This window comes from Amborella trichopoda, chromosome 3 (genome assembly GCF_054954075.1).
Source record: "Amborella trichopoda isolate Santa Cruz 75 chromosome 3, AtrichopodaSantaCruz75HAP2 v2.0, whole genome shotgun sequence".
Classification (NCBI taxonomy): Eukaryota; Viridiplantae; Streptophyta; class Magnoliopsida; order Amborellales; family Amborellaceae; genus Amborella; species Amborella trichopoda.
The window spans coordinates 3,941,842-4,013,930 of NC_142338.1; the positions used below are offsets into that span (position 1 = coordinate 3,941,842).

At 34.7% G+C, this 72,089-nt stretch overlaps 2 protein-coding genes and 1 pseudogene across 4 annotated transcripts; 1 reads left to right on the forward strand and 2 right to left on the reverse strand.

Annotated features, from left to right (window-relative positions):
• Positions 1-4,905: 4,905 nt before the first annotated feature.
• Positions 4,906-10,595, forward strand: LOC18439840 (O-fucosyltransferase 20). Of its 2 annotated transcripts, none has more exons than XM_006849997.4 (6): positions 4,906-5,647; positions 6,924-7,092; positions 7,858-7,947; positions 8,723-9,006; positions 9,145-9,403; positions 9,601-10,595. In XM_006849997.4, the coding sequence occupies exons 1-6, from the start codon at positions 5,076-5,078 to the stop codon at positions 9,844-9,846; spliced, it is 1,620 nt and encodes a 539-aa protein (XP_006850060.2). In that variant the 5' UTR covers positions 4,906-5,075; the 3' UTR covers positions 9,847-10,595. The 2 variants fall into 2 exon arrangements, with proteins under 2 accessions (XP_006850060.2, XP_020526498.2); XM_020670839.2 differs by having other exon boundaries at positions 5,059-5,647; positions 6,920-7,092.
• A 4,311-nt stretch (positions 10,596-14,906) lies between these two features.
• On the reverse strand, positions 14,907-20,594 carry LOC110007756 (linoleate 13S-lipoxygenase 2-1, chloroplastic-like; annotated as a pseudogene).
• Positions 20,595-23,458: 2,864 nt separating this feature from the next.
• Positions 23,459-41,868, reverse strand: LOC18439842 (linoleate 13S-lipoxygenase 2-1, chloroplastic). 2 transcript variants are annotated; one of them, XR_016052748.1, is made up of 9 exons: positions 41,465-41,868; positions 40,149-40,417; positions 34,280-34,517; positions 31,206-31,544; positions 30,035-30,120; positions 26,996-27,106; positions 26,258-26,559; positions 24,866-25,483; positions 23,459-24,448 (listed from the first exon to the last, which is right to left on the reverse strand). XR_016052748.1 is itself a non-coding variant. In XM_006849999.4 (9 exons), exons 1-9 carry the CDS (start codon positions 41,805-41,807, stop codon positions 23,689-23,691), a joined length of 2,715 nt encoding a protein of 904 aa, XP_006850062.2. In that variant the 5' UTR covers positions 41,808-41,868; the 3' UTR covers positions 23,459-23,688. The 2 variants fall into 2 exon arrangements, 1 of the variants encoding a protein (XP_006850062.2); XM_006849999.4 differs by having other exon boundaries at positions 24,866-25,132.
• Between the last annotated feature and the right edge of the window lie 30,221 nt (positions 41,869-72,089).

The following is a 72,089-nucleotide window of genomic DNA, read 5'->3' on the forward strand; positions in this document are numbered from 1 at the left end:
ACTTAGATTCTGGTTCCTATTTTTTAGGCACTATTTGACTAGTGTATAGTATTAGTAACATATGGTCTTGATCATTACATGTGGGAAAAATATTATATAACGGTGAGGTCCTAAACAATCAAATTAAGGCGCACCTCAAGAATTCATAGAAGGCGTTGTTATGATGCCCAAAACTCCTCAAATTGGTCATCTCGATTGCAAGATGTATGGACATTAGAAAAATTGGATTTCAAGTCTTGGAAATAGTGCATTTTGTAATGCATTTTCTGGCCGTCAATTTTAACGATTTTCACGTGTTTATAGATATACTCAGTCGACATTACCTTTTAACCTTTAGAATTTATAATTAGAGATGAAGATAATTTTAAGGCTATCACAAAAATTTTAATACTAAAAGAACATCTTTAGATACAATTTGAAGGTGCGTTTGACTTTCATTGTTTGAGACCTCAACCTTATACAAATCACACCCTTACATAAGATGCCTAAACCCATTAATTGAGCTTTGATAATCGAAAACAGAGAATCTTGAGAGTGATTCGCAATTCAGAAGAACTATGTAGGGGAGCCATTGAGTGATGCTTCACCTAATTTCATAGTAAGATTTCTCGAAGTCCTCAGACTCATTTATAAAAATGGTCCCCTATTAAAAGGGCAAGTTTTCTATGCTTCCCCTTACCCAACTGTTCATTCTGAATGGAGGGTTAAGATTGTCTCTATCACAATGTCATGTCTTTATACTATTTTATTTTTAAATTTTTTTATATAACATATTTTGACACCAAAATTTAGGCGTCCAATCCTCTATTAAACTTGCACTTGTAAAAAAAAAAAAAAAAAAATTCTCAATAAAATAAAATGATCAAAATACCTCAGAAAGTTTCAAATTGTATTTTGATCATTGTATTTTATCGAAAATTATTTTTAAAATTTTTTATAGGTGCACCCCAATGAGAATATGGCACGTACTAAATTTCATATTCATACAATTTGTATTAAAAAAATTAAAATAGCGTCGGATCTATGATCAAACGGTGAGTGACTTACTTGATCAAAATTGGACAGCTAGATGGTAGGGGAAGCATATATATTTTATGCTTTAGGGGAAGTATAGAAACCTTTTCCCTATTAAAAACACAATTTTTAGATGGATTTCAGATCTAACTTTTAAGAAATATATAATCTCTAACCTCTTAAAGATATAGTTTTTAGATGGATTTCGTATCTAAATTTGAAGGAATATATAGTCTCTAACATATAGATCATGAATATGGAAAATTAAAAGAAAATAAACACTGCAAATGATAATTTTATGACGTAAATATCTAGCTAATTGGTTTTAACTTTTGTTTGGAAGGGACCACCCATTTACATCCATATTTACGATGTATGTTTTATTTGCTGCAAATGTAAGAATGTGTCCCTGACTCATAGAACAAATTTCCAAATAATAATGATAAACTTTGCTGCTTCACCAACAGACCCCCACACCAAATTCACCATTATATTCTTCATGCTCTTAAGGACAAGAAGAAAAATGTCCAACACCTTAAAAGGCTGGCATTCAAAAAGAAAAGTACGAATACTGTGCAAATCTAACGCATAAAAAGGTCCTTTCCCTTTGGACAAATTTTCTTGGGTAATATCCATTTCAAACTAAAAAGTAGGGATATATCTTCCCATATTCGCATAAGATATCCAAGGAAAAATATAAAATGAGGTCATTTACCTTTGGTATGAGGTGGTCACAATTAATCTTGATCGTTAGATGTGAAATTAGGTGGTTCCAATTGTTTTATTGATCAAGCTCAAAGTCCAAAGTAAATTTTCTCAAACTTTGTGATAAACACAAACTATCAGATTTCACATTAGATGGTTGTAAGTACTTGTGACCTCCATGTATTAAAGATAAATTGTCTCATTATATGCAATCTCAATATCTAATTATAAAAGGGCAATTTATTATAATACTCAAGAGCATTGTTTTAAATTCCAGATCGGTGCGGCAGACCGTTTACCCTTAGAGCCATATCAGATATCTAGATCAGTGATCCAGATTAGATTCGGATTGGTAAGAATTGTTGATAAAAATTACAAAAACCCCTCAAATTCATACTCTAGATAACTTCCCCCCAACCACGTTTCTTTTATTACCCAAAATTTAACTTACGTAGCAAATATCCCTTAAGTCAATAAAAGATAAAATGAACACTAAAATACCCTCTAGAAAGCATGCGATCTAGCACAAAATGGGGGCGGTCCAGCACTTTGCTTCTACGTGCGGTCTAGAACAAAATAAGGGCAGTCTGGCACTTTGGGCATGCGGTCCGACACAAAATGGTGGCGATCCGATACTTTGGGCTTGTGGAAAGCATGTGGTCTGACACACAATGGGGGCTGTCCGGCACTATGGGCGTCTTCATAAAAAAAACATGACTGTTTGACTTGGGGGTATTTGCTAAGAACGTTCAATTTGAGGTAAAAAATGCTAAAATATCTTAGTTGAGGGTAGGTTGTCTAGAAAATCACCGTTAAGTTTTGTAACTTTTCATAAAATTATTATAAATAAAATAAATCAAAACGGAGATTTATGGGATGAGGATTTAAGGGGTCCAAAGAAAAAAATAGACAAGCTTCAAACAATGGAAAAAAATATATATAAAAAGGAGGGCTTTTTGGGATGAACCGGATGGGACATAGACTATTCCATAATCGGTTCAGTCCTTATCTATTCCCATCCAGATTGGCAATATGTAGGGGTGGCAACATGTCGGGTATAGGTCGGGTCTGGTTGTACTCGGACCTAGACTCAAATGTATTCGGGTCTATGTTTTGGACTCGGACCCGACATGTCGGGTCCAAAAGTTGGACCCATACCCATACCCGTTAGGTCTCGGGTCTGGTTGGGTCCATTGCCACCATCACTATGAGTTTTTTTTTTTTTTTTTGCCATTTTTCACTATCATATACCCATATTATTGGCAACAAAGTCACAATCACTTGTCATTAGATTTCAAGCCGTCTGATTAGTCGTTTAATAAGTAAATATGACTACAAATTCTTATTGTATATGATCCTTAATACACCCAAATGAATAGGGCTTGAAGTATTTCATCTCCAATAGTTTACGAGTACGGGTCGGGTCCACCCGAACCCAAACCCGAACCCAAACCCAGATCTAGACTCGAATACGGTTCGAGTCCAGGTTTTGGACCTAGACCTGACCCGTGGCTCCAAATGTTAGACCCAATGGTTTAAAAAACGGATCGGTGACCAGGATCGGGCTTCCAAAAAACCGATCCGGATCGGCGAATCGGCGATCCGAATCGGGAATCGGGTGAATCGGTCAGAATAAAGCTTAAAAAAAATTCGAAAAAATTATTAAAATTCATTATAAATATTGTTTTTTAGGAATTCAATAAAAAATGAGGGTACTCCATTAAGAATTTTCATGTTTTTGAATGAATATGCGAATATTGATATGTTCTTTCCCTGCATGAACCGCCATTCAGCATTTAAGTTACAGTATTTCGTGCTCATCCCTACACTGTGGCTGTTGGGACTCGATATGTGAATAATATGGCTGGGATAGGGTGGCCTCAGAATCATCATCTCTCTCATTTTCTTTTTGAATAATATAGATTAAAAAAAAAAAAAAACAAATTTTCAAAAAAATTGATCATGGATTAAAAAAAAAATCACAAATTTTCAAAAAATTCTATCATGGATTACAAAAAAAAATTCGATCATGGATTAAAAAAAAAAAATCACAAATTTTCAAAAAATTCAATCATGGATTACATAAAATTCGATCATGGATTACATAAAATTCGATCATGGATTACATAAAATTCGAGCATGGATTACAAAAAAAAACAAAAAAAAAAAAACAAACAAAAAAAAACAAAAAATTCAATCGTAGATTACAAAAAAAGAAAACAACAGTTCGATCATGGATTACAAAAAATTCAATCATGGATTACAAAAAACTCTATCATGGGTTACAAAAAAAGCAAAAAACAAAAAATTCAATCATGGATTACAAAAAAAAAAACAAACATTTCGATCATGGATTACAAAAAAAAAACAAACATTCGATCATGTATTACAAAACATTTGATCATGGATTACAAAAAATTCTATCATGGGTTACAAAAAAAAAAAAAAAACAAAAAAATCGATTATGGATTACAAGAAAAGAAAACAAACATTTCGATCATGGATTACAAAAAATTCTATTATGGGTCTACAAAAAACCAAAAAATTCGATCATGGATTACAAAAAAACAAAAACAATTCGATCATGGATTACAAAAAAATCGATCAAGTATTACAAAAAAATCTATCATGGATTACAAAAAAAAAAAAAAAAAAAAAAAAAAAAAAAAAAAAAAAAATTCCGTACGGACTCGCCGATTCACTGTTCGGATTCGCCGATTCTGTACAGTGAATCGGCGATTCACTGTACAGAATCGTCCGATTCTCTCTAGAACCGGACGATTTCCGATTTTTTAGGCGATCCGGTCCCCTTTCACGATTTCCGAGTCGAACCGGGCGTTTTTTAAACGCTGGTTAGACCCATACCCACACTTGTGTGGAGTATAGCCGCTCAGTCTCGGATAAGAGCTGGGCCCATGGACACCCACCCCTAGTGAGATATGAATAGTAAATCGTCAACCTGGAAATCACTGCTCATGAGAGATGGACCATTTAATATTTTACCAATAGTATTTAATTTAATTTCAAAATACCCCCAAAAATTTACATAACTATGAATTGAAATAGTTACAAACGTTTAAAATGTTAAAAAAAATATCTTACAACTAATTTCTTGATTATAAAAATGTCAGGGGCAAACCGTGTCATTTCCCCATTTAATAAACCGTATAGCTTTTGGACCAAACCGCAACCTATTTTCCAACGAAACATGATCAAAGGCGGTATGGGCAGTTTTGTCACCATGGGCAACTAGATATTGTCATTTAAGATTTATTGAGGGTAATTTCCTCCGTTTGACAGTTTCAACTGCCCTATATAAACTTCTCTCTCAGAAAAAAAACTCAGGGTACTCAGTCATGGCGAGGTCCAAGCCCAAGCTATCTTACATCTCAGTACCAGCCCAAAACATCCCTTCTCTTTCTACGACTTCCATTAATTCCTTTATCATCTCTCCGAAAAAACCATCAAAGCATTCAAATAAGCTCACGAGCTCCATTAAAACAAGGCTATGGGCCTTCATTTTAATCTCCTTTGTGTTCTTCACCATAAAAATGGCTTTCAGACTTGACCCATTTCTCCCTCTATCTCATTACCCATGTTCTCTCTCTAGGGATTCTTCATCTGTGGGTCAGGTTCCATTAAATGTTTCTCAAACTCCATTGAACGAAGATTACGGGGAGGCGGCGAGAGAGTTTTGGGCTCAACCAGATGGGTTGGGGTATAGGCCTTGCTTGGGTTTTAGCAGGGAGTATAAGAGAGAAAGTGGGGTTATGGTTAGAGAGAGAAAGAAATATTTGATGGTGGTGGTTTCAGGGGGGTTGAATCAGCAGAGGAATCAGATTGTTGATGCAGTTGTGATTGCTCGGATTCTTGGTGCTGCTTTGGTTTTACCCATATTGCAGGTCAATGTTGTCTGGGGCGATGAGAGGTAAGCTTGCATTGATTCCCTCTCTTATTTCTCTCTCTAAAAATTTTGTTTCAGGTTTTTTTTTTTTTTTCTTGTAGTGCAGGAGTCCTCTTTCTCTCTTTAAACCCACCTGCACCGATCTTCTTTCGTTTGTTGTAGTTTGATGGTTCTTTCTCTCTCTCTCTTCTGCACAAGACTCAGGTTTTCTATCGTGTATTAGAGTTGAGTTTGATCATTTGATGGCTCTCTCTCTAAGATATTCAAGAACAATAACTATCTTTATCTCTCTAATATCTATGCTTGAACTCTTTTTCTCTCTCTACGATTGTGATGATATTTCTCCTGCGAATTTTCAGATAGATTGCGTTTCGTTTTTGGGAAAACGGATTTCAATTTCTCAGGGCCAGTTTTGCAAATTTTATTGGATTCAGATTACCCATGACTTCTTTTGTATGACCGAATAGTCCCGGACTATTTTGAGTGGGTCAATGGGCCTAATTTGAAATCTGACGGAAGAATACTAACGATCTCTTTTTATAAAAAAACAAATGGTCTGGTTATATACTTTTCCAATAAATTGTTCATATATTGCTATTGTATAAACTTCTCCAATAAATTATTCATATCTTTCAAAAATTTAAAGACCAAAAGAAGTCGTAGTTTCTTTGCTTCCTTCTTTGCAAGCTGTTTTCCGCTGTCCAAATAATAAAAAAACAAAAAATGCGCCGACACACGATACGTATTTTTGCGAAATCCGTAGCTTTTGGGGGCATATCATTCATTTACTCAATGCATAAACAACAGTCATAATACTTAATTTTGTTCTTTAATCCGTTTGGAAAATTAAGGTATGTGATTTTCGGTTTGTTCAGTTTCTTCTTCTAAAAAACGCTGTATGGCTTTGGGTAAAGAAAATGAAAGTGGGACCCACCACGATCTAGACGGCGCCGATCTGTTCTATACTCTGCAGTGTGGTATTTAAGTGGGGCGTTTAAAATAGTTAATATTTTGATTTGCTAAAGGAATTTATTACGGATGGATTCAAAAACTCAATTTATCTCATGGAATTTAATGCTTCTTTATGGTTTGTTTTGTTGATTATTATGTGTTTTTATTAGCTGATGGAGCTGTGAATTTGCGTAAATTTTGGACCAGAACGGCCATATCACCTGTTTCTCTTTGTCTCTTGGTCACACACACCCGAACACTCAACACAATTCAAATTTGTGACTGATTTGTCGAATTTTATTTTCTTCTTAAAGTCGATTGTATTACTAATAGGCCTTTTCTTAGACAGTGAGTTTTCGGATATATTTGATGTGGAGCATTTCAAGAAGACCCTCGAGTGCGATGTGAGGATCGTTTCCTCTCTTCCATCCACCCATCTCATGACAAGGCCTGTCGAAGAGAAGCGAACTCCTCTTCATGTCAGTCCTAGCTGGATTCGCTCTAGATATCTTAGGAGGGTACGTTTACTTTATTGTAGTTAAATTTTTATTTATACCCGTCAATTTTTTCTAATGCTTAGATGAATAAATAGGTAAATGTATAAATAAATGTGTAGATTTCTGGTTCTCTGCTGCTGTTTCGTCTTAAGTTTAATACCACAGCTCTTTTCAATGACCCAGCCAAGTGCCCTGTTTACTTGTGAGGGAGGAGGCCAAACCTTTTGCTAATGATGCATACAAAAGTTTATTTTTTTGTATCTACTAATTGGTTGTTGAATGCCACTGTCTTTTTTTATCTAATTCTCATTTTTCTTAGGGAAATTTGTCAAAATCCCCATAAGCGATGAAATATTTAACATTTCGCCCAATCGCAACTACTACAATTCAAGGCCATATGTTTTTCTTTATGGCTCTTTTTAATTTTTTTTTTTTTTTGAGAACTTTATGGCTCTTTTTAAATTAAATCACAAGATTTGGGTAAAATGTTAAATTGTTCATCTCTTGTGAGCAATTTGATAAATTTCCCTTTTTAAAATTTTGCCTTTTCGAACATTTAACATTGGATGCCAATGGCTCATTCTTTTAGTTGCTGGCTGATTTCAAAACTCTAAGATTCAATATTTGTTTGTTGTTTACTCAACGAAACAAAATCCATTTTTCATTAAGTTGGTGACACGCTAAAAACTAAATTGCTGTAATCTACGCTTTTGAAGTTTAATTTTACCTTTCAAGGAACCTTCCTTTCTGTTTGTGTCTCTCACGATTTTTTTTTTTTGGTTGCAGCTTAACAAAGAGGGTCTTCTTCTGTTGAGGGGTTTGGATTCTAGGCTCTCCAAGGACCTCCCTTCAGATCTTCAGAGGCTTCGTTGCAAGGTACCATCTAAGCTCTCAACTCTCCATGTATATATATGAGTATGCATGCATTCATGCATCTATGTAGGTGTCTGTATGTATTTATGAATGAATTTAGCTGTATCTGTATTCAATATTACATCAAGCTTTCTTACCATGTGCATGCACATGCCCAACAACAGTACACAATGTTTGTGAGCAAAGGATCTGTTCACTAATGGCAAGCACCACACATTATACCTTCTTAGCTGGTGCGTTTACATGCACATGTACATTCACATGCCCGTTAAGACCACAGTGGTTCAAGCATAATCTACTGTTGTCTGATGACAAGCAACCAAAAAGCTAGAGTATTATTACTTTTAAATTAAAATGCTTAGTCTTTGCTCTCTTATTGGAGGTCTCATATTATATATATCATGAAAACAGCATTTTAGGCATGATGTTACTACTGTCAAACACAAAGCATACACATATTTGTCGGGTCCCCCATGCTATTATTTTGAATGTTCATAAAAATAACTTCAATAGTTGCTTTCCCAATGAAGGTCTTACATTGCTCATAGACATGTATATGGTTTTCTATACATAATCTTACAGTTCTCTTTTAGCATTATGGCTCTTTTTATCGGCCTACTCTTAGTAGCTTTTATTTTATAGCTTTGGAAATAGAGGATGCCCGTTGTTTTTTGTGAAGTATTTTGGATATAGGGCAGTAAGGCTTGATCCGGTAGTTAAGATTGTTTTACTTTTTCTTTTAATGAGTGAAGTTAATAATCAGGAATTGTTGGTTCAGGTGGCTTTTCACGCATTGAGATTTTCGAGTGGTGTTAGAGAGATAGGGGAGAGAATTGCAGAGAGGATGAGGAGAAAGGGGCCTTACATTGCGCTCCATTTGAGAATGGAGAAGGATGTGTGGGTGAGAACAGGGTGCTCACCTGGTCTGAGCCATGAGCACGATAAGATGATCAATAGAGAGAGAAGGGCTCGCCCTGAGCTCCTCACTGCCAGGTCCAACATGACTTACCATGAACGGAAACTTGCCGGTCTCTGCCCCTTAAATGCCATGGAAGTTGCGAGGTGGTTATCTCTCTCTCTCTAATGAGAAAAGCTCATCCAACTTTCTCAAAATGAAAAAGATTGTCAATATAATTTTTTTGAATTTCCATTACTGTATTCAATTATTTCTAAATGCTGTTTTCTTTTTATTTTTCTCAGGCTACTTAAAGCACTCGGTGCTCCAAGAAATGCAAGAATATACTGGGCTGGTGGGAAACCATTTGGTGGATTGGAAGCTTTGCAACCATTGATTAAGGAGTTCCCAAACTTCTTCAACAAAGAGAACCTCTCATTACCAGGAGAGCTCGAGCCCTTTGCTAACAAGGCTTCCCTTCTTGCTGCCATAGACTACATTGTCTCTGAGAGTAGTGATGTCTTTATGCCCTCTCATGGGGGGAACATGGGTCATGCTATTCAGGTATGTTGATCCGATGTAAAAATTGGCCCACTGTAGCATTCATGTTTTATTCTGGTGGCTTTCATTTCCACTCATTCACTGTCCATCATTTCCATATTAAATGGGATACAATGTTGTCCCCTATGAAAGATACCTCCCTTAACCAATTGTTCCTTATTCTTGACAAAAACCTGAGGCTTTCTCATCTTTGGTTGCAGGGACATAGAGCCTATGCTGGTCACATGAAGCATATAACCCCCAACAAGAGAGAGATGCTCCCTTACTTTTTAGACAACTCCTTACCTGAATCTGAGTTCAACCGAGTCATCAAGGAACTCCACAAGAACTCATTGGGTCAACCGGATATTCGAACTGGAAAAACAGGCCGAGATGTGATTGCCTACCCTGTTCCAGAATGCATGTGCAATGATGCTAGTGGAAGTGGCAATTTCCATAAGAGATAAGGACAGTATACTGAGGATGATGTGAAAATCCATGGCCTTTGGGACCATCACGGTCTCATTGTCCATTGCAATGATGGATAATGATGGAGAGAGAATGGGATCTATTGAAATGAAACTATATCCCATTGGTGATCTTCATCACCTTGCATCATATCAATAAGTGGACCACGAGGACTATACAGTATTCGATTCTCTTTGGCTTCCCCTTTGTATGTTATCGCTCTTGCCCTAGAGACACATGTGGATCAAATCATGGTTGACTTCATCTTAGTGTTTGCATGCATGGACTGATGCCTGCATGTGCATTTGCTTGTGCATGTACACATGCTTTTGTATTTGTACATCTCCGCATATTAGCCTTATAGAACAGTAGTGCGACATTGACCAGTAGGTGGTTCGATCAAATTGGTTTTTGTGTTCAAGATCACTGAGGTATTTGGCTGATGAGTGCTTCTTATATTTGTGTATGCATAGAGGTTCTTACAGTGAAGAAAATGTGGTAAATGTCAGCTCAAGGAAGATGAATTGGTGAGATACGAAGGCTCAAAAGATTTAAGAAAATCATTATTTGGGCCGCTTTTCTTTAGCTGAGAAGAGATAGGCAATTGAAGATGGTTGGCATTAGTAGTTTAGTTTTTTTTTTCTTTCTTCCCTTCCTGGTATTGGAAGGGAATTTTGGGGGCTATTCATTTATTCTTTGTACTGTAAATATACTTATGAAGCATTTATACAGATAATTTTTGGTAACAGAAGTCTCTTGTCCCTCTCTCTTTCTCTCTTCCAAGCACACAGGTTATACATTTATGGAGTTTTGGTGGCTCCTATTTTCTGTTGCTATTGCTACTTGAATTTTGAGAAATGGAATTCCTGTGAAGTATTTGAAAAATTCTGAAGGAAATGGCTCAACAAGTTTTGCCTGGTTCAGATATAAACTCAGTTGGAATGGAGACTGCAAAACTGGTGAACAATAACCCTTAAGGGAATAACTGAAATCGATTTGACTGGTAAGCTTTCATTCTAGTATTTCATTCATAGAAGAAACTATGTAACTAAGTTTATTCTCCCTGTTGAACAGTATTCTGTAATACTGCGATCCAACATTGTATTTTGATGTTCACGTATGGCCTCATTTAAAGCATTTGGAGTTCTCAATTCATTGATCACAGCTTTAGGCAGCTTGGGAAGTGTTTTAGATTGAGGACTTGTGTTTCCTCTGAGAAAGATCTCTTGAAACGTTTACATCTTTAATTGGGTTGCTTTGCCTTTTCTCTAGAAGTATATTTGTTATTGAGACCTTTAAATGAACTCCACGCTTCCATTTAGTTCATTTAGAATCAAATCGTTACTCTGGTATCCTCGAAAGCATTTTATGGGTAACTCATGAAGTACTTCTTTAGAAGTAGGCCCTGTACATCCTCTATTTGCTTTGGAATCGTAAAGGGATGCCAATGCATTTCCCAGTGCATCTCTAGAGTTAGGAAAACGGAGGAGCCATGAGAGACCTTAATATTAAATAAAAACATTGCGTACTCTCTCTCTCTCTCTCAATTTAAGACTTGGTATTCACAAGAAAGGGAAGACATTTGAATTTGAAAGGAAGGTTCAGTGCTTTATCCCTGCCACATATCTGATGTGGGACAAGGGTTAACAACTTTCTGGTTCTCTCTTTGATGGAAAAGGGGGAGTGCTCTCTGTTCCTCGCTGGATAACCCCCCAAATAAGGTTCGTAGGTAATTTGCTTTTCTTTTAATGAGTGAAGGTAATAATCTGGAGTTGTTGGTTCACGTGGCTTTCCACGCATTGAGGTTTTCTAGTGGTATTAGGGAAGAGAGTTGCAGAGACGATGAGAAGACAGGAGTTGAGAATGGAGAAGGATGTGTGGGTGAGGGCTGAGATGATTAATAGAGAGAGACGAGCCGAGCTCCTCACTGCCCAGTCCAACATGACTTACCATGACCAGAAATCGCCTGTTTCCAACGAACTCCACAATAACTCATTGGGTCGACCCGAGATGGTGATGGAGAGAGAGTGGGATCTATTGAAATGAAACTATATTCCAATGGTTGGTTCGCTTTAGCTTCATCACTTTTCATCATGTCAATGAGTGGTGATGACCACGAGGACTATGGTATTACATTCTACTTTCCTGGAGAATTATCTCTGAATGAGTGAATGTCTTTTCATGATGATGTCCTATTTGCCCTCTCGGGCTTCCCCTTTGTATGTTATCCCTCTTGCCCTAGAGACACATGTGGATCATATTGTGGATGACTTCATCTTAGAGGTTCATGCATGGATGGATGCCTGCATGTTTATTGGTTTGTGCCTGTACACACGCTTTTGTATGCGTACATCTGCATATTAGCCTCACAGAATTGTAGTGTGACATTGGCAAATAGGTGGTTCAATCAAAATGATTTTTGCATTGAAGATCACTGAGGTATTTGGCCGATGAGTCATCATCATCAGAGCCTTTTTCCAACTATTTAGGGTCGGTTAGTAATTGGCTGATGGGTGCTTCTTGTATATGTGTGTATATGCATAGAGGTACTTGTAATGGAGAAAATGTGGAAAATGTTAGCCCGAGGAAGATGAATTGGTCAGATGAGAAAGCTCAAAAGGTTTAAGAATATCATTATTAAAGCTGCTTTTTTTTACCTGAGAAGATATGGGCAAGTGAAGATGGTTGGCATTGGTAGTTTGGTTTATTTTTTGTTCTTTTTGCCCTTCTTGGTATTGGAAGGCTAATATTCCATTCATTTATTCCTTGTACAGTATATATACTTATGAAACCCAATAACTAAGTTTATTCTACCATTTGATTGGTATTATGTAGAATTCTCCACTACGACATTGTAATTCGTTGTTCATATATGGGCTCATTTAAAAGCATTTGGAGTTCTCCATTCATTGGACACAGTTTTAGGCGGCTCAGAAGTGTTTTTGGCATTGAGAAATATCAGATCAAACCTTTATGTCTTCTATTGTGTTGTTTTCCATTTTCTCCAGAAATTGATTTGTTATTGAAACCTTAAAAGTAACTGCAGGCTCCCATTGAGGTCTTTTAGAACCAAATCACTACCCTAGTATCCTCTAGAGCATTTTATGGGTAACTCATGAAGCCCTGGAGTTCATTAGAATATCTTGGAAATTGTTTCCATTGCCCCTATACAATTCTTCTTTAGAAGGGGAGCCTCTACATCCTCTCGTTTACAATCTTAAGAGGACAATTTGCTTTGGAAGTCCAAAGGGATGCCGAGGCATTTCCATTCTCCGGAGTTAGGAGAAGGGAGGAGCCGAAAGAGACTTTGATATTTCACCCACACTTGTTGCAAATAGGTTTTGCCAGAATGGTTCATCATCAATGACAAAATCACTTCACCCTTTTTAGAGCATTTTTGAAGCTTGATTGTTGATTCAGACGCTGCTCCAGTGAAAGCTTATGAGTTCAATGCTTAGGATCTGTAAGTTGAGTCCCTATCCTGTATGTACCTAATCTGATTTTTCATGAGGGGAGGTGTTCGATCCTTCATACCAACCTAACAATTTTTCGTTCTTGAAATTTAGTATTACCCTGAGCTCAATTTGCAAATCTTGAGCAAAAGAGTTTGGATGCAAGGAGTGATTTCCTTTGACATTAACATCGAAATTGAAAGTTAGTGCTATTACAAACCATAAACCAAGTTAACCAGCCACAGAGAGTGCAATTGATAAGGATCCTCAATATTTAATTGTAATTGGACATTGTAAGTATTCTTGTTGACGAAAGATATATATATATTTTAATATATACACTGTGCATTATCACATAATCCAATATTTCACCTTTCCCAAGTATTTTTGGTTGGCTAAAATTTATCCGATGAGTGCTTCTTACATATGTGCATGCATAGAGGTGCTTACAATTGAGAAAATGTGGAAGACGTTAGCCCAAGGAAGATGAATTGGTTAGATTTGAAGCCTCAAAAGGTTTAAGAATATCACTATTTGAGCTGCTTTTCTTTACCTGAGAAGCCTCCCCTTACCTCAAGGAATGACTGGAAAAAATTTTGGCTGGTAAGTGTTCTATCTGGTTTTTCTTTGATAGAAGAAACCCTGTAACTAAGTTTATTTTACCTATTGAATGGTATTGTGTATAATTCTGCGCTCCGACATTGTAATTTGATGTTCATATATGGGCTCATTTAAAAGCATATGGAGTTCTCCATTCATTTTACACAGTTTTAGGCGTTGGAAGTGATTTAGATTGATGGTGTTGGCATTGAGAAACATCAGATGAAACTTTTATGTCTTCTATTGTGTTGCTTTGCATTTTCTCCAGAAATTGATTTGCTATTGAAACCTTTAAAAGTAACTGCAGGCTTCCATTTAGTTCTTTTTCAACCAAATCATTACCCTAGTATCCTTGATAGCATTTTATGGGTAACTCAGGAAGCCTTGTTCATTGAAATATCTTGAAATGTGTATCCATAGCCTTTATACAATACTTCTCTAGAAGGGTATCCTATACATCCTCTAGTTTACAATCTTAAGATGACAATTTGCTTTGGAAGCCCAAAGGGATTCCCATGCATTTCCCAGTGCATCTCCAGAGTTAGGAGAATGGAGGAGCCAAAAGAGACCTTGATATTACTTGTTGCAAGTGGGTTTTGCCAGAACGGTTCATCAGTAATGGTAAATATTCAGAACTTTGGTTGATTCGTAACAAGTCACCTCACCCTTTTTAGAGCTTTTTTAAAGCATGATTGCTGATTCAGAAGCTGCTCCAGTGAAATCTTATGAGTGCAATGCTTACCTGTGGTATAGGATATTCAAGTCACGCCCCTATCTTGTACGTACCTGACTGGTGGTAAAACATCTGATTATTCATGAGGGGAGGTGTCAATCCTGGAATTTGTTATAATTGCAACCCATACCAACCTAACAATTTTTCCTTTCTTGAAATTTAGAATTACCCTGACCTCAATTTGCAAATGGAGAGAAAAAGAGATTGGATGCAATAAGTTATTCCTTTTGACACTAGCGTCCTTCGAGAAAGATTTTACAAAATTTCATAATAATGCCTGCATGAAGACCATAATTTACAAAATCTAGAAGGGCATGTATAATATAAAGTAATGAGATGTCCATAATTTGTTCCCTTAAATGGGTGGTAGAGATGAGCATAGCACTGATAAGCGTGACCAGTACTTTGTGTGTTCTGTTTGTAGCGTATAGCTAGTTAGTATCACATTGGCTCTTGATGAAGCTTTATAAATCGGAAACATGTTACCATACTGGGCCCCTCTTCCCACTTCCAGTATTGATAAATTTTGCCCCATGCATGTTAATGAGATCTCCTGGGAAGGCCTCTCTGTCGAGACGGCATGTCAATTTGTAAATATAAGAGCTAAGTTCCATAGAGTACTTTCCAGGTGAGAAGATGGTCATTGATTAGGCTCTGTCGAGCTAAGGCATCGATCTCCATCGTGTATCGGAGATGGGGTTTCAGCAGCCTGTATATCGGGTGCATGGCACTCAGTTAGCAGTTAGCAGGGATCACGTATGGCTCACAACAACAATGTGTCCTCAACCTGCCAAGATTAGGACTAATTTGATCATATAGAATAGTGATGCCTATCTTGGCTCTCCCTTTGGGCCCGTTTGGATAGAGGAAATTAGGAATATTAAATATTTGAAATCTAAGGAAATCTATGGATTTTCAATATCAAGGATTTTTGTCATAGATTCCTCAAATTTCTCGTTTGAAGAAACTATACAAAATTTATGGATTCCGTGCAATCACTTCTATGTCCATTGTTTGGTAACAAAACTTGATATAATTTTTCTCTCTAAAATTATATACTTTCTCTCTTTAAAACCTCAAAATTTTGGATAGTATATCTATACAAATTTTGATATAGTTTCTTTATCTAAAATTTGATATAGTGTCTCTCTAAATTTTAATATACTTTCTATCCAAAATTTAAAATTTGAAATTTTCTATCAAAACTCTCTCTAAAATTTTTAGGTTCTTTACTCTATCTAAAATTTAATATAGTTTTTTTTTCTAAAATTTTAAGATACTCTATCTCTAAAACTTAAAACTTGAGATAGTTCCCATCTTTAATAATTTTGAGATAGTTTCTCTCTCTAAACATTCTGAAGTAGTTTTTTGAGATAGTTTCTCTCTTTAAACATTTTTAAGTACTTTTTTGGGATAGTTTATCTCTCTAAATATTTTTAAGTAGTTTCTCTCTCTAAAATATGATATAGTTTTTCTCTCAAATTTTAAGATACTTTCTCTTTCTAAAAGCTAAAATTTGAGATAATTTGTCTTTAAAAATTTGGTAATAGTTTCTTTTTCTAAACAATTTTATGTACTTTCTCTCTCTAAAATTTGATATAGTTACTCTTTTAAATTTTAATTTGCTTTCTCACTCTAAAACTTCTAGTTTGAGTTAGTTTCTCCATATAAAATTTTGAAATAGTTTATATCTTTAAAATTTGATATAGTGTCTTTCTAAACTTTAATATACTTTCTCTCTCTAAAGTTAAAATTTGAGATACTTTCTCTTTCTAAAATTTAAATTTTGAGATAGTTTCTCTCTCTCAAAATTTCATGTACTTTCTCTATTTAAAATTTGATATAGTTTATCTCTCGAAATTTTTAATATACTTTTTTCTCTCTAAAACATAAATTTTGTGATAGTTTCCCTCTCCAAAAAGTTTGAGATAATTTCTCTCTCTAAATTTTGTAGTTAATTTCTCTCTCTAAAATTTGATATAATTTATATTTCTAAAATCTTAATATATTTTCTCTTTCTAAAATTCAAAATTCGAGACAGTATCTCTCTCTAAAAAATGCTATATTTTTCTCTTTAATTTTTTTTGGCCGTTTCTCTTTATAAAATTTATAATAATTTCTCTCTAAAAGTTTACGAATACTCTCTCTCTACAGTTTTAAGAATATTTTCTATCTCTAAAACTTAAGATTTGATATAATTTCTCTCTCTAATTTTTTTTTAAATAGTTTCTATTTCTAAAACTTTTTAGGTACTCTCTCTAAAATTTGATATATTTTCTCTCTCTAAAAATTAAAATATGAGATTGTTTCTCTCTCAAATTTTTTTGAAATGGTTTATCTCTCTAAAAAATTGAGATAGTTTCTCTCTCTAAAAATTTGCATGTACTTTTTCTCTCTAAAATATGATAGTCTATCTCCGAAACTTAAAATTTGAGATAATTTCTCCCTCTAAAATTTTGAGAGTTTAACTCTCTAAAATATTTTGGTACTTTCTCTCTCTATCTCTAAAAATTAAATTTGAGATAGTTTCTCTCTCTAAAGTTTCGAGATAGTTCATCTCTCTAAAAATAAGGTGCAGTTGGCATCTGAATGCATCCGTAGGTGTAGAGGTAAGGTGCACCTTCAAATTTTATCATGGTATATAATTTTCATGTAAAATGTTCTTAGGATTATCTCAAAATCTATTTTTATATCTAATTATAAAATTTTGAATTTCAAAAATGGTTAAAATCAAGTAAATCTATAAACATATGAAAATCTTGAAAATGGACGGTGTAGATAATATATTGTAAAATGCACTATTTTTGAGACTTAAAATCGTTTTATTTTTCATAGTCATACATCTCAATGTCGAGATGATCAATCAAAGGGTTTTTTAGCATCAAAACTACCTTTTCCGATAGATTTTTGAGGTGCATCCGTAGTTCTACATTATAAGTTCCCTAAAAATATTTGGTACTTTCTCTCTCTAAAACTTTAACAAACTTTCTCTCTCTAAGCGTTAAAATTTGATATAGTTTTTCTCTCTAAAAATTTTGAGATAGTTTATATCTTTAAAAATTTTTGGTACTTTATCGCTTTAGAATTTTCAGACCTGCAAAATGCTCCCAGGTCGAGGGAGCCAATGAGTGAAATCCACCGGCATTAGAAATGTAAAAAAACCGGTTTTGGTGTGGAAATGAAATCATGGAAAAATAGGTTTTATTTCCATGATTTTAATTATTCTAATTTTAAATATCCTAGTCATTAAACAATCCAAAGCGTGAATTTTGACAATATCCAATATTAAAAATCCATGTACCCAATCAGGCCTTCTACAAGCATTATGTAGAAACCTATATTCAACACACACACAATGTATTATATTTATGCACTGTCAGTGTTTAAACAATCAGACTCAGACACCAAGAGGGTCCAAGCAGGCTCCCCCCTAGTGTGAGTCAGTGACAACTAGTCAGACCAAGATTTTTTGACAAATAAGATTAAGAAAATACTGCAAAACCAACAGGCTCATATGATCTTTTAAAACTGTGGCACTGTGGATAGTTACTAAGAATCAAGATTTTTTGGTGCATTTAGGATCCAATCAGTACTTGGAATTTCTTGGACTATACATTCAGCAGCCGATTTTCCATAAATAATACCTTCCCTTCAATTCAGTATTAAAGAAGTAGAGAGGGGGCACTTTAGATACAAGGAAGATGGGGAATGTGGGGGAAAGGCTTTTGAATGAGAATATTACTCTGTAAAATATTGAAGTTTTGAAAAAAGGTGTGGTTTGTGTAGAGCCGAGACTCTAAACAATCAAAGTAGAGCGCACATTCAAATAGTATTGTGAAATGTGGTTTCACTACTAGAAATCGTTGCAATAGCCTTAAAATATGTTTTCATCCCTAATTATAAAACTTAAATCTTAAAAAATAATGTATATCGAGCATATCTGTGAAAACTTAAAAATCTTGAAAGTTGACAGTCCAAGAATACTTTACAAGATGCATTATTTTCAAAACGTGAAATCCATTTTGTACTCTATGTCCATGCATTTTGAAATCAAGATTATCAATTTGAATATATTTGAGCATAAAAACAACATTTTCTACTGCGATTTTTGAGGTGCGCCTTAATTTGATATTTTAAAGCCTCACACTTGCATATAACTTTTTCCTTGAAACAATACCTGGCACTCTAAGGTTCACCTATTAATAACGTGGGATTGTATGTCACATGCTAAAAGATAAACAGTAGTAGCATGAGAATTAGACAATTACATTATATTATGAGAAAACCTGTGTTCCTAAATGTTATCACCATCATTCAATTGATTGACGATGACGGTAAGGGCATGAGACCGTCCAATAAGTTACTGTCATGGCCTCATGACACCTGCTCTTCATCATTCTGCATCAGTTGATTGGATGGCCATAAAATATAAATAACCTCAACTTTTGAATGGCCTAATGGAGCATGGTACAATTTCAAAATAAACAAAGGAAAATACGATCGAAATTCGGTGAGTTAAAATAATGGCCTTTACCAGCGTGAGACTAGCTGATGAATGCCGGAGTCATGTGCAGCAAATTGGGATTTGGCTAACTTCCACAGCCATGCGGTTATGTGATCGAGGCCATCCACAAACACTTCACGCCAGGCATCCTCATTCTCCGAGCGTGGCCTCGTGAGCTCGATGGGCACCGGCTGTAGGGTGCCCAAGTGGGTGAGGAAGAAGACCGTCCGGGACACGTAGAAGGTCCCCTCTAGATCATTCAACTTGTTAACGTAAGGCATGAGTATGTCGTGGTAGTCCAGAACATACATTTTCTTTGGCGCAACCGCCTAGATCCCACACATGTGCATGCGTTCACTTAGAGATATGGATTTGATGCTAAAACTCCTTAAAATTGAGGAATAATTAAAATCTCCAACTTCATAGATGGGGTGAGTCTCGAGCAACCTCTAGAACACACTCAATTTAGTGAAGGCATCATCCTTTAGGACAACACAAAGGACCAATAGTGAAGGCATCATCCTTTAGGACTACACAAAGGACTAATATAGGATCTCAATCTCCACCCACCACTGATAATGGATATGATGATGGGAAGTGATGGATATTGTTGAGAGAATTGGGGAATGTCCCCCAATTGCGCTAAGGATTGGCAATCGAGATGGAGGCTTCAATATGAATAATGTATGTAGAGGAGCAAGGGGCCCGGGCCCGAGTTGGCAAGGCTGACCTCGGGGCTAGGATCCCCAGCCCGGGCCCAGGTTTGGCCCAAAACAATAAGGCTTGTCCCTTTCATCAAAGAGCGTTGTCCCTTTCATTAAAGCTAAAACCTCGGCCAGGCCCAGCTATTTCATAATTCTACCAAGGTGCTCACAAAGGGAAATTCTTGGACCAAAATAGTCAATAAAGTATATAAGGAAGATTTTGGACAATAGTTTGTTTTTGAAAAGGGAGATTTCGAATTTTTTTTAGGGAAAGAGTTGGGGCTTAATTGATTAGTTTTTGACGATTTGTAACACTACAATCTTAGACTCAATTCCTACTAACGGTGGAGGCCCTCTCCCCACGGACTCACCAAAAAAAAAAAAAGATTTTGAAACTTTTTTTGTCCCTTTCTTTAAAAAATTCACTTTGATGATAGCAAGAGGAAATTCGAATTTGAGGTCATACCTTAACCAATTCATGGGAATACGGATTGATTCCTGTTTGACGTGAAAATTCATCATCTCGCATCCAAGAGAACTTGTACCCTACAATTATATCAAATTCATTTAGAAAAAAAAGATGTTTTAGGCTAAATTTCCCATGAAAAATGTGATGACTAATATTTAAACATGTCATGTACTTGAAAATGATAAATTATTCAAAGGAGAAGTGTTTTGTGTGTTGAGGTATGCATTTGTTGCTGTCCAGGCCCTAAAATTTGGACCGTCCGATCTTACCACGCAAATCAAACATGTTACCCCGTTTTTTAAAGAGGAAAATATCTCCGTGCCGTTTATTTTTTTGGCTTCCATTTATCAAGAGACTTAAAAATTTAAAATATTTTTTTACAGAAAATATCGATCTTTTCTTTCTTCTTACCCCTTTGACCCTCTATTATTAACCTCGAAATTTGATAAACTGACTCCATCTCTATCTCTTTCAAAACTCCGTATCTCTCTCTCATAAATGACTTTCATCTAAAACCTAAGGTCCCTTATCTTATGCCATCTCTCTCTCTCTAAACTCCGTCTCAAAACTCCATATCTCTCTCAAAACTCCGTATCTCTCTCAAAACTCCGTCTCTTTCTCACCCCTCTCTTTAATACCCATATCAGTTGCAGGGACCCACTTTCCCAAATCTACAATTACAACTGCATCTCTGCAATTTTGGGGTATTTGCTTATCTGAAACAACTGCTCTGATCAATCTGATTTAACAGTTCTATTGATTTGCTTCGTTATTGTGCTTGACATGGTTAAGAAGAATTACCGGTATTTGATGGATTTTGTGTTTTTGGAGTAGTAAATGCTTATCTTGTGGTCTTGATCCTTATACGCAGACTTTCTTTTTTTTAAAAAAAAAAGAATTGTTTTTGAGTTTTTGGATTGGGTTTAAGCAATATGATCCTCTTTCGTTTCTACACCAATTTATGGAAGAAATTTGGCCGCAGACTATGCCAAATTGGCATAATAAGCATCTGATTAGTCAGTTCCCTAAGCAAACGTATTTGAATCAATGGTGGATATAAAGCTACAAAAACCATGGGCAAAACTTGGAATTCCGGGCAAAATCTGTAAATAAAATAAACATCTCATTGCTTCACTCGGCTCTATCCTCATCACCTTCCATCATTTCAATGGAAGGTCATGGCCTTAGGACTACGATATTACATTACACTTTCCCTAGGAAATATCTCTAAATGAATGCATGCCTTTTCCTATGGTGATGTCCTAACGGCCATCATGAGTATCAGCTACTCTTCTAGCTTTTCCTTTTTATGTTCTCCATTGTACTTATGACAAATACATGAAATTGAAAATGGATTACTTGATCTTGGATGTACATGCATGGATGCCTGCACGTGCATTGGTTTGAGCAATTGCACATGCTTTTGCATGTCTCAACAGCATATTAGCTTCATATAATTGCAATTTGAGCTTGAGAATTAGGTTCTTAGATCAATTGGTTTTGGAGTTAGTGCCACTTGGACCAGGTGACTCGACTGAGTAACTCGGGCTGAGCGACTCGGGCTTACCCGATGGCCTAGGTGACTTCTTGGCGACTTAGGTGTACAGCTCAGCAGGCCCAAATAAATACCAAAAAATGTATAAAAATGCAAAAGCCATAAAACATAAGGATACACTAGCATAATGGAAAAACTTGCATATTTTTCCCTTTCTCTGATTTTTTTTTTAAATATTCAAGGTATAAAGTCCATTTTTTCAATAATCCATCTTTTATAGCTTTTTTTTCATCTTATCTAATCTCCTAATTATTCTATTAATCCTTTTAACTTTCTCTGATTTTTAAAGATATTTTGGATATTTTTTACCCCTTCTTCTAGCTCTTCTTTTTCATGTGATGTACCTAACTCGGCCGAGTTACTGGCTCAGCCAAGGGCCTAGTACTTTGGCCAAGTTGATTTTCTGCGCACTGAGTTGGAATATTAGACAATGAGCGCTTCTTGTATTCATGTATGCATGGAGGCTGTTGCGAAGGAGAAAATAATGCAGTTGTTTGCACAAGGAAGATGAATTGGTTGGATATGAAGGCTCCGAAGTTTGATGCATATGACTATTCGGGCTACTTTTCTTTGAGTTGTTAGCTGAGAAAGTATGGAGCCAGTGAACATGGTTGGAATTGGTATATTAGTTCACTTTTTATTATTGTTTTTTGTTTCTTTATTTGTTTTCCTTTTCTTGGTATTGGAGGGGTGATTGTAGGGGCTAGTCATTTATTCTTTGTACTAAATATATAATTATGAAGCATTTATACAGATAATTTTTATACGGCATCAAAAGTCTCCCCTTCCCTCTCTCTTTCTCTTTGCCGCACACAAGCATACACAAACACAGGACAAGTAATACAAATATTTAATTTACTGGTTATGATTTTCTGCTGTTACTGCATTTCCGAATTGATAAATTAAACTCGCTTAAGTATATGAATAATATTGAAGGACATCGCCCAACTTGTCTTGCCTAGTTCACAAAAGAACTCAACTTCAAATGGAGGCTGCAAAACTAGTGAAAAACAACCCCTTGGAATGACAGTTAGCAAGCATTCTTTCTGGTATTTCTTTTGAAGAAGAAACCCTCTAACTAAGTTTATTCTCTCTATTGAATCGTATTGTTTATAAATCTGCCCTCCGTTGTATTTTAATGTTCATAGGCTTGTTGAAAAGCTTTTGGAGTTCGCAATTTGTTCGACACAGATTTAAGCAGCTTTTAAGTGTTTTAGATGGAGGAATGGAATTGCCATTGAGAAAGATCGGTCCAAACCTTTAGATATTTTATTGAATTTCTTTGCCTTTTCTCCAAGAGCAGGGAATTGATATTGAAACTTTAAACATCAACTCCAAGCTCCTGCTTAGTTCATTTAAAACCATTTGTGAATGCCCAATAATTATTAGGAGCATTTTAGGGGTAACTCATGAAACCTTTTGAGTTTCTTTGAAATGTCTTGAAAAGTGTTTACAAAGAATTCAAAAAGCATTTCTTTAAAAGTAGACCCTCTACATCATGTAGTAGACAATACTCAGAGGACTATTTGCATTGGGGGTACAGAGGGATACCAATACATGCTCTGTTCCCAAATCAATAGAAAAAGAGATTCAATGCAAAAAGTGAAGTGCATATTCATTAGCTAGAAACTCTATAAGTACAAATTGCAAACAGACACCTACCATAGAGAGTACAGTTGAAAAGGATTATAGCCCTTGGTTAGGTTTTCTTCTTTTTTCTTTTCTTCTTCCTTATTCCTTCTCCCTTACGAGTACCATAAATCACGAGGCTAAAAAAGGTTCGAACTGAAGGAAACTGAACCTCAATGACCAAAAGCTCAACCTCTATATGGAAATGCTAGTTGGGACACCCTTTCCAGTGACTCCAGGCTCAGAGAAGGGCTTCAAGAGCTCATATGGCACCACGCCGGCACCTGTTCGGTTCCTCAATTCAAGATCAGTGTTCCTCTGGTCTATGATACCCTCTATCTCCTTCATCCTACCATTAAACTTCTCGAAAGCTGCCCTAATTTCTGGCACTAAGGCCCATTCAGGCTCCACCTGATCACCCAGATACTCCTCCTCTGGAGAGTGAGAGGATAACACATCTAGTACAGTCATCACCTTTGCTGCTTGGAGTTGAGAAGGAAAAGTTGACAACAATGCTACTTCTGGTTTCTCGATGAATCTCCGGAACTCATCGCAACCCTCATCCTCTACTGGCAAATTGTTCCTAGCAATAGTTGGGCGGTTCGGGAAGTAGCCCCCATAAGGGTACTGACCGAAATTTACAGCGGCATGGTGACCGCTAACCACCCACATGATGGTGGTTAGAACTTGAATGAGGTCATCATTGGTTTTCAATACGGGCCACCAGGCCTCATCTTTCTTGTCTTCGTGGCCCTTGGTTCTCACTTCTTCCCAAAAAGCCTGGAGCTCAGTGTCGGATCGCACTGAGCCAGGGTCGGAGTAGTAGTAGGAAACATAGTCTGTGACCCATTGCTTTATCGCAGACCATATAAGGAGGCCGTCATTAGCAAAAGGGTAGTCCTCAATCACAAGCTTGAGGCCATGCTCCGCTGTCGGATCTTCCTCGGCCAACCCTCTGTATGAGAAAAACAAAATCTACATCATTCTTTATGTCAAACTCACATTACAACTGCATACCTAAAGACCATAATTTACAAATTCTATGAGGGATCGAATAGTATAAAACAATGAGACTCGTTCCCTTAAATGGACGGTGGAGATGAGCCTTAGCAGTCGGTTGATTGATGCCCCCACTATGCAATGTGGGTAAGCCCCAACCTTGTGTACTGTGTTTAAAATCTATTTAAAAATTAATTTACAGCTAGAAACACAATACTTTTCAAAAATCATTTATGAGTGTGTGACAAAGGGTGCATAGATAGCTGAAAATCCAGCGAAGGTTAACATATAGTCACGCAAATGGAAAGCATGAGGGTAATACACCCCCTCTCCCCACTTTGAATATTTGCTTGTTTTGCCCCATCCATGTTACCTATTAATGAGATCTGCAGGCAAGGCCTCCTTGTCGAAACGCCATGTCAAATCGTAAGCATATGAACTAAGTTCCATGGAGTACATCCCAGGCGAGAAGCACGACTCAATGATCCCATTTGCGTTGATCAGGCTCTGCCGAGCTAGGCCATTGATCTCCATCGTGTATCGGAAGTGGGGTTGCAGCAGCCTATATATTGGGTGCATGGCACTCAGTTGACGGTTAGCCGCGATCACGTATGGCTCACAGCAACAGTGTGTCCTCAACCTGCAAAAGATAAGGAGTGCTTTGATCCATTTAGAACGGGAAAGGCCAAGTCCCGGAAAATGTTCGAAGGGATATTCTGTACATAAAAAATTAAGAACTTACAAGTAGTACATGCATCTATCGTTACTATATATAAGTTTAGGTCGGGGTGATAAATGACCAGAGTACCAGACCTAGGTTTGGATCTAGACCTGCCTGTTGGACTCAACAACTTAAATCCGGGGCCACCTGACATGAATCAGACCAGGATTAGGTCCTAGTCTGCATTGAAGAAGGATCGAACCAGGAAGGGTTCAGCACGACCCATCCAAACCTCACACACATCAGTTTATTTACTACAATGGCAAGCTTCTGAAAAATAACACAAAGCAAGGAGATCGTTAACAAGTTTAGGAGTCAAAGGTTCACAAATAAATAGAGTATGGTAAGAATCCTACCGTTTGGGTTGCTTCAAGATTATGACACATTCTAAAAAACTAAAGAACTAACAAGTGAATTTGACAAGTTTCTATATGTTCTACATATATTAAGCCTTTGTTAAGGGTAGGGACATATGGCCTAGAGGACCCTGTAGATAGAGACTTTATGGTAGGTTGGTTGGGGCTCCACAAAGGCAGAGTTTATCCTACTTGTTAATCGTATTCAATTTCCATTTCATCCTGTAATAAACATTTCGTTGGTAACTTAATTAAAAATATGTAACAAGAAATGCAATTGAAAAAGTAGCTCTCCCTTTAATAAATATTTTATCCTGTTTCGATAATTATTAACTTTACTAGAGAATTAATCCATAATCTCCAATTTTAGGGAATTTTTTGGCATAAAATTTTTAAAATTTAGAAACATGCAATGTCATGTGCCTCTTGCTAGTTCATAAGAAAAGTCGTGATCCTAAGTGTTATCACCACAATTCATTTCATTTGATAGACGGTGATGTTGAGACAATGGAACCTATCATTAGGGTCGCATCACGTTCTCATGGAACCCGCTCATCATCATTGTCTATCAATTGATTGGATAGCGTTCATTAACCGTAGCATTTTACTGGTCATATGGACCATAGCATACTTTCTAATTGAACACCGGGAATACGATCAGAATCCATGAAGTTCACTTATGGCCTACCAGTGTGAGACTAGCTGGTGAATGCCAGAGTCATGTGCAGCAACATGGCATTTGGCCAACTTCCACACCCACGCGGTCGTGTGATCAATTCCCTGCGTAAACACCTTGCGCCAGGCATTGTCACTCTCAGAGAGTGGCCTTGCAAGCTCAATGGCCACCGGTTGTAGGGTGCCTAAGTGGGTGATGAAGAAGACAGTCCGGGAGGCATAGAGGGTTGTCCCCTCTAGAGCCCGCACCTTGTTCACGTAAGGCATGAGTATGTCGTGGTAGTCTAGAACAAACAGCTTCTTCCGTGCCACCGCCTGGAATCCCACTCATGCATGCATGTACTTAGATATATGCATTTGATGCTAAAAATCCTTCAAATCAAAATATAACTAAACCACATTGCGAGTCTCAAACATCAACATAGAACACACTCAATTTAGGGGTCGAAATCATCCTGTACGACCCTATCCTACAGGATTTATGTAGGATCTCAATCTCCACAATCAGATCCCTACCACTGAGAGTGAAGATGATCCAAAAGTCCTTTTGATGGATGATGGGAGATACTTCACAGAGAAAGAGATCGACGATATACATCAAGGTCCTATAAGAATCTTGTAGGGCATGACCTTATGAATCATTTCCTAGATTTTAATTACCAAAATATTACTTAAGAAAGCCGGTTATATCCATTCTATTTTGCTTTCATTCATATTACTTATTGAATATGCAGTATACACTACTATTTACCTCTTCAACTGTCATGACTCCTTTTATTTCTCGCTCAATGACTTCCTTCGTTATTGCAGATTCAGTTGGGCCATATTTCTTCGGGTCCAATGTGCTCACAAAGGGAAATTCCTGCACCAATATAGTCAATAAGTATGGGCATTTTTGTGGTATTAAGAAATATTCCTTTTTTGTTTTTTTGTCATCGCCATTAAACTTAGCTTACCTTTAGCAATTAGAGGTTAGAATGAGTTTTTAAAGGGATTGTATACTACAACACTATTAGGTGTGGCAATGGACCCCATCAGGCTCAGGACCAATGGGTAGACCCGACCTCGGGTTTGGGTATGGATCCCGAATACCATTTGGGGTCCTGGATATTATTCTGATCCCGGTTCAGCTAGACCCGACCCGAATAATACGGGTGTATGTAGGTATCCATAAATGCTACCAATACATATGTTTTTTAGGAATTTCTAGTTATTACATAACATAGTAAGCAATGTGGGCATATGTGGGTATTCATAAATATTGTACAATGCTGTAAATATTGTCAATAATATGGGTATATGATGGTAAAAACAAGGAAAAAAACAGCAAAAGAAGCTCATAGTTATAGCCCACATATCCCACATAAACAGAGGAGTGGCAATGGACCCGACCAAACCTAGCAACCGACAAGTAGACCCGACCTAGTGTCTGTGTATGGGTTCAAATATTGGTCCCAAAAGGTCAGGTCCGGGTCCAAAACCTGGACCTGAATACTATTTGTGTCCGGATCTGAGTCTGGGTCCGACCTATTGCCACCCCTAGAGACCATTTATACTTGGAACAAGAACGTAAAAATCAATATTGGCCATGAGTTATAGAATCCAAGAACTTGGGACGTGTTTTAAAGTCGTAGAAATTTCTTTTGAAGCTTTGCGCCCAATCAAAGGCACAAACTCAAGCCACCGGATTTCACATCTAATAGTTCTAGATGATTGTAATATCTTTCTATCAAAAGTATATTATCTTCTTGTAAGCACTTTTCTTTCCTTTTTTCTCTTTTTTTTTTTTTTTTTCTTTTGAATCACAAACAATTTATGGCTTCAAACGTCTCGGATGTCACGGCCAAAGTAGAAGAAGTGTGTACACTAAGGGGCCGTTTGGATACCTGGAAATATATTGTCTATAAAATATATTACTGGCGTAATACATTACTACGTAATAAATTACCTGCAAATGGAGTGTTACTGTTTGGGTAGTAATTATATGAAACTGGGAAATACATTATTACCGTTTGGCTATGTCTTGAAGAAATATAGGAAATGTATTACCAATATTTTACCAGCAGTTGCCTATAAACTATCATTTCTTTTTTTTTTGACACAAAATTCTACTGAAATGCGGAATTAAAGTCATCATCATACCATTTCAAAATGATTTTCTAATAATAACATCATCACCATTCCTAAAAAACCTTTTAATAATAATTTGTACCATTTTAAAGTCATCATCACACAATTTCCTACTTATTTTGCATGCCTTTGGCACTTACATGGAATTACATGTCTTCTAACATGTTAGACTTTGGTTTCAACGTGATAAGTCATTGGAATAATATATTTTTATCGTGATAAATTTTATTTATATTTATTTTTTATAGAAGTCTTTTAAATGTCTCTATATAATTTCAAATAAGCAATAAATTTATGATACCAAATTCAAAATCTTTATGGTAGAAGTTGAAAAATGGGAAAAAAGTTTGATTAGGAAACTAGAAGGTTTGGTAATTGCAGTAGAAAATTAGAAGTTGAAAAATGGGAAAAAGTTTGATTAGGAAACTAAAAGGTTCGATAATTGCAGCAGAAAATTTTGAAGACTAAAGAGGTAGGACTTATTCATACCAAAATAATTTGTTAAAGAGAGAAGGAGCATCTTATGAAAACCAGTTATTAAGGCACAAAAGAGAGGGTGAGGGCTTAGAGAGGGAGGGAGCACATCCAAACTAGTTATTAGGAGAGAGAGGGGCGGGAGGCAGCACATGAAAACCAGTTATTAGGAGAGAGAGGCAGGTAGAGAGGCAGGTTGGCTTTTTTTAGCGGGGATAGGGCAGAGAGATGAGCATGAAAGATTACCCGTTAATATGCATAATAGATTTTTCACCTCTCACCGCTCCGAATTGGTTTTGTGATTTTTAGGAAAATCTCGGGTAATATCAGTTATCTCTTTCCATTTATTTACTATTAAAGTGTACCCAAACAGTGGAAAACATGATATTTTCTTGTAATATATTGTCATGTAATACATTTTCAGGTACCCAAACGACCCTTAAAGGGAAATATTACTCTAGCATGCTTAAGAGAGATGAGAAGCATAAGGCCGATTGAAACTTGGTTTTATACAACCTGGTATTATACATCCAAGGGCGTTTATCTATTGTTAACATGGCTAATCAAACCTGCCAATCTATCCGGTTGAACTGTAGAATGGTGTCTTAAAACAAAAATTGAGTTGGTTGAAAATTTATTAAAATCAATGTTTGATTGGTTTTGGCCGCTCCAACTGATTTAACCGATTGGATCGGCTAAATAAAGTTGCACAAATTTTTTAAATATATTTTATATTTTAAACTATTATTACTATTTTATTTTTTCAAAATTAGTTCCAAATACTAGGACTAATGGCGGGACCAATTTGAACTAGATTAGACCCCTTACCCATTGGTTGGTTGGTTTGATCCTGATAATACTTTATAAAATTGTGTATCACCTTTGCTTAAATTCAAAAGAACGTTTTTGAAACTCCAAATAAGCTCATATTAGCCTTCAAGGAAACCCTGCGGAATATTGGGTTTTTCAATGCCTCGAATTTTGATAAACCTTCTACTTCTTTTTTTTCTTTTTTTTTTTTATCCCTGGTCAGAGTGACCCCTATCTGTCTTAAATAAGTTATGCAATAATTCTGAATGAAATTAAAGGATTTCTAAAAGTTAGAATTTACATAAACTCTATATATTTGGGAGATTTAGACAACAATTTCAATTTGAAATGATACATTTTAAATTTGAGTTCTTACCTTAACCAATTGAATTCCATATGGGTTGATCCCAGCAATTGTTTGACGTGCAAATTCCTCATCGCGCATCCACGAAAACTTGTCCCCTATAATTATGAAAACTCTATCAACAAAAATTAAATTATTCTAAATCTCACAAGAAAAATGAAATAATTACATTTTCAATACTCCACCACCGTTAAAAACTCTCTATGAGCAAATCCGGATGAGAAAGAGAAAGAATTAGGGTTGCTCACTTGCTAAGCTTATGCTTGATTCCCTGTTTCCGTTTTATTTCCTGGAATATCTAAAGGGTGTGGTTTGCATAGAGCCGAGGCTCTAAACAATCAAAGTAAAGCGCACCTTCAAATTGTATCGAGAAATGTGGTTTCAATACTAGAAAATCTTTGTAATAGCCTTAAAATATTTTTTCATCTTAATTTATAAAATTTAAAGCTTAAAAAATAGTGTAGATTGAGTAGATCCCTGAGAACTTGAAAATTAACGGTCCAAAATACATTATAAGATGCACTAATTCTAGTACTTGAAATCCATTTTTTTCTCATGTCCACGTATCTTGATATCAAGATGATCAATTTGAGGATATTTGGGCATCAAAACAACCCCTAATAGTGAAATTCTTGAGGTGGGCTATAATTTGATTGTTTAGAGCCTCGGCTCTATATAAAACTTTTTCCATATCTAAAACAGGCCAATAAAAAATTTATAATCCGGATCAGACATGGTTGGTCACTAACTCTGAACTGGCTCGAATGAGTGGACCAGAATTGCTATGAATCGCGAAGTTTGTCTTACTGAAGTGAACAATTTTTTACCAAAATCAAGAAGCATCTGTTTTTAAAAAATGGATGATTTTGTTGAAAAACTAAAATACCATTCTCCCCTCCCCCCTTTTTCCATCTCCTTTCTGCTCTTTTGGTGAGAATATGGATAATTTCACCTACACCATATTTCAAACCACTGATTGAAAAATTGAAATCAAGGAAATCCTCGTAACAGTTTTTGCTCGAGGGAGTAAGTGTATCATGATTCAATGGAAGCACAGTACATGCTCTTATATTTATACTAAATCCCTTATAAAAACCACTAAAACTAAAGCTAGCAAAATTGACGCTAACCTGAAAATCTACTATGAGGAGACTTGAGAAGAAGATATGGACGATGGACTTACGATCCATAATGGCTGGAATCTCGAATTGCAAGAGTTCGCTTCCTCCCTTTGCGACCGCCTTCAAAAGCCTCGGGAGGAGCAAAGAGCTCAGTACGTTACCATCCCCATCTTTCCTTTGGAATTCAACCCCCTTTTTGAAGAGGAGATCAATATCTGTGAAGAAGTCGAAGCCCATGTTTTTGTCTACTACAAGAGCCTCGACACCAGGGATAAGCGCGTGTAGGACGGATTTCAAGGTCTTCAATGTGAATTGTGCCTGTTTCAATGCCGAGAATGCTTCGTCCCTTGGGACATAAGGTGAATCTGCTGTACTCTTCACTCTACTTTCTGACATAGGATCTGCAAGTACCATTAGCAAGAAAATGTCATTTATGCATGCATGCCTACGGGGTAAACATTTATATATATATATGTGGATTCTAATAAATGTTTATATATGTGCTTCTGTATGCGTTTTCATCTAATTCGACATAGCACAGCTCTCCTACGGTACAAGATGTTCATGCTTGGAACCTTGAGGTTGAGGCTCGAATGCAACCTTACCAAACTGAAAGAAAGAGAAGGACAAGTGAATAGGCTATAGGTAGGCTATATTGTGATCCTCATGACCAGTTAGGACATGCGGACATAGATCACCGCACATTTCAATAATCGCAGAGGATTCGACGAGAACATGATACAACTTTGATGTTGGGTCCACTCTCTCCATCACTGTCTAAACAATTGATGGCCCTGATGACCTTGGTAACGACAAGTCCGTGGTGTCTTGTAACATATCGTAGTCCGTGTAAAAAATACATTTACCACATGCACATATGCTCTTAATGGGAATTTCAGTGGGATACACATTGTAATTCTGGATAACTTCAAACTCAAATGGATGTACAGATATTCGTTGCATTTCATCTCGCTTTTCTTGACATTCCATGTATTAGGGTGGAGCATTTATCCGACCCAACCTGAAACCCAAATTTCTGACCCAATTTGGATCCGTAAATGGGTTCAAGATTTGGATGGGTTGGATCTGGGTACAGGTGGATTCAATCTGGATCAGACCCGGTTATTAAAATATTAAATATTATTTTATATATAAACAAAAAATATATATTGTATAATATTTTTATTTTATAGTATTTTTGTGGTTGTATAAAGTAATATATAAAATAATTTTTTTGGATCCGATGGGATCCTGATCCTATGGGATCCAGATCCTATGTATACTTTTTGGATCTTAACCAGATCCGAATATTATGGATGTAATTGGGTCTGCATCCATATCAGAGTCCCATGTATACTTTTAATCCAAATCCGAATCTCGATGGATCTTAACCCGATTCGACCCATTCTCAGCCCTACCATGTATGTACTGATAACCAATGCAATTGCTATATGTTGCATTCACAATGGAACTTAGGGCTGAAAAGGGGGGTGGGCCCTGCTCTAGCCTTAGGCTACTCCTGAATAGGACTGGCACCAAATTGCAAGACGCCATAACTGGGCCATGCCTAATAGAGCCAAAAAGAAATAAAATTAAATGGACAAAAACATGGGTTGGCTTGAATTGGGCAAGCCCTGTAGTGGCTTGGTCCTCATGCCACATTTGGGGGCCCAAGCCCTAGTGCCCGACCCGGTCGCCTTGCCCATTGCCAGCTCTAGTGGTTGGATTGTATGGTATTCCTATTGAGATATTTGGGGAGCCAGACCCATGGCCAATACTAATGGCACTATAGTACTCCTATTGAGATATTTGGGGAGCAGACCCATGGCCAATACTAATGGCACTTTCATTGGATGATGCTCCTATTGAAGCATTAGAAGAAATTAAATTTATTGATAAATTTTAAATAAAAACAAATATTTTATTTTTAATAAAATTTCAATATATATATATATATAGGAAGATACTGCAAAACGCTTATAGGTGAAAATGAACAGTGATTTAGCATACCCTCATTACCATCCAAACTTCATCGCATGGTCACAGTTGTCCAGTAGTGTTTTAAGTTTCATTTTTTTTTACTAATCGGAATGATATGAAATTTGTAACGTGTGTACATCTTAGTGAGACGCACCTAATAAAAATATGAAAAAAAAAATAATTTACAAAATATAAATTAATCAAAATATCTCCGTAAATTTATGGAGGTGTTTTGGTCAATTTATATTTTGCTAATTATTTTTTTCATATTTTTATTAGTTATGCCTTGTTAAGATGTACACACGCTCCAAATTTCAAGTAATTTGGATTTGTAGAAAAAAAAGTGAAAAACGAAATACTACTGGACAACTGTAACGGTGCGATGAAGTTTGGATGGTGATAAGAGTAGGTGAAATCACTGTTCATTTTCGCCTATAGGTGTTGGGAAGAGTTTTTCATATATATAGGCAAAAATGAATAGTGATTTCACCTACCCTCATCACCATCCAAACTTCATCGCTATATATATGGAAACTCTTCCCAACGCTTAGGCAAAAATAAACAGTGACTTCGCTTACCCTCATCACCATCCAAACTTCATCGCACGGTCACAGTTGTCCAGTAGTTTTTTAATTTTTAGTTTTTTTTACAAATCCAAATTCTTCAAAATTTGGAGCGTGTATACATATCAATAAGGTGCACTTAATACTTAATAAAAACATGAAAAAAATAATTCGTAAAAAATTAATTGACCAAAATACCCCTAAAAATTTACAGGGGTATTTTGATCTACATTTATAAATTGTTTTTTTCATATTTTTATTAGATGCGTCGCACTAAGATATACACACGATCCAAATTTCAGATCTTTCCGATTAGTAAAAAAAATAAAAATTGAAACATTATTGGACAACTAGAATCGTGCGATGAAGTTTGGATGGTGATGAAAGTAGGCGAAATCACTGTTCATTTTCGTCTATAGGCATTTTGTAGTATCTTCATATATATATATATATATAATGGATTTTGTCAGCCTACGGGTTAAAAGCGACAGTATTAGCCAACGGTCCAGATTGATTCTGAACCGATCTATTAACCGCGACTTCATTTCGTATTTGAATTTTTTAACATAGGGGATAAAGATTGTGTAAAATACCTCTAAGGGTCATAGGGCGTCCTGTCCGACAACGCCTGGGATAAGGATGGTACTTGCCACCAAGGACAGGCCTTGTAGTGTCTGCACTCTCATCCGGGTCGCCAAGATCGTTGTATTTGTCGTAGTCATAAATCCTCTCAAAATCCTTTCTCTCCCCCTTCCCATTTCCCCTTAGCGTCTCCAGCTCTTTCTCTCTCAGCTGCTTCAACCCTGCTGGGGTCTTCGGTGGCAAATACGACTGTTCACAAATTGCAAAACCATACACATTTGCAGTTGAGTGGAAAGGATATTAAGAGAGAGATGGTGCTTTGTTGTCGCTGTTTTGTTGTTGTTGTCTTCGTTATTACAACGATAATTATTGATCGGACTCAGAACCGCTTAAATTGGATCAAGGCGAGGCTCCTAGCCGTGTTCGACTACTCGGCCAAGGCCGAATCAACTATTCGGTCGTCTGTTAGGGGTCGCCCTGGTGGCGAGCCTGACAATCCCGAGTTGGGTGTTCGACTCTAAGATTTTAAAAACATTTCAAAAAATTCAAAAAAAAAAATCTATTTCTAACATGTTTTTTTTTAGGTTTTTTATCATTTTGATAAAGACTGAAAAGTATTTTGATCATGAATACTTATTTTTATAATTTCCCTTCTTTTTGTATTATTTTGAAAATACTTTTGTCACAAATTTATTTTTTTACTACTTTTGTAACCTTATTTAGATGTGTTTTTTTAATTTTATTTTGACCATATATTTATTATTTTTGGATTGTTTCATTTTTTAACATTTTTTAGCTTGAATAGTACTCAACCCAAGTCTGTAGGGGTGGCAACAAGTCCGGTTGGGCGGGGACCCCGATCCAAATTCAACGAACATGGACTCAAATCTGACTGAACCCAGACCCAAATAGTTTTTAGGTTTGAAATAAGATCCGACCTATCGGGTCAAATTTTTGGATCCATACCCAAACCTGGATTTAATCTACCTCCTCAGGTCCCAGGTTCGATCCGATTCCATTGTTACCCCCACAAGTCAAGCCAAATACTCGGATTGATTGGGTCTTACCCCCTCAAGTCCCAGGTCCGGCCCGATTCCATTGTTACCCCCCACAAGTCAAGTCGAATATTCGGCTTGAGTTGTTCAATCGAACATCGGCTCTAGGCTCGAGGACCCCTGAATTACCCCTTCTAAGACTTTTCGATTTTTTTTTAGCTTTTACTTTTTTTTTGTTACTTTGTACGACACAGTTTCGTCGTCTAGATCAGAATAAATGATCGAAATGGGGTTTCCGGGGATCCAGGTCTATTTCTAAACCATGGATCATAAAAGAGTAGAATTATTGTAGGGGTTTAGGTTAAACACCATAAATAAGGGAAAAAAAAAAAAAACCAAAAAAAGCGACGACTTAGTTTTCCGAAAGTGAAAGCCTTTTTCGCCCCTACACGAATAAAAGCACAACATTTACGGCCTGCACAATATCATCAGTGACAGTATTATCACCGCCCATCAATGGATTGGACGTTAACGGTGGAAAGTGGATCGCAATGTACAACTCAATACTACGTACTTTCGCTTGTCACCCACATGGTCCAGCTAATTGGTTGTACGGCGAGGTTTGTATGAGGGGCCCACTTTGTACAGTATAAGTACAGCGTTTATAAATTTTGTTGGAATCCATATTCAACTGTATATATAGAATTTATTATTAAACAGTACTATAGCTTGAAAAACCATATCCAACTTTTATTATTAAACAGTACTATAGTTTGAAAATCCATATTCAACTTTAATTATACAATTTAAAATTTTTTAAAAAATACAAAAATATTTATAAATATTTGAAAATTTTGAAAATAAAAACCAGATAACTTTAAGACTTGAATTTCTTTTTATGTTTGTACATCTCGAGATGATCTAATGGGAGGTTTCGAAACAATCCTCTATTCTAGATTTTTGAGGAGCGCCCTATGTATGGCTGCAATTTGATATAAACTCTTTCTTAAAGCTAATGGGAAGATACGTAAAAATAGGTTTGTAAATGTAAAAGTCTTTGCTTTTTGCACAAGAGCAATGATCCAATGCAACGGTTGTATTATAATATAATATAAAGATATTTTTAAAAAACTATGTTTGTAGTATTTGTATAATTTCAAATTTTGTACACACTCTTCATCTCAATAATAAATCTCAAAAAAAATAAAAAAGTTCAATTTGAACCTTAGATATGGTCAAAATGAGTTCCCTCTAAAAACGAATCTTGACCATTCATATTATGAATTTCAAGATCTTAGCTTTTAAATACTCAAAATCATATATATATATTTTTAACATTGTTCATCTAATGATAATAAAGCCATCGAAAAAAATTGGAAATGAAAAAATCTTTCTAAGGCCTAGATCGAAGCATCTCACCAAAATGAATGGCCTATGCTAATTGGGCTAAAAAAATACTTTCTAGGTTGTGTTTCAATTTTTTTTTTTTTTGTGATTGTTCGTTAGAATGAAAATAGTGTATATTGCAAAATTTGGATCAAACAAATAGCCATAAGATTGTTTTTTAAAATTGTTACATTATATTACTATACAACTGTGGCATGAAATCATTGCCATTATGCAGGGACATTGCAAAAGAGGGCAATTATAAAATGGATATGAACAGTCATTACATGAAGGAATAGACATCATATCTTTCACAACGGCCTATTTGACTTTGTTATTTGTTTTAATTTAAGAAAAAATATATTCTTATTTTCTATATTTTACTTCTATATCTTATGAGACTCAATGATTGAAAATATTGTTTATAAGATAAGGATCTTTTATTTTTTCTATCTTACAACCTCTTGACTTTTTTGAACATAAATGTTTTACCCAAAGAAATAAAAAAATGACACCATCTCCAAAAATTTTCTTTTCCATTAAATGTTAATCCTTTGAAGCACCCTCTCTCTCTCTCTCTCAAATCACTATCTCTCTCTCAAAACTCCATCTCTCTCTTTCTAAAATCCAAAGTTGCAGAGAAGTTCCTCTCTCTATACAGTTTCTCTTTCTCATCTTTTTCTCCCTCTAAAAATTATCTAATCCCTTTTGCACCCCCAATATATCACAAACTCTCTAAAAAATGGCTACATACTTTTTAGACAAAGAGAGAGGAGAGAGAGACGATGTAGAGAGGGGAACTTTTATGTAATTTTAGATTTTAGAGAGAGAGAGAGAGATAGAGTTTGGAGAGAGAGATGGTGATTTGAGGGAGAGAGGATATTTCAATAGATTAACGTTAATAGAAAAGGAAAAATTTAGATAGGGTATCATTTTAGTGTTTCTTTGGGTGAAAAATACATGGTCAAATAGGTCTAGTGGGTTGTACGATGAAATATTTTGCTTATGAGTAATATTTTTAATCCTTAGACATCATGAGATATAGAAGTAAAAAATAAAGGATAAGCACATATTTTCCCTTAATTTAAACTAATAAATAATATCGAAAGTAGAAAATGGCCATAATTTTAAAGGAAAATAGTTTGATAGGGCTGCAGCCCTATCAAAATAAGTAAAGCCTCACCACATATCTCATCAAAAATTACAATTCAAATACTAAAAAACCTTTATATCGACCATCTTGGCTTGAACATTATGGTTGTAAAAAACAAAAACAGGAATTTAAGCTCTAAAAAAGGTGCGATTTGTATAGATCTCAGGCTCTAAACAATCCAATTAGAGACCACTTTTAAATAGTGTCGAGAAACATGGTTTCAATACTGGAAATTTTTGTAATAGCCATAAGATATACTTTCATCTTTAATTATAAAATTTAAAGATTAAAAAATAGTGTAGATCAAACAAATCTATGAAAACTTGAAAATCATGAAAATCTTGAAAATTGACGGTCAAAAAATATGCTCCACAATACACTATTTCCAAAACTTGAAATCCTGTTTTTCCTCATGTCTATGCATCTTAATGTCAAGATACATTCAGATGATCAATTTGAAGATATTTGGGCATCAAAACAACCTCTTCTAGTGAAATTTTTGAGGTAGGCTCTAATTTGATTGTTTAGAGCCTCGGCTATGTATAAACTTTTATCTAAAAGTAGTGTCTATTATAACAAATTTTTTAGACCATCCATTTCCCCCTAAAAATAGATGTTCATAGATTTATAAGATCAGTACCATTTTTTGAGTTTCAAAATTCAATTCGAAATTGATTTAAGAGCCATCATGTAAATTTATGTCGCTGAAAGTGCTTTCCAAATGAGGATTTGAGGTGAAACTTTGTTTTGATTTCATAAACCTTAGCCCTTGTAGAAACCTCACCTTAATTTTAAAAGGCCATGGCTAGCTCGCATAGTAACTTGCGTCACCCACTACTTAACTTTCAGTCACCACCGTCCAACAAAGTTGACCGGTGGGTGGCGAAAGTTCATATACATGTCGACATGCATATGAACTTTTTTTATTTTAAAATAACGGAAATTTATTATCAATCATTTCTATAATTCTATAAATTTTCATCAAATTGCTCCTTTGAAAAACTATGGACATAGGTGTGATCTCAAGTAATTGCACACAACCACTCCTTCATAATCAATCTCAAAAAAAAAAAATGCCAAATTCGCATCCAAAAATTTTCAAAATTAACCCCATTTCATTGGGATAAAGCTGGGATATCATTGAGATTTATGGCCTTTGATTTCTCAAAAATTAATTTCTTTTTTAAAATTTATTTATATAATAATGATAACGCTCTTTATAAAAAAATAATTGGGGCAAGAGAGACCAACCAAAAAATAAGATAAGAGGAACCACCTAATGCCCAAGTTTAAACCTCTTATCCATTGGATGGCGCGCACAAGGAAAAAACAAAACACATTTCTCGTCGACAGGTACGTGCCTCGTCATGTGTGCCTTCTTTTTCCGGGGTACCTATTTCTACCGAATTATATAACTTAACGCCTATAATATGCTCCATTGGGAGCATATTATTTACCAACTCCTTAGATTAGAAGAACTATTTGGAAAAATTATTTAATCTAAAATACTGTCAGCCACCTAAGAATCAATTGATTATCATTTTCATAAAAAGCAAAGTCAAATATTGATTTTTTTAATATTTTACTCTCCACCATAACGGGTCTCTCTTCAATCTTGAGATATTATTATTTCTTAGATGTATAGAGAGTGCAAATTTGAAATCTTTTTATTGAGGTTAGTATATGATTAAAGAGGTTTTATACCCAGATTTTGAGGTCTTGAAATTACTGCTAGATTTTATTATGAAAACATCTTTGGTGAGTGGGCTGCCTCATCTGTTGTCGTGTGGTCTCCTTTTAAAATCGTCTCAAATTTGGAATTTGGGTCCAGAATTTATGATTAACTAATCTCAGCATGATGATGCTTATGCATCTGAAATTTCTTTTTTTTTTTCAAAAAATATAGGTAGTGCTTTTCAATTTAATTCTTCAACCAACCATTTTGACTTTTTGTTGATGCACTATTTTTTTACGTCCATCTTAGAGATGGTTGTTTGATACGCGCAACCATAGTTAAATTTTGTTTCGGACACAGGCATGATTCCTATTAGTCCATGTAGAAATGAGTCACCTCTTAAAAATCTATTTTTTAGATGGATTTTTTGATCTAATTTTTAAGTAGGTGTAATCTCTTACATGGAGATCATGAATTTGAAAAGAATAAATAAATTTTTACAATTAAAAAAAATAATTCTATTAAAAAGACGTTGAACCTTTAGTTTTAATTGTTTTTAGATGGACCTCTTATTTGTATCATCTTAAGAGGGATGGGACCGCAAATGTAGAAATGCGGCTGCCCCCACCGGATGAAACAAATGTCCTTTTGTTTCATACTCTTTCTCTTACCTTGTCTGTGAAGAAGACCCTATCCTGGGGATTGTCACAGTGGGCATGAACCCATGAGTTGCATGTGATTTGGATAGGGCCTTGATCGAATCCTTCAAGCACTATGCTCTTGAAGTACGTCTCTTTCTGGTGCTCATTCCGAACCAACACCGCGCCCACTGCCCCAAAACTAGAGCTCACTTTGAACTCACCCTCATAGACCACCAAGTCATCGTCGGCTGCACTCCTGTGTATATACCCCTTTATCGTCGGCTTCTGAAGCCCCGTTTCTGAAACCCGATTTTCACAAGGATTTTTTTAAAACTCTCTGGTGAGAGACAGAGATATAGATACAGAGAGAAACGTTAAGGACATAATGATATCTCCAAATCATCAAAGCACTCTCACACACAGTAATGCACAGAGAAAATTTTGATACTGTTCCGACACAAGCACTCTTCTCAGGGAGGGAGAGCCTTCAATCAGATTTTGACATTCCCTCTTTCTCTCTTTCTCTCTCTGTAAATTTTGATATTTTCTTCACTCACAGACAAAAGAGCAGAATGCCCCTCTGTAAATTATAATATTTTCTCCACACAGACAAAAAGAGAATGCATGAACCAAATTTTATATTCCTCGTTGTAAGAGAAATACCCAAACTTTATATTCCTCCTTGTAAGAGAAATATCCCTGGACCTCTCTGTAAATTTTGATATTTTCTCCTAAGACAAAAACAGAAGAATCCCTCAACCAAAGTTTATATTCCTCGTTCACAGACAAAAAATCCTTGGAGCAAATCTTATATTCTACGAACTAGAGAGAGATGCTCTAGCTAAATTTTATATGGACTTGTTTTTTATGGGGCCAAGCGATACAGCTTCTTAATAAGTCTATTTTTTAGATGGATTTTAAGACTTAATTTAATTTTTAAAAGACATGTAATCTATAAAAACGGAGATCATAATATGAATGAATAAATAAATTTTAAAAACTATAAATAATAATTTGAGTAAAAAAACATTTAGACAGTCAGTTTTCATTGTTTTTAGATAGAACACTTGAAGATGGATGCTTTACGCTTTTTTGGACCGCATAAATAGAAAAGCAGTCTAACCCGCATGGAATAATTTTTTATTTTATATTCTCTAAAGAGAGACTGCTAAACCCAAGGTCTCATTCCATCCACCCAGAGAGAGAGAGAGAGAGAGAAACCAAGTTTCCATACTGCCTTGTAGAGAGAGAGACCCAAACCATGTTTCCTTTCTATCTAGTAGAGAGAGAGACCTAAACCATGTTTCCATACTGTGTAGTAGAGAGAAAGAGAGATTTCCACTTACGAGGATCCAACTCGTCACTAACAAGCTCCAACCTCACCGACTTCCCCAACACATCCAAGATAGCATCCAACCCTCCGCTCAAGCCAAGTTTCCTCAACACCCCACCCACCGTCGCCTTCACAGTCGCCTTCACCGTCACCGTGGCAACCTTCTCCACGGGCTTCATGCTCACCGGATTCTTCCTCGACACTGCATAGACCTTGCCTGTACCCGCTTTCCGGCGGGCTCCCGGCCATGATCCCGGCCGATTGAGCCGACCCAACGAGCCACAGCTCGGCCTCAAAACCAGCTCCGGAACCACTAATAAAGCTCGGCTCGAACCGGCTTGGAGCTGCGAATTCATTATCTTTGCTCAATTCTATGTCTCTGTTAAAATGAACTCTGGTTTGGGTTCTATTGGCTTCACTTTTCTACTGAGCCCAATCCATCGGTATTTGTAGACAAGTTCCACCCTTCTCTCCCCCCCGCTGCTTACGTCTTTCGTTTGTACCTTTCAAAATGAAATTACGTCCTTTCCGAACTAAGTTCACAATTTCGGCAAATGAAATTTTGGCCTTGGATTTTGGTGCATTTCGGCGAATAGAGGAATGGTATATCTCATGATCGCTAAAAGGTTTCCTCCTTTTAAGGAGGGCAAGAAAAAGTTTATAAAAAAATGGTACCTTATAATGTAGAAACTTCGGAGGCCCCTCAAAAATCCATTCGAAAAAGGCCGTTTTAATGTTGAAAACCCTTTAGATGATCATCTCGACATCGAGATGTATGACTATGTAAAATAAAAAGATTTTCAGTCTAAAAAATAGTACATTTTACAACATATTATCTACACCGTCCATTTTCAATATTTTCATATGTTTATGGATCTACTTAATGTTAAAAAAATATCTCTTTATCCTCTATTTTTAACTTTTATAATTAATGAGACTCAAGAATTGAAAATATTACTTTAGCAAAAAGTCTTCATCTTTTCTATCTTACATCCCTTGGACCCTCTTGATTATAAATTTTTTACCCAAACAAACAATAAAATGACACCCTACTTAAACTTCATCTCTCTCTCTCTAAAACTCCATCTCTTTTTCTCTCGCTAAAACTCCATCTCTCTCTCTCTTTATTTCTCGGTGAGTTTACCCGCCAAGGGGTTTAGCTTGAGCTCGAATACGAGCACACCTTCTTATGTGTGTGATAGCGATGGAGTTTTAGAGAGAGAAAGAGGAGTTTGAGTTTTAGGGAGAGAGACGGAGTTTTGAGAGAGAGAGGGAGACGATGATGTGAGAGAGCGATGGAGTTTGGGTTTTAGAGAGAGATGCAGTTTTGAGGGAGAGAGACGATGATGTGAGAAAAAAAGATGGAGTTTTAGATAGAGAGAGAGTCATTTGATAAGTTGTTGAAGTCAATAATACTTAGTTAAAAGGGTTTAGGGGATTGGAAAATAGAAAAGATGAAGACTTTTTGCTTTCAAGTAACATTTTCAATGGGTTTAGGGGGTTGGAAAATAGAAAAGATGATGACTTTTTGCTTTCAAGTAACATTTTCAATTGTTGGACTGATGAGATATAGAAGTTAAAAATAAGAGATAATAGAATATTTTATATTTAAAATTTTATAATTAGAAGTTAATAACAAGATATTTTAAATTTTAAATTTTATAATTAGATATAAAAATAGATTTTGAAATAATCTTAAAAACATTTTGCATCAAATCATATACCATGATAAAATATGATAAAATTTGAACGTGCACCGTACCACTACACCTGCGGATGCATCCGTATGGAAACTGCACCCATATTCATATCTATTTCGTACGTGGAGCAAAACATTGCTTTTTGGATCTCAAAATTTGGACGTATTTTTACATTCAGGTTAGGAAAAATAGGACGGTTCAAATCCTAGTCGCATGGCTAGATTCAATTAGATCGGAATCAGTCACCGGTCAGTATTGGTTTCGGCTACTTTTGGTGCACTAGCTGGGTAGTTTCAAAAAATTTCAAAAAATATAATCTATAATTCTAAAAAATAAGGGATTTTGTTTGTAATTTAATTTTTAATGTTTTTATCAGTTTGGTAAAGATTGGAAATTGTTTTAACCATTAATACTTATTTTTAACATTTTCTCATCTTTTTTTAGAAATTCAATAATACTCTAGGGCAACAATTGATTCTTTAAAATCTATTTTTTCATTAATTTTTAATTTCACTTAGATGTGCTTTGTATAATCATACTTTAAATATACTTCTTTATATTTTATTAGATTTTTTTATTTTTTAACTCTTTTTTAAAGGCTTGGGACTTGTCCGTTTAGGCCGTTTGAACTGGTCGGTTTACCGATTAGGCTGGTTGAATCGCTTCCGACCCCATGTCTGGTTAACCGTTCCGGTTCGATTTTTCCTACACTATTTACAACTCATATAATAATCTGGGTGAAGGAATTTTTTAAATAAACTCTCTTAATACTAAAAAAACTTATGCCTCATAATTGAATTGAGATGTACAATTTTTGAAGGACAATATTTAAGTGTCCCAAAACTAAAAATGTAATACAAAATTTAAAATGTAATTTTTTTTTTCCTTTTTAAAATAATCATCTAATAATTATATGTTTTCCAAAATTTTAGCTTAAAAAAAATCTCTTAAATAGATGTTTTAAGCGAGGGACTAATTGCTCACTAATGCTTCCGCAGGAGTATATTATATGCCCTCGTTACGATACATCATCATGTGGACAGATTTGCAACTACTTTTGGTGCACTAGCTGGGTAGTTTCAAAAACTTTCAAAAAATATAATCTATAATTCTAAAAAATAAGGGATTTTTTTTGTAATTTAATTTTTAATGTTTTTATCAGTTTGGTAAAGATTGGAAATTGTTTTAACCATTAATACTTATTTTTAACATTTTCTCATCTTTTTTTAGAAATTCAATAATACTCTAGGGCAACAATTGATTCTTTAAAATCTATTTTTTCATTAATTTTTAATTTCACTTAGATGTGCTTTGTATAATCATACTTTAAATATACTTCTTTATATTTTATTAGATTTTTTTATTTTTTAACACTTTTTTAAAGGCTTGGGACTTGTCCGTTTAGGCCGTTTGAACTGGTCGGTTTACCGATTAGGCTGGTTGAACCGCTTCCGACCCCATGTCTGGTTAACCGTTCCGGTTCGATTTTTCCTACACTATTTACAACTCATATAATAATCTGGGTGAAGGAATTTTTTAAATAAACTCTCTTAATACTAAAAAAACTTATGCCTCATAATTGAATTGAGATGTACAATTTTTGAAGGACAATATTTAAGTGTCCCAAAACTAAAAATGTAATACAAAATTTAAAATGTAATTTTTTTTTTCCTTTTTAAAATAATCATCTAATAATTATATGTTTTCCAAAATTTTAGCTTAAAAAAAATCTCTTAAATAGATGTTTTAAGCGAGGGACTAATTGCTCACTAATGCTTCCGCAGGAGTATATTATATGCCCTCGTTACGATACATCATCATGTGGACAGATTTGCAACTACTAAAATTCCACTCTGCGCTCCTTGTAACTGTCCAGCGCACGTGCAAGGGATTAACCTTGAGCCTCACTAGTTGTATGTTTCACATTTGGCCATATTTTATTGGACCAAAAAGGATAGATAATGTGAGGCACCCGCCTATTGATTAAAAACATATTGTCCGATTAACATAATCAAAGTCTTTTTTCAAATTAATTGGGTGAGCTTCATCAATTTTAGTCCACCATTTTGTTCTATTATTCTGAGTGAGGCTATAGGTTCCTGTATCTTGTCTAACTATTTTCAACCATATCTTTTTACGATTACAGCTTGCATTTTTTTTTAATTTCTCACTCAAACTAACTTGCATCTTCTAATAGATGTTGTACTAGGTCTATGGCCAACCCACCTAAATCTATTACCTCTTTTCTTATCCCCGAAATAATTTAGTATTGTTAAAAAAAATTGGAGGCCAAAAATTGGGTTAAAATAATATATGGCTAATAATTAGATAAGTTTACGAATCCTGATTATGTTAGATTTGGCTAAAACATAAATTAAAAAAATCAAATTCGTAAAGATGACGTGAAATAAGATTATGATTTGGAGCTATTGTAGGATACATTAAAGTCATTGAGCAATAATTTAATGTTCTTATCTAGTATCAATATTGTAGTACTTGATAAATTTTTGTCTTTTTTTAAAAGAAAAAATTTATATAAGGATGCAATCTTATAATGTAGAACTACGGATGCACCTCAAAAATCCATTGGACAATGTAGTTTTAATGTTGAAAAACCATTTGATTGATTATCTCGACATCGAGATGTATGAGAACTATGCATTTTACAACATATTTACACCGTCAATTTTCAAGAATTTTATATATTTATAGATCTACTTGATTTTAATCATTTTTTAAATTTAAAAATTTATAATTATATATAAAAATAGATTTTGAGATAATCCTAATAACATTTTACATCAAAATTCTGTACCATGATAAAATTTGATGGGCACCGTACCTCGGGTCCGTATGCCACCTGCACCCTTATTTCAAAGTGCTCTTTACTTAGACTATTTAGAGCTGGAAAAATCTTCCAAAAATCTTATCAGCAATGATTTAAAAAGCGGATCGGTGACCTGGATCGGGCACCTCAAAAACCGATCCGGATCGACGAATCGGCGATCCGAATTAGGAATAGGCTGAATCGGCCGGATTAAAGCTTAAAAAAAATCCGAAAAATTTATTAAAATTCATTATAAATGTTGTTTTTTAGGAATCCAATAAGAAATGAGGGTACTACATTATTAACTTTCATTTCTTTAATCAATTTGTGAATATTGAGATGCTCTTTCCCTGTATAAACTTAAGTATTAAATTTGCATCACATAAAAGAAAAATCATAGCATTATCATGGATAAAATATATAATTATACATGGACTATAAAAAAGAGTAGATTAAATCAATGAAAAAATGGCCATTAAAATCTCGTTTTGGCAAAAAACCCTAATCCGCTAAAAAAACCCAAATTATTACAGCCTAACTAATTATAAAACAAAATTATTACAACCTAACTAATTATAATATTATATACTGAAATTATAATTATTAGTTTACATTTTATAATTATTTTATTAGATAAATAATAACAAATTAATTTTTTTTATAATATTATCTAATTTAAATGTATTATTGATGACTGTAAGAAAAATAGTACGTTACATGATTTATAATGTAAAAATTAATAAATAAAATAAAAGATTTGGTTATCAATGTAAAAATTAATAAAATACGTACAAATTTTGAAAATAACACGAAATAACACTTTAATTTATTATATGCCCAAGGGGGAACAAAAATTAGCTCAAGAAGGGATAAACTATTATATAGCCCAAGGGAGAATTCAAACTTTAGAAGTCAAAGCAAATAACATTAGTGATAACCATCATGCCTCCTTAACATATGTGTTTAAAATTGCCTATTAATAGCATATATTTACATTCTGTTTTTATTTAATGATGTTTGAGAATTATCCCACATCGAATGATGAGTATTCAAATATACTATATAAATAACTATGTACTAGGAAGATAAACACAAGTGTGAAAACACTAGGGCATCAGTGCACATGCACGCATGCATGTGGGAGTGGTGTGTATCGCACGTGTGATGTGTTTTTGAGGCTAGAACGCTAGAACAGGAGCACGTGTGCCCGACGGTTCTTCTCTAGAACCGGGAGGGAACCCGGACAGAACCGGGTGGGAACCGGCGGTTCTACTCTAGAACCGGGCGGTTCCCGGTTTTCTGTCCAGTTCAACTCGCCGATTTTTAAATCATTGCTTATCAGAAATCCCAAAAATCTGATATCATTGCTTATCAGAAATCCCAAAACTCTTATCAGAAATCCCAACTCTAGAACCTCTAGAACCTCTAGAACCGGGAGGGAACCCGGACAGAACCGGGGTGGGAACCGGCGGTTCTGCTCTAGAACAGGGCGGTTCCCGGTTTTGTGTCTAGTTCAACTTGCCAATTTTTAAATCATTGCTTATCAAAAATCTCAAAAATCTGATATCATTGCTTATCAGAAATCCCAAAACTCTTATCAGAAATCCCAATGCTAGAACTGGTGCACGAGTGCCCGGCGGTTCTTCTCTAGAACCGGGAGGGAACTCGGACAGAACCGGGTGGGAACCGCGTTTTGCTCTAGAACATGGTTGGAACCGACGGTTCTGCTCTAAAACCGGGCGGTTCCCGATTTTGTGTCCGGTTCAACTTGCCGATTTTTAAATCATTGCTTATCAGAAATCCCAAAAATCTGATATCATTGCTTATCAGAAATCACAAAAATCTTATCAAAAATCCCAAAATTCGGATATCGGTTCTTCTCTAGAACCGGGTGGGAACTGACGGTTCTGCTCTAGAACCGGGTGGAAACCGACGGTTCTGCTATAGAACCGGGCGGTTCCCGGTTATGTGTCCGGTTCAACTTGCCGATTTTTAAATCATTGCTTATCAGAAATCCCAAAAATTTGATAGCATTGCTTATCAGAAATCCCAAAAATCTTATTGGAAATCCTAAAATTCTGATATCGATTATTCTCTAGAATCGGGAGGGAACTCGGACAGAACCGGGTGGGAACCAGCAGTTTTGCTCTAGAACCGGGTGGGAACCGGCCGTTCTACTCTAGAACCGGGTGGGAACCGGCGGTTCTACTCTAGAACCGGGCAGAACCGCCGGTTCTACTCTAGAACCGGGCAGAACCGCGGGTTCCCGATTTTATGTCCGGTTCAACTCGTCGATTTTTAAATCATTGCTTATCAGAAATCCAAAAAATCTGATATCATTGCTTATCAAAAATCTCAAAAATCTGATATCATTGTTTATCAGAAATCCCAAATATCTTATCCGAAGTCACTGTTTTTTGAATTTTTCTCGTAAGGTAGGTCATTTCTCATAAAGCAAATGACTTGTGATTCCGTGGGCAGTCCCCATTGTCCTTTTCTTCACGTTAGCTAGCCGCCCATTATGGTCCTGGCCTTCCATTTTGATGTTCGCATTAGGATTGAAAACTGTTTTGTGACTTACTTGCAATCCTCTAAGATGAATATCCACAAATAAAATTCCTATCCAATGGATGGGAAATTTTTTTAAAAAAAAATACTCTAGAATTTTATTCTTTATATTCATGATCATTATGGTGTAGATCATGAATCTTTATAAATTTAGATTCAAGACCTATGTCAAAAATGGGTGTTAGAGGGAGCCCGCACAAAAAAAGTATGTGTAGGGACTCAAAAACCCTGGGTCCTTATCTTTTATGAACAATTGGGGGCTAGACCTCATTTCTACAATATATTGTCCAGAGGTATCAAGCATCCATCTTAAAGATGGATGAAAATAAGTGGTTCATCTAAAAACAATTGAAACTAACGTTCAAATGTTTTCTTAAAAGAATTATTATTTCTAAATTTATCTATTTTTTTATATTCATGATCACTATATTAGAGATTACATGCCCTTAAAAATTAGGTCCAAAAATCCATCTCAAAAATAGATTTTTAAAAGATGACTCATTTCTCGTAGAAACCATGTTTGAGAGGGAGAGAATTTTTCATTGTCAAAAAAAAAAAAAAAAAAAAAAAGAAAAGAGAAGAGAAGAGAAGAGGGGGTTTGAGAGAGAAAGTGTTTAAGACACACAAAAAGAGGTGGAATTTAGGCATGGGCTTTCTTTACTAATACCATTCTTATAGTTTTCGAACGTCTTACACATATTTCAGGGTAGGTTACTATATTATATCTAAATAAGAATGGAAAAAGTTTATATAAGGATGCTACCTTATAATGTAGAACTATGAATGTCCCTAAAAAATCGATCAGAAAAGGTAATTTTAATGTTGAAAAACTCTTTGATTGATTATCTCGACATCGAGATGTATGACTACGAAAAATAAAAAGGTTTTAAGTCTCAGAAATAATGCATTTTACAACATATTATCTACAACATCCATTTTCAAGATTTTCATATGTTTATAGATCTACTTGATTTTAATTAGCCATTTTTGAAATTTTAAATTTTAAAATTAGATATAAAATTAGATTTCGAGATAATTCTAAGAACACTTTACATCAAAATTATATACCATGATAAATTTTGAAGGTTCACCTTACCTCTCTACACCTACAAATGCATCCATATACAAACTGCCCCCAATAAGAAAAGCTACAAATTATTGTACCCTTTGAGCTCTAATCAGCTTACAATACAAAGTTACATACTTATTTCTATAAATCAACTATTATGCTCAACCATTTAAAATGGAAAAAGTTTATATAGAACCTAGGCTCTAAATAATCAAATTAATGCCTACCTGGAAGCTTTCACTAGAAGAGGTTTGTTTGTTGCCCAAATATTGTCAAATTGATCAGCTTGCCATCAAGATGCATGGACATGAGAAAAAAATGGATTTCAAGTTTTGAAAATAGTGTATTTTGTTATGCATTTTTGGACCGTCAATTTTCAAGATTTTCAAGGTTTCATAGATCTATCGATCTATACCATTTTTGAAACATTAAACTTTATAATAAAGATGAAAATAGATTTGAAGGCTATCACAATGATTTTCAGTATTGAAACCACATTTTTGGATACTATTTGAAGGTATGCTCTAATTTGATTGTTTGGAGCCTAGGCTCTTTACAAATCGCACTTTTTAAAAATTAGATGGTCTCTATTCAATATTAGATTGTCATTTTTTATGCTTATACATAGCATGTTGGATTTACTTTTTCTTACAAACATACAAACACACAAGTAAAATTCAAATTTCAATAAATGCTTTTTAGAATAATTATCTAGTGATTCTTAAGTGGTTATCAAAATTTTAGATTGAAAAACAATCCTTCCAAGTAGGTTGATCGATTTAGTAGAAGCAACCTATAGCCCCGAAGTCACATAGAATATATGTGCATATATCAAACTGCCTTTTAGAGACGAAGTTTTTGACATTTTGCGTATTTGCAACTATTTCAACACAAGACCATGTGTTTTTCTATGCGTGCTTTGAAATTAAATCAAAAGATACAGGTAAAGTGCAACACATTTCATATCTTCTTGAATATTTGGTAAATTTCCCTAAAATAACATACAAGTCAGGGACAACAATGGGCAGCCGGCCCAGCCCGGCCCTAGAAAACCAGGGCTTGGTCCCCAAAATGTGTCCTGAAGGCAAAGCCAAGCTGGACCTAGGCCAAGGCCACGAGCCAACCTAATTTAGCCCAGCCCTGCCCTTTTTTCTTATTTTACTTTTATATTTCTTTGATTGTATTTGGCCTAGCATGGCCCTGATAAGTGGTCATAGGGGGGCGTTGCGTGTTGTGACGAATAAGAAGGGTTGTACAGTTCATTGACTGAGACCCATTGGAGCCCATTGATTGATAGATAAGAACCGCGTGGTCGTGGTATTATGAAAGCACTATCCCGGAAATTTCTGTGTCCAATTAAGTTGAAGGAACTTAAACATGACTTCCGGAAAGAATTCAGGTATGAACCAATCAAGGTTTGCGTGCTTCCGTTAAGGTTAACCTAGAAGCAATGCGCCGAGATCATGTTGGGTCGACTTGGATTTGACTGAGTTATATATATATATAAAAGCAATGACACTATGAGACCCACCCACATCTATGTGAGTAGGTATTTTAAAAAAATAGTGCAAGATAATTTTTCTCTACTTTTATAAATACCTTCAAAACACAATGTTTTTTTTTTTAATAAAAAAAATTGACTTGGTATATATATATGCATTCGCAAGTAATAATTATATAATACTATGACAATTTAAAATGATTTTCATAAAGACTTAATGGACCTTGCAAGACTATGTAGTTTTTTCAAAACCATATTCATAGACTTAGGCTTTTCTCAAATCATCCAATTTAATTTTAAAATACATGCTTAGCCTTCATAAATCATTTTACCGCATTCACCTTTAGTTTCCAACCATGTCATGTTCATGGCCACAAAAATAAATCATATATACCATCTTATAATTTTATCCAAAATAAAGCATGACTAAGTAATGTCTATTAAAACCTTGACAAAATACTTTATTTTTTGTAATTATGGAGAATTTATCAAGAGATCATCATCACATGGAACACATCATATTAAAGATATTATTGAGAGGATTGTCACCAAGATTGAGTTCCATCATAACACTTCCTTTGTGCTTACATATTTGAATGAGCTACACCTATCTCTCGTGTTTCATCTTTAGGGCTCAAAGCCCTTGATCAAATCACATCTCCACGTGTATCTCTATCTTAAGTAATTCATACTCAAGCACAAGGATGTACAAAAATATAAGGTATTCAAAACCGGGTTTTTCAAATTTGTTAGCACTTATCACTTAATGTCCATACACTTCATACATATTCATAAAAAAATTAGCTAAAATATAACCAAAGCATTTTAAACAAAGTTATTGAATATTCTTTCCCTATATGACCTTACCATGTAATGTGTGATAGATTTCATTCCTCAAAACCATGTAGTGTGGTACTTGGGCTTTCTTGATTCATCGTTTTTTACTTGTTTGACAAGCTTTTGTGATCTTAAAAGTACACGCAATTGATGGAAAATATATTGGTCATCGGTTTTACATGTCACGAAGTGTCCATCTCTTCAACACTACGATTCTTTTGTCTTACACCGTGAAATTTTTTTTTTCTTCATCCTATTATTTCAAATATCACAATTTCGATTCTCTCACTGATCTTAAGCGTTTCTATGCTACCACTAAGTCTTTCTATATAACATTTTATTTAGAAAAAACCAATATGCTTTTATAGGTATTGTGTTTCTTCTTCTTTCTCCTATTTCCAAATCGAATACTCTTCACATAAAGTGTCATATCTTACCAACTCTGTATTACTTCTCTTTGAAGTGTTATTATAATAAGTCATCCTCATAACATACTATAAAACTTTTTTAAATAAGCCCTAAAAAGATGGTATTCATAATTAGGAATTCAAAGATGTGCCTTAACATCCACATCTCTTTAATTTACTGTAGAATAGAACTTCAGCATCCCATGATAAAAATATGATATCTCTCAACTCATAAAGAGTTAATCTTCGAATCCTTTTGGGTGTTAAAATAGACTCAAAAAAAATAAAATAGTGCTCGGTTCCTGTAACGACCCTGAATTTTAGGAACTGAAAAATAATGTTAACATTGTTGATAGAAATAAATACAAACAATAATAATAATAATAATAATAATAATAATAATAATAATAATAATAACAATAATAATAATAATAATAATAATAATAATAATAATAATAATAATAATAATAATAATAATAATAATAACAATAATAATAATAATAATAATAATAATAATAATAATAATAGTAATAACAATAATAATAATAATAATAATAAATAATTAAATAAATAAACAAAAACTAATATAATATAATATTTACATAAAGAATTAATTTTTAAATGAGAGTCCATCATACTAATATTATACCATGTGGACAATTTACATAGGGTGGCCCATAATAGACCACTCGTTATCTTACTCCTTTTAATTAATGTGTTAGCCTTCTCTTTTGTTACCTATAATACCAAAATTAAAGGTGTTTGGCCCTCCCTCTTGTTACTTTTACGTGACCGGTTAGTATGCCATCTCCCATTTTATATTATAATCTATTATCCATTTTATATTCTCATTTAATATTTTATTGACACTTCTTACTTGAGGTGTCATAAAAAGTACCTCTCTTTGTCTATCTCCTAAACAAAGTCTCTCTCTATAACAATGTCTCTCTCTCTCTTGGTTGAGCTTTATATAAAATAAAAAATAATAATAATAATAAAAAGAATAATTTTTTTTAAAAAAAAAAGGTTTTAAAAGTTGATGGTTCATCACCGGACGTGGCTAACTCAACAACCCCATCCATGTAGTTGAGGCACATTTAAAAAAGGTCTTACTCTCTCATAAAAACCCTTACCAGGCTTAGTTTTAACAGGGGCTAGGACTCTCTTTCATCAAACGCGCTCTCTTACTCTCTCTCGTGTTTACTGGATGGGAGTTGGAAGATGGTGAGGTAAATCTTATAGCTTAGTTTGGACTTTTGGTTGAAGCTTTATGGATTTTGGATGGTAGACCTCCTAGAGTTCAGAGGACTATGTCACTCAGCAAATCTCAGCCAAGCTTGAGGGGGGTCCCTAGCAGCAATAATATATTTTGGTTGATGCTTGTAGGGCAACGATAATTACATATCAGAGTAATTTAAGGAGTAAGTGATCGCATTCTTCTAAAAAATAGTCAGTTTTCAATAAAATAGTGATATTTCTATCCAATATCTTTATTTTATTAGTTTTATGTGTAAGTGACATCATCTTCCTGAAAAATAGTCTGTTTTAATAAATACTGATATTTCCATCCAGGATCTTTATTTTATAAGTTTTATGCACAAATGACTGCCTTATTATTTGAAAATTGATATTTTTGCATTTGATTATAGCATAGTTTGTGAAATGTTCATTTGTGAATTGACATCCCATAAATTGTGATGATTCCGTATTCTAGAATTTCTATAAGAGTTTTTCTATACATATTAGATTGGCAATTATGCTAGAATATCTTTACAAACTGCTACCTTTTTGAATTTGAGTCCAAAATATTTGCCTGGGTATTTTTGAAATGTTATTGAAAGTGACTGTTATCAATGGTTTTAGTGAAGTTCATATTAATAATTTCAGTGATATGTTGAGTACATGATATTGCTGCTTTCAAATGTTTAAAGAGATTTAGAAATACTTTAAGTATGTAAGTGGATTCATCCGGTTCGCCAGTGAGGTATAAGTGGACCTATCTGGGATGCCAGTAGGAATTAAGTGGACTTATCCGGTACGCCGGTGAGGTATAAGTGGACATGCAGGGTTTAAGTGGACCTATCTGGAACACCGATAGGGATTAAGTGGACCCATCAGGACGCTGATGTGGTATATAGGTGACCTACTTGGGACGCCAGTAGGGTAATAATTTGTGAAATCTTTTGAATTATGCACTGCCGTTAAAATGTTATATGCATTTCAATTATTCGAATTATAGTTAATTATGTATATTTTAAAGTAAAACTATTAATGCATTTCTGTTAATAGACCTCTTTTTGAAAATATTGATATCTTTCAATCATGATTATTTTTAGGATTATGATGATCACTTACTGAGTAGCCAAACTCATCAAACTATGGTAAATATTTTTTTTCAGGATAACTGCGGTTTCATTTTGAGTGCTCGTCAAGATCAACCTTAGAAGATATTATTGTTGTGCTAGCTTTCTTTTGTTACTTTGTAAGATCTCTCTACTGTAAATTTCTCCTATCAAGAGATATATATATGTTTTGACTGTCACATCTCAGGACTATCTGTATTGTTAATTCTTTGGGGGCGACAAATATGGTATCAGAGAAATAAGTTTAAGATTCATAGGAAATTTAAAAAGAATGTACTTAAAATCATATTTATTGCGTGTACAGACCTTAACGAAGTCAAGATCCAGAATGTCTGAAGCTAATATGGAAGGAATTCACAACGCTTTGGAAATATGGTTGCTCTAATGCAACATCAGATGGAAAACAACAATCTACCCATGTAGTCAGTTACGGGAAATGGTGGGAGTAATATCGAACAATTTAAGAAATTGGACCCACCTTCTTTTAAGGGTACTGTAAACCCACTGGACACTGAGGGATGGATTATGCAATTAAAGAAAATATTTGAGGTAATGGAATGTCCTGATGATAGGAAGGTGGCCTTGGCAGTTTTTATTTTAGAAGGTGTAACACAACATTGGTGGCGAATGACAAATGGAGTATTGGTCAAAGAAAATAAACTCTTGACTTGGGAAATATTTCTAGAGGCATTTAATGAAAAGTATTTCCCAGATTTTATTCGAGACAAAAAAGAAATGGAATTTCTGGAATTAATCCAAGGAAACCGGATAGTAGCACAATACGAAGCCAAGTTTACTGAATTGGTCAGGTTTGCACCACATATGATTAACAATGAGGCAAGAAAGGTGAAGAAATTTGAAAGGGGTCTCAGACCAGCTATTAGAAGCAGAATATCAATCTTAAAATTGAGAACTTATGCTGAAATAGTGGATCGAGCCCAAATTGTTGAAAAAGATTTTGAAGATTACCAAAAGACGAAAAATCAGAAAAGTCTAGACCCACACCATCTAATCGACATCAGTTTGAAAGGGCAAACAAAAAGCTAAGGCTTTTACCACCTCAAAGTCCAATAGAACCATGTAAAAAATGTGGGAAAAACCATGGATCGAGCCCTTGTTATTGAAATACTGGAGCCTGTTTTAAATGTGGAAAATTGGAGCACTAGATTAGAGAATCTCCTAGCTTATAGATGCAACAACTACTAAAGCAGGGAGAGATAGCTCAAAAGCCTTAGATGAAGGGAAGAGTATTTGCGATCACTCAGCAAGATGCTCAGGCCTCAAAATCAGTGATCCAAGGTACTCTTATTATCTTCCAAAAAGTAGCTCATGTTTTGATTGATCCTGGATCTACTCATTCATTTGTGTCATCACACTTTGCATGCCACTTAAAAGTAGAACCAGAACAATTAGAATACATTCTAGAGGTAGCCACACCAATGGGAAATTCAAGTGACGCCAATATAGTGTACAAATCCTGTATAATAAAGATAGAAAAAAAGGAACTGTTGGTTGATTTAATACTCCTAGAAATTTAAGATTTTGATGTAATCTTAGACATGGATTGGCTTTCTGCATACCATGCAAGTATTGATTGTTACAAGAAATTGGTTACCGTTAGTATTCTGAATCAACCAGTATTTTACTTCAATGGTACAAAAGAAGACTCCCCATCATATTTAATCTCCTGTATTCGAGCTAATTGTCTCATTCGAAAAGGGTGTCAAGGCTTTCTTGCCTATATCAAAGAAGATAGGAAGGAAGAAATAAATTTGGATACCACTCCGGTTATCCGAGAATTTCCTGACGTTTTCCCTGAAGAATTGCTAGGATTACCATCTGACAGGGAAATTTATTTCTCTATTGAATTATTGCCAGGGGTAGCCCCAATTTCTAAGGCACCTTACATAATGGCACCTGCAGAACTTAAGGAACTTAAACAACAATTGGAAGAATTATTAGATAAAGGTTTTATCAGGCCCAGTGTGTCACTTTGGGGTACTCCGGTATTGTTTGTTAAAAAGAAAGATGGGACCATGAGATTGTGTATTGATTATAAATAGTTGAACCAAGTGACAGTGAAAAATAAGTATCCACTACCTAGAATTGATGATTTATTTGGTCAATTACGAGGATCACAAATGTTTTCAAAAATTGATCTTAGATCTGGATACCATCAGCTTAAGATTAAAAGTGAAGATGTTTCCAAGACAGTTTTTAGAATAAGGTATGACCATTATGAATTTTTAGTCATGCCTTTTGGATTAACTAATGCACCGGCTGCATTTATGTATTTGATGAATCGGGTCTTTAAGCCTTTTTTGGATAAATTTATTGTAGTATTCATCGATGATATTTTAATTTATTTCAAGAATCGGAAGGAACATGAGCAGTATGTAAGAATGATATTGCAAATATTAAGAGAAAAGAAATTGTATGCCAAACTTAATAAATGTGAATTTTGGCTTGAACAAGTGACATTTTAGGTTATGTCATAACAAAGGAAGGTCTCTCAGTTGATCCTTTAAAGGTTAAAGCCCTTATTAATTGAAAACAACCAAGTAATGTGACTGAAGTTCGAAGCTTTTTAGGATTGACAGGATATTACAGAAAATCTGTCGAAGGATTTTCTCGAATCGCAACCCCATTGACTCGATTGACACAGAAAATGTCAAATTTGAGTGGACAAGTGAATATGAGGAGAGTTTTCAAATACTAAAAGTTCGATTAACTTTAGCACCTATTTTAACTATTCTTGAGGGGAGTGAGGAATTTGTGATTTATAATGATGCTTCACATAAAGGCTTGGGCTGTGTATTAATGCAAAATGGAAAAGTAGTGACATATGCATCCAGACAGTTGAAAGAATATGAGAAAAAATATCCAATTCATGACTTGGAGCTGGCTGCAATAGTATTCGCTTTGAAAATGTGGAGGCATTATATATATGGTGAGCAATTCGAAATATACGCGGATAATAAGAGCTTGAAATACCTCTTCTCTCAGAAGAATTTAAATATGTGGCAGATAAGATGGATGGATTTCTTAAAAGATTATGATTGTACAATTCATTATCATTCAGGAAAAGCTAACGTTGTGGCCGATGCTCTAAGTAGAAAATCTACGGGAGTCTTACCTCATCTAATGATCCAAGAAATGAGATTGTTAGGCATCCGGTTCCGTCCATTAATGGTGTGGTAAGTATGATTGCCAACATTAAGGTAGAACCCCAATTAATCCAATAGATTCGATCGGCACAAAAGACAGACCCTCAGCTTATAACAATTGTAGAAGAGGTGAAGTTAGGAAAGAGAGAAGAATTCTCTATATGTAGTGAGGATTTTCTAAGATTCAAAGGTCGGGTTTGTGTCCCAAATGATGAGAGTGTGAATAAAGCTATCATGGAAGAAGCACATCACTCTCGTTATACGATACATCTCGGAAGTATTAAAATGTATCAGGACCTGTAGAAAACCTTTTGGTGGAATAATACGAAAAAAGAGGTAGCGTTATTTGTGTCTAAGTGCCTAACATGCCAGCAAGTAAAAGCTGAACATCAAAGGCCCGCTGTGTTGTTGCAGCCGTTACCCGTGTTAGAGTGGAAGTGGGAGCACATTTCAATGGATTTTGTCTTCGGCTTGTCTAAAACAAATTCAGGGTATGACAGCATTTGGGTCATTGTGGACCGGCTGACCAAAGTTGCCCACTTTCTACTGATCTGCACGATCTATACTTTGGATCGACTATCCCAGTTGTACATTAAGGAAATAGTGCGGTTACATAGAGTTTCACTCAGTATTGTATCGGACAGGGACACTCCGTTTACTTCTAAAGTTTGGGCTAGGCTACAGTCAGCTATGGGGACAAAACTCACTTTTAGTACTGTCTTTCACCTCCAAACTGATGGACAATCGGGGAGGACCATCCAGACCTTGGAAGATATGCTGAGGGCCTGTGTCATTGACTTTACAGGAAGCTGGGATGATCATTTACCCCTGATTGAGTTTGTTTATAATAAGAGCTTCCAAGCCAGTATCCAGATGGCACCATATGAAGCCCTGTATGGAAGGAAATGCAGATCACCCATCTGTTAGGACGAGGTTGGTGAAAGAAAGCCTTCGAGGCCAGAAATTGTCCAGGTAACCACATATAAGATGGCATTAATTCGAGAAAGGCTTAAGACAGCTCAAACTCGGCAAAAGAGTTATGCCGATAACCGAATGAGAGATCTTGAATTTGAGGAAGGTGATAGAGTTTTCTTAAAAATCTCACCAATAAAAGGCATTATGAGATTAGGCCAGAAAGGAAAGCTGAGCCTGCGTTACATCAGACCATTTGAAATCCTGGAAAGAATCGGAGGTGTCGCTTATAAACTTTCCTTACCACCCGAATTGGCAAACGTCCATAATGTCTTCCATGTATCATCACAATGAAAATATCAGCCCAACCTATCCCATATCTTGAAATATGAACCTTTGCCGATCAGAAAGGACCTATCCTTCATTGAGCAACCAATTTTGATACTGGATAGGAGGGTACAAGTGTTGCACAACAAAGAGATTCCTTTGATCCGTATACTATGGCAGTACCATTCAAAAGAGGAGTCGACTTGGGAACGAGAAGACGAAATCAGAAAAAAATATCTATATCTTTTTCAGTAATCACGTACACAAATTTAGAGAACTAAATTTCGTTAAGAGGGGAAGAATGTAACGACCCTGAATTTTGGGAACTAAAAAATAATGTTAATATTGTTGATAGAAATAAATACAAACAATAATAATAATAAATAAATAAACAAAATATAATATAAGATAATACTTACATAAAGAAATAATTTTTGAATGAGAGTCCATCATACTAATATTATACCATGTGGACTATTTACATAGGGTGGTCCATAAAAGACCACTCCTTATCTTACTCCTTTTAATTAATGTGTTAGCCTTCTATTTTGTTACCTATAATACCAAAATTAACATGTTTGGCCCTCTCTCTTGATACTTTTGACGTGGCAGGTTAGTATGCCATCTCCCATTTTATATTATAATCTATTACCCATTTTATATTCTCATTTAATATTTTATTGACACTTTTTACTTGAGGTGTCATAAAAAAGTACCTCTCTCTCTCTATCTCCTAAACAAAGTCTCTCTCTATAACAATGTCTCTCTCTATCTTGGATGAACTTTATATAGAATAATAATAATAATAATAATAATTAAAAAAAAAAAAGGGTTTTAAAAGTTGATGGTTCATCACTTGACGTGGCTAACTCAACAGCCCCATCCATGTAGTTGAGACACCTTTAAAAAATGTCCTAAAAATTTTAAAGGTCTCACTCTCTCATAAAAACCCTTATCGGGCTTAGTTTTAACAGGGGTTGGGACTCTCTTTCATCAAACGCTCTCTCACTCTCTCTCGTATCTACTGGATGGGAGTTGTAAGATGGTGAGGTAAATCTTATAGATTAGTTTGGACTTTTGGTTGGAGCTTTATGGATTTTGGATGGTAGACCTCCTAGAGTTCGAAGGACTATGTTACTCAGCCAATATCAACCAAGCTTGAGGGGGGTCCCTGCAGCAATAATATATTTTGGTTGATGCTTGTAGGGCAACGATAATTACATATAAGAGTAATTTAAGGAGTAAGTGATCGCATTCTTCTGAAAAATAGTCAGTTTTCAATAAAATAGTGATATTTCTATCTAATATCTTTATTTTATTAGTTTTATGTGTAAGTGACATCATCTTCTTGAAAAATCTTCTGTTTTAATAAATAGTGATATTTCCATCTAGGATCTTTATTTTATAAGTTTTATGCACAAATGACTGCCTTATTATTTGAAAACTAATATTTTTGCATTTGATTATAGCATTGTCTGTGAAATGTTCATTTGCGAATTGACATCCCATAAATTGTGATGATTCCGTATTCTTGAATTTCTGTAAGAGTTTTTCTATATATATTAGATTGGCAATTATGCTAGAATGTCTTTACGAACTGCTACCTTATGAATTTGAGCCCAAAATATTTGACTGGGTATTTTTGACATGTTATTGAAAGTGACTGTTATTAATGGTTTCAGTGAAATTCATATTAATAATTTCAGTGATATGTTGAGTACATGATATTGCTACTTATGAATGTTTAAAGAGATTTAGAAATACTTTAAGTATGCAAGTGGACTCATCCGGTTTGCTGGTGAGGTATAAGTGGACCTATCTGGGACGCCGGTAGGGATTAAGTGGACTCATCCGATACGCTGGTGAGGTATAAGTGGACCTGCAGGGATTAAGTGGACCTATCTGGGACGCCGATAGACATTAAGTGGCCCCATCAGGACGCTGATGGGGAATATAGGTGACCTACTTGGGATGCCAATAGGGTAATTTGTGAAATCTTTTGAATTATGCACTGCCGTTAAAATGTTATATGCATTTCAATTATTCGGATTATAGTTAATTATGTATTTTTGAAATTGAAACTGTTAATGCATTTCTGGTAATAGACATCTTTTTGTAAATATTGATATCTTTCAATCATGATTATGTTTAGGATTATGATGATCACTTACTGAGTAGCCAAACTCATCAAACTATGGTAAATATTTTTTTTCAGGATAACTGCGGTTTCATTTTGAGTGTTCGTCAAGATCAACCTTGGAAGATATTATTGTTGTGCTAGCTTTCTTTTGTTACTTTGTAAGATCTCGCCATTGTCCCATCAAGAGATGTATTTTGACTGTCACATTTCAGGAATATCTATATTGTAAATTCTTGGGGCATGACAGTTCCATCCCTAAATCATATCATTTAGTGAGTATTCATTTTAATGACATTTATGTCACAATGCAATTTTTTTCAGTTAAAAATCAAGTTGAGCATCTCTCAATAAAAAATTTGTTTATCTCAGTCCTCAAAGAATTTCTTCTTGAAATCTTTTGTGTTGGAAACTAAATTCAAAACCAAATCATAACATCATAGTGTGAATCCCAAATAATACTTTTCTTTAGAAAAATAAATAAGTGAAATTCACGTCACAAAATAAATCATACTGCAGAATTTTATGATAAATACTATCTAGTAAAATTGTCATTTCTCTCTACTATTAAGGAGTTTCCCTTTTAAACCATTTTTGTTTGAAAGTAGACACATAATAGTAACACATATATTTCTATAAGCCTTATATCACTCTTTTAAGTAGGCTTGGTAAATATAGCTATTCATGTCTTCAATACAAGACATACCAAATTATAAAAACTTCAGGATGACCTATCTTCAATCCAAAATTTTTATTCCTATCTTATCATCGATATTTCTCTATCAAAAATTTTTTATTAGAAACTAGACTCATAATGGAAGTTTAAAAACCTTGATGTGAGCCATAAAACATTCTGTTAATGATAGAAATAAAATCTTGACTTCCAAGTCATGAAAATAATTTTCGTTGTAGAAAACAATACTTGTGCACCCTTCAATAAGTCGATCATATCTTTCAAACCACATAGAATTTCTTGATGAAACATTTTTTGTTTAAAAATAGACTCAATTTTATTACTTAGAATGAAATTTCAGCAATAAATAAAATCATATCAATAGTAAGAAAAATCACGGAACTCAATAGACAGTTCCTGGTTTTGCAGGGTCAGAATTGACACCCTTTATTGATGAGTTCATAACTTTCGTAGGATCTCCCACTAAAATTTTGTAGGTAGATCCTACTTTCAAAGACATACAATATTACTGAAGTATGTAATAGAAAAACACATCATTATCTTCTTTATATCACTGCTCCAAAATAGCCCAAAATGCTCATTATGCATAATGCCTTTTCGATGTTTGAATATTCCAAGAATTCTTAACTGTGGGTGTATTACTTGACCACAAAGGTCATTAGCTTTCTCATACCCAAGCTTGATCTAGACAAAGTAAATAGAAACAGATAACTAATGACATCAAATATCAATAGCTCTAGTACCAATAAAAAAAAAAACTAATGTGATCTTGTTGGGGAAGCAAATTTCAGCCAAATTGAGTATTCGCCCTTAAATCTCTAAAAACTCTAACCCTCAAAATTTTATTAGCTGACCTTTAATTTCCCAAAGTATTTTTAAAGCATAAAAAAAAAATTGGGAGACCTAGGGTTGAGGTGTGTCCCTCTAAAGGCTTAGGAGAGAGAGGGTAAAAGAGAGAAAGTTGGAGAGAGAGACCCAAAGGAGAGAGAGTGGGGCGTGCCCTTATGGGAGAGAGAGGATAGAGAGAGTTGTGGGAGAGATAAAAGTGTAGAGAATAGGGAGAGGGTGCACCCCTATTTATAGAGAAACATTAGGTTTAGGGTTTCTTAGGGTTTTTCATCGTTTATCTTTTTTTTTATATTGAATATGAACCGTTGATCAAGGTGATTTATGGGGTGAGAGATCTGAGTCATCCATTCCATAGATGGACCATCAACATTATGTAAGGTGCTTAGATCACTATCTCCTTTTTCTTAATCTATTTTTTCATCAATATATTTAAATAAATTGAATCTTATTTAAATATTAGTCATTCTATAAAATAGCATATTCTTTCCCATACTATTCAAAGATATGTCAAGTCAAGATATGCTTTCAATATTTAGGATAAGATGTGGTCAATCTTTTCCATATCGAATATTAGATCACATGCCACAAGATACATTTCCTAAATTTGAACATTTCCTAAATTTGAACATTTCCTAAATTTGAATAACTTGACAATGAAGCAAACAACCAAGAGGTGGGGTGTGCCACCCATGGGTGGCACGTGTGGGCCCCACGCACATGGTACATGGTGGGCCCATGTGCACTATAGGCCCCATGATATTCAACAAATTAATTTTTAAAATATTATTTGAATTTTATACTTTTATAAAATCAATAACTTTATTTTTATAAGTCTAAAAATTATAAATAAAATATCAAAAGACTCATAAAAATTTAAATAATAATTCTAAAACAATTTCTATCATAAAACATGTATAATTAAATTAATATGATAGGAAATAAATCCATATGGTTTAGGAATTGAATTAACAATCATGTGGCACTCCACATTCAACTGTGGACTACGGACCACATTTACTTTATCAGATCGACTTAATATTTATCATGACCCACAGTCTAAGCAGGAGCTCATTAGCTGGTCACCAAAGTCTGGCCAATGAGCCAAGGGGTCACAATCCCAGTATGTGGATTTCAGGTCCTTCTCTAAAGACGAGTCAATGTCACCAAGACCTTATGTGACCGCAACTCCATGACACATAGGGGTATCTCTCGCACATGTATATGCTTCTCCTAAATGGTGAATATTTAGCTTTCTCGAATGATCTATCGATATGTATGTCGTGTGATGGATCATGGATGAGGTTTTGGCCCTCGTCTCTGTCGACCCACCATCACACACAAAGGTCACACAGTTCCTCGGCTCATTCATCTTGGCATAAGCTCTGACCTCATCAAGGGACAACCCAAAACCTGTATCGGTTTGTTCTCTATGCCTAGATACCTTTGTTTTCCAACTGACTGATCTAGATCATCAAGCACAGTCCGAGATCAGCAAACATCATTTGCTTAGTATGGTCCACGATGGACTACACTCCCACTGAGTTCATGTTCCACTATATTATTTCATTTTACAAGCACTCATAAGGCCACATAAACGTAACACTCCCTCCTTCTCTAAGCCCATCTCTGTCTCTTGAGTCCTAATAACTTGTTTGCATAAGGTGGTCTCTCCCTCTCTAAGCCAACTCCCTCACTCTCTAGTCTCTCTTGAGCCCTAATAACTGGTTTACATAAGACCTCTTTCTCTAAGTATGCTCTCTTACTCTTTAGTACCCTAATAACTGGTTCGCTTAAGGTGCTCCCTCTCTCTTTAACTAGTGATTTTGGTGTGGATAACCCTTACTTGTTTTGTCTCCTCTAATGCCTCAAAAGTTTATAGTGTAATTACCAAACCTTCTAGTTTACTAATCAAACTTCTTCTTATTTTTTAACTTGTACCATAAAGATTTTGAATTTGGTATCGTAAATTTATTGTTTATTTGAAATTATATAGACATTTGAAAAACTTCTATAAAAAATAAATAAAAATAAGGCTTATCACAATAAAAATAAATTATTCCAATCATATTATTCCAATGGCTTATTATGCTGAAAGCAAAGTCTAATCATGTTAGAATACATGTGATTCCATGTAAGTGTCAAATGCATACAAAATAAGTAGGAAATTGTGTGATGATGACTTTATAATGATATAACTTATTATTCAAAAATCTTTGTGCAATGGTGATGATGTTATTATTAGAAAATATTTTTAGAAACGTGTGATGATGACTTGAATTCTGCATTTCAGTGGAACGTTGTACCAATAAAGAAAGAAATGATAGTTTATAGGTAAGTCTTTGTAAAATATTGGTAATGCATTTCCCATATTTCTTCCAGACATAGCCAAACAATAACAATGTATTTCCCAAGTTGTATCTAAATATTACCCAAATAGCAACAATCCATTGCAGGTAATGTATTACGCCAACAATATATTTCACATAAAATATATTTCTAAGTATCCAAATGGCCTTTAAGAAGAAATTGCATCTTATGCACATGAGGCTTTTCCTCCCTCTCCCTCTAGAAGAACACTTTCATCCCATATATATATATATATATATATATATATATATATATATATATATATAAGGTTAGGAATCTACACCAAATAGAAAAGTTTCTATAGCTATTAGTTATGTATATCTCAAGAACTAAAAGATATATCCCGTATAGTCACTGCCGTCCCATATATATAAGATTAATAATCTACAATAAATAGGAAACTTTCTATAGCTCTCAAGAACTAATAGATATATCCCATATAGTCCTAATCTTTTTGGAATTCTATTTTTTTTAAGAAACTTATCAATATCAATCTCAATCTCAATCGCACATGAGATCTTTTTAGATTTTTATTTTTTTTAGGAAACTTATCAATGTCATTCGTAATCCCACATACTATGGGATTTCTTCATGCAGGTGATTTTGTATAATCATCATATCCAACAAATGTGACCCTAGATTCTCTTATGTGTGGGAGTACTAAGGGAGGTTAACCCTTTTCATTCCAGTTTCGTGAAGAAAGTGTCAGAGGCAAAGTAAAAAATTGGCTCAATAAATTGAGAAAACGAGTTCAACCATTTAGCTTACTGGAGGGCAGCGTGCGCGTGTATAGAGAGAGAGTCTTCACCGAGAGATAAAGTAAGGCCGGCGGCTCGCTGGGATTGAGGTCGCAGTGATAGTACGATCTGAGCTTTATTGGTCTAAGTTTCCATTCCTACTTTCGTATGGGATAACTATTTTACAAATAACTATTTTTAAAATGGGCTAAGGCAGGATTGAAAGCCGAGGCACTATTGACCCTAGCCCATCCCTAGTCCCTATAGAGTTAATCCGAGTCCGAACCAAGCCGAAAGTATGGACCTGTTCAAGCTGGGCAGGATAGAAAAATAAAAAATAAATATTAGCAAAAAGAGAGCCATGCTGGGCCGGCTTCATGTTGGCCTTGGCCAAGCCCAAGCCCTAGCCCAACCCTCTTGGGCCCACAGCCATATGAAATCAAAGGTGGCTCATTGTTCAAGACAGTTTTTCAGATGGAATCTCTAGCCCTAACTAAAAACACTTTTCAGATGCAATTTAGGGTTCACACCTTAATTTTATCTAGAAAATCAACCTAACCCGTTTTATGGGGTACTATTACCTACAAAGGAAGGACTGAAACTGATTCTTTCTTTAAAGGGAGTGGTTTTTATAAAGTTGCAACCTTAAACAATCCAATTAAGGTGCATCTTAAAATTTTATCATGACATGTAATTTTGTTACAAAAAATTCTTAGCATTATTTTAAAATTTATTTTCATACTTAAATAGAAAATTCTAAATTTCAAAAATGGTTAAAATTAAGTAGATCTATAAATATATGAAAATCTTAAAAATGGACGGTCTAGATAATATGTTGCAAGATGTACTATTTTTAGAACTTAACTTTTTTTTTTTTTTTTATATTCATATATCTCAATGTCGAGATGAACGATTAGAGGGTTTTTTCAACATTAAAACAATATTTTTGATAGATTTTTGAAGTGCATTGATTGTACATTTTAATGTTGTAACCTTATATAAACTTTTTCCTTCTTTAAAATCTCGGTTACAATTCCAATTTTCTTATCCAACGTCATATGAATACATTATTTGACTTTTTTTTATAATATGTTAAAAAACAAAATCTCGGTCACAATCCCAATTTTCTTATCCAACGTCCTATCAATACATTATTTTGATTTTTTTATAATATATTCAAAAACAAGATTTTGATGGCCAATGTGGTCCCTTTCTTTTGGTCCTTCACTGTGGAGCCGATATAGGGCGTACCCTCCTTAGTGGTGGACCACATGGAATGCAACCCTAGGCCAACCCCTATCTCTTTCATAACTGGAGAGAGGAAAAGAAGTTTTGTTTAGGATTTTTTTGTGGTAGATAGAGCTCAGAAGGCCCCTCAAGGATGAGTGAGAAAAAAAAAAGAAAAAAAAAAGAGAAAATTACAAATAACCCTCAATACTAGACTTTTTCTATCTAAGTTATGTCCAATCAAATTTTTTTTTTCACTTTTTACCACAAATTTTTTTCCTTAACAAATACCCCCCAACTCAAAAAAATAAAAATAAAAATCTAAACTACCCTCTCTTACTTTTACCCAAGCCTCTCTCTCCTCTTTCCCACGAAAAGATGGTACGACGTATTCTTAGGGCAGTTCGGCAGTGTACTGTCAGTCAGGTAAATAACAACGGCGGTTTAGCAGTACAACTGGTGATCCGACACTGACAAAGAACGGTCTGACAATAGGCCCATACGGTCCGGCACTGCCAAAGAGTGTTCCGACAATAGGGTCATGCGGTCCAACAACAGGCCCAATTGGTCTGGCAACAGGCCCAAATGGTCTGGCAACAGGCCCAAAGTGCCGTCCAACAATGTCAAAGAGCGGTCCGACACTTTTTTTAGTTTAATGGGGTCCGACAATGTCAAATAATGGTCCGGCACATGTAAGCCTACGTGAATCTCCGGCTAAAATTAAAATTTTATATACAAAAAAAGGTATTTTCATCAAAAAAAAATGTAGCTTTTTTTACTTGGGGGTATTTGCTAGAAAAATGTAATTTGGGGAAAAAAAGTGCGAAAAAAAGTTTAGTTAGGGGTAACTTACATAAAAAAATCTACCCTTTGGGGTTATTTGTAATTTTCCCAAAAACCTATATTGGAGTAATGGGTAACAGTGTTCGACTACTCGGTCCAAGCCCGAAGTACTTGGCCTGAGCTAGAGTTTCCTTGAGTTGGGTGTCCTACATATATTAAAAAGATCATAAATATCCCAAAATAATAAGGAGTTTATTAGTGATATATTTTTTATATTTTCTATCATTTTGATAAATATTGGAAAGTGTTTTGGCTATAAATACTTATATATTTTTTTTTGGATTATTTCAAACTTATCCGCAGTCAAAAGTTGATTTTTTAAAATCTTTTTTTTTTTTTACTACTTTTTTAACTTCATTTTGATGTGTTTTTGCTTTATCTTAATTTAATCATATATTTCTTATTTTTTGTTTTTTTTTATAATTTTTTAACCTTTTTTTAACTGCTACAGTACTTACGTTTAGTCAAGTTATTGGAACTCAAGCTTAGTACTTAGATCAGACATGGCCTGAGTACTCAGCCCAAGTAGTAGTTTATAAGGGAGACTTGAACAAAAAAAATTACAAGGAGATTATCCAAAGTTGGGGTTTAGTAATTGGTAATGGTTTTAATCAATGGTTTAAAAAATGGATCGGTGAGCCGGATCGGGCTACCAAAAAACCGATGCGGATCGGCGAATCGGCGATCCGGATCAGGAATCGGGTGAATTGGTCAGAATAAAGCTTAAAAAAAATCCGAAAAATTTATTAAAATTCATTATAAATATTGTTTTTTAGGAATTCAATAAGAAATGAGGGTACTCCATTAAGAATTTTCATGTTTTTGAATGAATATGCGAATATTGATATGTTCTTTCCCTGCATGAACCGCCATTCAGCATCTAATTTACAGCACACAAAAGGATAAATATAGAATTATCATGGAATAAGTATATCAACATACATGGACTACAATAAAGCATAAAATTAGTAACATATGATCTAAAAATAAAATGATAGACGATGTTATTGTTCTTCTTGGTCACGTTGGTGCCATTGATTGAATTTGTTTAACAATTCATTGATTCGATCTAAAAACGAATCATTGATATTAGCAGGCGTCTGACTATTCCCAAATCCCTGAGTGTTAGTGTTTTATTGTGTTCCCAATCTAAAATCCCCGAAGATTGTCCATCCTTCATGCTCACCTGCACTGTTGCTGTTGGGACTCGATATGTGAATAATATAGCTGGGATAGGGTGGCCTCAGAATCATCATCTCTCTCATTTTCTCTTTGAATAATATGGATTAAAAAATAATAATAACAAATTTTCAAAAAAATCAATCATAGATTAAAAAAAAAAAATCACAAATTTTCAAAAAATTCTATCATGGATTACAAAAAAAAATTCGATCATGGATTAAAAAAAAAAAATCACAAAGTTTCAAAAAATTCTATCATGGATTACAAAAAAAAATTCGATCATGGATTAAAAAAAAAATATCACAAATTTTCAAAAAATTCAATCATGGATTACAAAAAATTCGATCATGGATTACATAAAATTCGATCATGGATTACATAAAATTTGATCATGGATTACAAAAAAAACCAAACAAAAAAAAACAAAAAATTCAATTGTGGATTACAAAAAAAGAAAAAAACAATTCGATCATGGATTACAAAACATTCAATCATGGATTACAAAAAACTCTATCATGGGTTACAAAAAAAACAAAAAACAAAAAATTCGATCATGGATTACAAAAAAAAAACAAACATTTCGATCATGTATTACAAAACATTCGATCATGGATTACAAAAAATTCTATCATGGGTTACAAAAAAAAAAAAAAAAACAAAAAATTCGATCATGGATTACAAGAAAAAAAAACAAACATTTCGATCATGGATTACAAAAAATTCGATCATGGATTACAAGAAAAAAAAACAAACATTTCGATCATGGATTACAAAAAATTTGATCATGAATTACAAAAAATTCTATCATGGGTTACAAAAAAAAAAAAAATCAAAAAATTTGATCATGGATTACAAAAAAAAGCAAAAAACAATTCGATCATGGATTACAAAAAAATCGATCAAGTATTACAAAAAAATCTATCATGGATTAAAAAAAAAAAAAAAAAAAAAAGGTTCCGTACGGGACTCGCCGATTCCGTACAGTGAATCGTCGAGTCACTGTACAAAATCGTCCGGTTCTCTCTAGAACCGGACGATTCCCGTTTTTTTCGCCGATACGATCCGTCCGTGGCGATTCCCAAGTCGAACCGAGCCAGTCCGGTTCGACTCGGCGTTTTTTTAAACACTGGTTTTAATACATCCCCACATCCATATCAAGTGAGCCACTCATGATCTAGATCAATGCCTTAGAGCATTTTATTTTTGGATTTTTTCGACAAATTGTACAAATGTTAAATTTGGTAATGCCATCTTCTCAATGGTGCACACCTAAAAAAATATTAAAAATAATTTTTGATAAAATATAATGACTAAAATACCCCTCAAAGCTTTCGGGAGTATTTTGGTCATTTTATTTTATTAAAAATTTATATTTTTTACAAGTGCTAGTTTAATAGAAGAGTGGACGTCCAAAATTTGATGTCAAAATATTTTGTAGAAAAAAAAATAAAAAAAAATAGTGTAAAGATATAACATTGTGATTCCGTGAAAGAAAGAAAGAACATGTGCAATACCGTACAAGGAAATCATCCTCAATGCTTCATAACTTTTGGCAATGGTCCCAAGAATGGCCATAAATTATCAAACATTCTGGATGATTTATAAGAAGAAAACAACAAATTTGAATAATCAATGAAGAATTAAACTAAATAAATAAATGTTATTGGAAAAACGATTGGATAAGGTGAAGTAGTGTAGAGATGTGATATTGTGATTAGGGCTATCTCAGCAATACATCTATTATAAAAAAAAGATTAAAAAAAATAGTGCATAGATGTGGCATTGTGATTAGAGCTATCTCAACCATCCATTCAGAACGGACGGTTGGATAAGATGAAGTATATAAATTTTAGGATGCAAGACGAGCATAGGAAGGCTTGCCCTCAATCATTGCCATAGCCTGTTTTGGGGTGAAAATTCTCAAATCACAGTGGGGCGCTTTGCTTCCGATGAGTGGTCACGCAGAAATAGAGTGGTCGCATCAACTGATTTTTGTTTATCTTCTGTCCCTCTCTCTCTCATAAAAATGTGAGAGGAAGTCATCATACTTTCTCTCTCCAATCTCCCACATGTTATTTGTCCGCACAGTAGGTGACCCTACTCTCTCTCTCTCCTCCCCATGTGTCCACAAACTTGAGCCTACTCTCACTTATGTTCAGAAGGTAAATTTGTCTCTTTGTGGGTGTATCTTTTCTTAATAGATTTTCCTTTTTTTTTTTTTTTTTCTGTTTTTCATTTTTAATAAAACAACGAAACAATATATATTTCATCCAAAAAAAAGAAAAGATTTTTTTGACCAATGCGGACAACCTAAAAGCCGCATAGATCCACAATCGGTACAAAAACAAAACAGCTCACCCTCCCTCGTCTAAAGGGAGGGATTTCTATGTGACCCCATCCACACATATAGTATATGTAATTCTTGGCCTTAGCTATCCGATTGGAGTAGGTAGTTGAGATGGCTTGAGTCACAATGTCACAAGTTAGCACTTAATCATCAAATCTTTAAAAGATAGTTCATAGTGTTTTATTTTTTATTTTTATTCTACAAATAGTTTTGAAACAGATATGGAGCATGCATAGATCTAACAAGAGCCCACATGATCAAAATGTTCAAAAATATTTCTGGTGATGAAAAATTACCAGAATACCCCTAAAAATTGCAGTGACATTTTTATCATTTATTATGGCATAAAATATTTTTGTTTTATTTTTTCCAAGTTCGCCCTATTTTTCTGATGGAACATCCAAAATTTCATAACAAAAAATATTTTGTAGAAAAAAATAAAAAATAAGACAATATTTGACATGACATTGTAGTATGAACAATCGTAACCGTTCGATTCATATCGAACAACTAAGAAGTGGGGTCATATATAATATTTGTATCGTTGGGTAACGTATGAACATTTCCCTTTTCTGAA

Bases quoted from the DNA above. Each gene is read 5' to 3' on its own strand.
- LOC18439840 (XM_006849997.4), top strand. From the start codon at position 5,076: ATGGCGAGGTCCAAGCCCAAGCTATCTTACATCTCAGTACCAGCCCAA. The intron at 7,093-7,857 runs GTACGTTTACTT...TTTTGGTTGCAG, and splicing joins GCTCTAGATATCTTAGGAGG to CTTAACAAAGAGGGTCTTCT. The intron at 9,404-9,600 runs GTATGTTGATCC...CTTTGGTTGCAG, and splicing joins ACATGGGTCATGCTATTCAG to GGACATAGAGCCTATGCTGG.
- LOC18439842 (XM_006849999.4), bottom strand. From the start codon at position 41,807: ATGAATTCGCAGCTCCAAGCCGGTTCGAGCCGAGCTTTATTAGTGGTT. The intron at 26,560-26,995 runs GTAAATAGTAGT...GTGGGATTCCAG, and splicing joins GAGTCATGACAGTTGAAGAG to GCGGTGGCACGGAAGAAGCT. The intron at 24,449-24,865 runs GTAACATGGATG...TTTCTCATACAG, and splicing joins CCTGCAGATCTCATTAATAG to AGGGTTGGCCGAGGAAGATC.